General features: G+C 46.3%; 1 protein-coding gene across 2 annotated transcripts; it reads left to right on the forward strand.

Annotated features, from left to right (window-relative positions):
• The first annotated feature begins 9,411 nt into the window (after window positions 1-9,411).
• On the forward strand, window positions 9,412-42,321 carry FDPS (farnesyl diphosphate synthase). 2 transcript variants are annotated; one of them, XM_068097750.2, is made up of 11 exons: window positions 9,412-9,678; window positions 10,094-10,326; window positions 11,711-11,882; window positions 13,881-14,021; window positions 15,887-15,967; window positions 16,060-16,182; window positions 23,428-23,516; window positions 23,604-23,676; window positions 23,782-23,859; window positions 30,047-30,181; window positions 41,815-42,321. In XM_068097750.2, the coding sequence occupies exons 2-11, from the start codon at window positions 10,130-10,132 to the stop codon at window positions 42,013-42,015; spliced, it is 1,290 nt and encodes a 429-aa protein (XP_067953851.2). In that variant the 5' UTR covers window positions 9,412-9,678; window positions 10,094-10,129; the 3' UTR covers window positions 42,016-42,321. The 2 variants fall into 2 exon arrangements, with proteins under 2 accessions (XP_067953851.2, XP_067953852.2); XM_068097751.2 differs by lacking the exon at window positions 30,047-30,181 and having other exon boundaries at window positions 9,542-9,678.
• Window positions 42,322-72,089: the final 29,768 nt, after the last annotated feature.

Consider the following 72,089-nt stretch of genomic DNA (forward strand, 5'->3'; position numbering starts at 1 on the left):
CAAGGTTGACTAATTTTCCAGGTATGCTGTATTTCTTCATTATGACCCAGACTTTCTCTGGGCAAGGAGTCGAAAGCTTTCTAGAAATCTATAAAATTGAGGTACATCGTCGTTTGCCATTCTTTGGCTTGTTCTATAATATTCCTCAATATAAAGATCTGATTTGTTGTCATGTTATATGATGTTACTTAATTCAGTCATTATATTGTAACTAAGATGTGTATGTTTCTATTACCGAGATGTTAGAAACCACGCAGATATAATGATAACCAGAGTTTATTCTACACTGACATGGGTCAGCAACACATCAACAGTGAGTCAGTCACATAAATGACATGAAACGCTGTCATGTAGTTAACCCACACAATTCTTGGGTTTCGGAAGTTTTTGCTATTCATAACATACAAGACTTACATGTTGCAATGGAACGTTCAGCAGGACATGGTAATTGTTACATGAATAATGGAGCGGAGATATAGACATCTCATGCAACACATCTTTTACAGTTTAAATATTTACATGAAGTGTTGGTGAACTCGCCATATCAGACAAAGGGCAACTATCCATTAACCATGGAAAATTAAAGATTTGTGTTCACAGATATACCATCAGATCAGATCTGCTTGCCACTGTTCTATGAACTATCTGTGAACACAAATCTTTAATTTTCCATGGTTAATGGTTGACCAAAGTTCACGAGTTTTTGAAAACAATGCAGGACAGTTAATACATGTTTGATCAGTTGTTCTACACAGGCAATTTTGCAGTGAACATAACACCCACAACTTATTCCACATACCTCAAAGCAATTCATCCCATATCAAACAATGATATTGTTGCGGTCCGCGGATTAGATGTTATTTTTACCGAGCGGAGGTAACCGCGGCCGAACAGTTGTTCCCCGACTCACCCGATTCACCCAGACGTTGGCCGTATCGCGCCACCGCTATTCAATCGGGAAAAGACTAAGACGACGAATGCAAAGAGGAAAAGGAATAAGAAGACGAGAAAAGGGTTGAAAATACTACTAAATTTATTTACTATTTACAGGCTCAAAATAACCAAGGAGAAGGAAAGATAATAAAATAATATACAGAAGCTTTTAGAGACACAGGGAAAATACTAGCTTATCTAACAGGCTTAATTAATACCCAGGACAGAACAAACGAAGACACAGACTCACGCGGGGAATGATGATAGGAATTGGCTGGAAGGAGAGGAAAGTCCAATTTGTTCGGCAGCACGAATCGGCGCGTTCGGCAGCCGCCGTCCCTTCGCGGCCCTGCTCCAAACTGCCGTCCAGGCCCCAAACGGCTGTCGAGTCTGGTTGCTGCTGTAGACGCGGCTGCTGGCGAGCAAGGTGACGAATAGCAGGCTTTGTGCTTCCCTGGATGATCTTCTGCTTTTGGACCTCACAACTCAGCCCTGCTCTGACGACCCAGCTCTTTCCTTTCCACCTCACCACGCAGCTCAGCTCAGCCTTTTAGCTCCTCTCTTGGACTCATCTGCTTGTCTTGTTTTGGGGAGCGCCCCGCGGCGGGTTATATAGGCCCCGCCCTTCACCCTTTGCGAACCTCCCCCAAGCATTCTCTCTCCGCCCTCTCAGCCAAACCCCTCGTTCTGGGTTGGATGAGCGGGGCCGACTTACTCCTCCCCTCTATGACGAGGTTGAGACCCGCCTTTCTTCCCCAACCCTGCCTCGTGGTCAATGGCGGCTTTGGAGGGGATGTAATTGCCAAATTGAGGCTTGGCCATTACGAAAGGGGAAATGGAGGTTTTTGGGAATGGGAATGAAGGGAATCTATCTCTTTTACTCGGTGCAATGGAGTGTCATTCTAATGGAAGACAAGGCCTTACTCTAAAACACATAATAAGATATAAGCTACTGAACAAGGGTTTTATCGTGTCCTGCAATGTGGTGTTTATGGAATAACTACCGGGACGCCCTTTTTACTTTTACACAACACTGGAGGCAGGAGGCGCAGAATAAACAATAATAATAATAAAGCACACAATAAAAAAAATGCAATCCTCATATCCGCAACAATATAAACATGGACATAATGAAAAAGTAATGCCAATTGTACTTAAATACATTGAAAATGCACTTGCATGAACATCATAAATTGCAACCAAAAGTAGGCCTACTGGACCAGGTACTTCATTGCTTTTCAAACAAACGTATCGGTACTCAAGTCACCAAACAAAGTAGAAATACATATTTTTCGAGCTTCCAGCCCGACTTACTCTTCCAGTATTAAAACATAAATCAATAGATATACAGGACTACATCTTCCACAACTAAACACCGATATATATTTATGCACAATTCTGCACAATTCACGCGACTACCATGTAGAGATGAGGTCGCTCTTATATTTCAGCTTGCTCTGGTGTTGCCTCACTGGTGAGCAAACAGGACCAGTTTGCAATATTTTTTCCTGATGCGCTCTTCCTTCATGTCATCATCGAGTGTTCTCACAACATGATGGAAACGTATCTTGCTGTATGATTGTGATACAGAATGTATTAAAGCAAACACATGGTTGCGTCTGCCTCACAGTCAAACATGTGCCGATCCAAGGAAGCAAATGTAGACGGACCGACCTCAGAAAGGACAGAAGTGGAAATTGCCGCTCTTATCCCACTTTCATGAGGCATTTTGCCATTGGTTACAGCCAGGAGCCTCTTGACACAGCGTTCAGTCGCCTCACAGACACGAACAACACTGTGCGAGGGAACTATGAGGCCACCCCTGTTCTTGATAACAATCAGGCTGTACACTGGTGTGGTTTGCCATTCTTCGTTGTTACTGGTCAATGCAGAAAGACATTGGCTACACTTCAGAGTCTTCCTCACCATCCTGTGATCACTGCACAGAACTGTGGTACCTGGGGTGGGGTAGAAGGACTCCCTTCTCAGGGCAGATGTCCATCGAGAGCACAAGTCCTTATCCTTTGGAAACCTTGAAACAAAATACATTGTGGTCACAAAATGTGGTTGCGGGTCAAAACCTCAGAGGGCAGTCAAAACATCCGAGTCAAAACGACTCCATATCAAAATAATATTTTGAGTTTCATATGTATAGTTAAATACAACTTCATCTGCTAATGTTTGCCATGTGTCGGACTTTCGTACCTTCCACAAGTAACCCCCATTTGCTCTTTCTGCTCACGAGTGACACAGGAGGGCATGGAAACCCTGACAGTAGTATACTGGACAATTAAGTTAAGCTCATCACAAATTAAATCACTTGACAATGATCACGAGCTGACGAGTCAATCTCGATACTTCAATCTGAATCAATGAATGAGTCAATCAGACATCAGTCTGACATACTCACATAGCCCTAGTGAATACACAATACAGTTATATTTGAGATCTGTGTCGTATTGCACACCCTGCGCGTGGTCTAACATCATCAAATTCAAACACAGTGTTCAAACTTCATTGAAACTTCATTGAAACTTAATTACCTAGCCCCACCACCGTGACCACGCCAAAAACTGAAAAAGCAGAACACCCGCGATCGTGGATTGTCACTTACTTGTGAAATGTGCATATGGAGGCCTTCCCTGAGGTATTTGTGCAGTCAAATGCAACACACTGTGGCATTTTGAAACAGCGCGTTCACAAATAAGACTCCTTACAGTCGGTAAGCATCCAAAATGAATCAGAAATTGTGAGATCAGCTGATTGTGAGATCAAACACGGACGCAGACACAATCGGCTTCCCAATTATGGCCGCCAAGCAACTTCCGCTAGCTTCAGCCGACAGCCATCATTGGCTCTCCAGGTTTATTATATACCTCCGTGGTATCGTCAACGAAAATCTTCACCAAACACCGGAACCAATGAGATTCGAGCATTTGAAAAAATATTTCAAAAAAGCTTACTAGTACCGACTGCAAAGCCGCAATGAGCCGGCGAAGCCAAAACCTCTTGCCACTATTTTACCCATCACCATGGCATCAGTAGGTTAGGTAGTTGGTAGTAGGTAGGTAGGTAGTTGGTAGTAGGTAGGTGTAGTAGGTACCGTACCTGGTAAGACTTGGTAAAAGAGAACAGCAGACAGTCCTCCCCAATACCTGCATACCTCTTGCCACTATTTTACCCATCACCATGGCATCAGTAGGTTAGGTAGTTGGTAGTAGGTAGGTAGGTAGTTGATAGTAGGTAGGTGTAGTAGGTACCGTACATGGTAAGACTTGGTAAAAGAGAAGAGCAGACAGTCCTCCCCAATACCTGCATACCTCTTGCCACTATTTTACCCATCACCATGGCATCAGTAGGTTAGGTAGTTGGTAGTAGGTAGGTAGGTAGTTGGTAGTAGGTAGGTGTAGTAGGTACCATACCTGGTAAGACTTGGTAAAAGAGAAGAGCAGACAGTCCTCCCCGATGGCAATACCTGCATACAATACAATAAATGTCACAAGAAGCTTAAGGAAGTAACTATACGATGTGTTAGCTTAAGGCCTATTTTTAACTGGGCTTAACATACGTTTTCACAGTAAGTGTGTAGTCTTCTAACTTCAGTCGCTGTCAGGCGCCAGGGCTGGTTCTCTGACTCTCCGGGCACGGCAGCTTCGTCCACCAGAAGACGTTAGCTTGCAGTGATCACGGAGGTATATAATATGGAGAGCCAATTGGCCACCTCGCAGCATTAGCCGCCGTGAAGCCACCGGAAATAGTCTGGCGGCCATATTGGGAAGCCGATCGTAAGCCTGTCAAAGCAAAGGCGTGGCGCACTGATGATGCAGCTGGAGCGAATTTTAGGACCGCCGACTATTTAATTAATATAGAATACTAATATTTGAACTGATATTCGGGCTCAGAATCCCGTTCTTTAAGGAAATGGTGTTCATTAAGTTTGAAGTTGGTTCTAGACGCATTTTTCCTGGGGAATCCAATGGTTTAGAGCTTGTTTGAAAAAAAAGTGCCCAAAATTACCGCTCGGTGTTCTTTATCGTTCTTCTCATGACCCAATCACCCACTAGTAGGAATAAGAATCCTGACATGTTACACCCCTGTTTAACTCCTGTCTTCACCTTGAACCATTCTGTTGTTTCACCTTGGTCGACGACCGCACATTGAAAGTCTTGGTAAAGGGCTTTTACAAGGTTCACTAATTTTCCAGGTATGCTGTATTTCTTCATTATGACCCAGACTTTCTCTGGGCAAGGAGTCGAAAGCTTTCTAGAAATCTATAAAATTGAGGTACATCGTCGTTTGCCATTCTTTGGCTTGTTCTATAATATTCCTCAATATAAAGATCTGATTTGTTGTCATGTTATATGATGTTACTTAATTCAGTCATTATATTGTAACTAAGATGTGTATGTTTCTATTACCGAGATGTTAGAAACCACGCAGATATAATGATAACCAGAGTTTATTCTACACTGACATGGGTCAGCAACACATCAACAGTGAGTCAGTCACATAAATGACATGAAACGCTGTCATGTAGTTAACCCACACAATTCACAGTTAACCCACAAAACACACCCACACCATGTAGAGATGAGGTCGCTCTTATATTTCAGCTTGCTCTGGTGTTGCCTCACTGGTGAGCAAACAGGACCAGTTTGCAATATTTTTTCCTGATGCGCTCTTCCTTCATGTCATCATCGAGTGTTCTCACAACATGATGGAAACGTATCTTGCTGTATGATTGTGATACAGAATGTATTAAAGCAAACACATGGTTGCTGTCTGCCTCACAGTCAAACATGTGCCGATCCAAGGAAGCAAATGTAGACCGACCGACCTCAGAAAGGACAGAAGTGGAAATTGCCACTCTTATCCCACTTTCACGAGGCATTTTGCCATTGCTTACAGCCAGGAGCCTCTTGACACAGCGTTCAGTCGCCTCACAGACACGAACAACACTGTGCGAGGGAACTATGAGGCCACCCCTGTTCTTGGTAACAATCAGGCTGTACATTGGTGTGGTTTGCCATTCTTCGTTGTTACTGGTCAATGCAGAAAGACATTGGCTACACTTCAGAGTCTTCCTCACCATCCTCACCACATAGCCGGCAATATAGCCAACACATGACTCTGTAAAGATGGAAAGTTGCTCAAAATTTGGAATATCCGCATAGTCGTGGTCCTCTTTTGCCGGCGATCTCAACTCCAGGTCGTATCGTCTGGCCACCAACATGTCGTGACTCTCGTCAGGCACAGCCTGCTTTGCAACGCACTTGAAGGAAGCCGCATTCAGGATTCTGGTTGAGTCCTGTGCAGAACAGTTCCCACTTGCAGACTTGATGTCATGTCGCATCAAGAGGCGCTTATATGCGGCAACAAACTGCCGGGCCGTTGGGTTATTCCCACTTCCACATGCAATGCGGACCGCTCCAAAGAAAAGTTCAATGTGGTCTTGGCTCATTTTGTACGTGAGCAGGTATCGCAGGGGAGATGAGGCAGGTTTGACATATGTGAAATACAAAATTTTGACACTCTCTATGCAGATCATGAAACCAATGAAGGGGGTTTTCAAACGCGTATTGGTCATAACTTGACCATTCATGTTTTTGATGTTGGACAAGTAACTGTAGGCAGTATCCAGGAATGGCAGGAAAAGTCCTTCTCGTGATGTCATGAGTGGTGCCTTGTAGTTTCGTGCCAATGGATTGCGAGAATTTAGAATGTCAAACAGTTTGTCCAATGTTTCAATGTATTGGCAGGTAGCCTCACTGCCCTGAAATTCTGATAGTTGCAAAGTGTCCCTGCAAAACCGAATTGCATCTGCCACACTAGTGCTCAATGTCTGAGCAGCTGTGTCCACCTTCATGACATTGCTCTTCCACTCGATGTGTTTCCGGGAGAGCTTATTTCCCAGACGCAAGCCTTCCCTCTTCTGCAGATCAAAGAGTGCCTGGATGTATTTCCACGCGATGACTTTTTTGTTGCCATCCTCCATCATTTTCATGGATCCAAGACAGTTTCTTGCAAGTTTAAGCATGTGACATGCATCGAGTACAACACAAATTTTCTTTTCGGGATTTGCTGGGTGGGGAAATGTTGGTTTCACATTCTGCGGCGTGATGTCGGCACCTAGCTCACGTAACATTGTCAAATGAGCGGACGGTCCATCGCAAGTTAAGGAAACCACCTCTGCACCGATATCATGCAATTTTAGTAGACATTGTGTCACCAAATTCGCCTGTTCCTTCCCCGACAATCCATTTATCATAAAGTATGCTACAGGCACTTTCCAACTGTCATTCAGTGCAACCAGCATGAAAACCAGTGCGTTGCTGGCCTGGGGAGCACTGTCATCTTGGACTCCGTTTCCGATGTCGACGTACCCCAATACCTTGTCCCCTAAAAAGTCAATTGCCTTCATGATGGCCATCTCGTCTAACATCAGGCTACACAGTGTTCTCTTGCCAGTCTCCTTCTCTGCTTTAAACCGGCTCTCTAGTGCTTGGAATACAACTGCACTAAAACCAGGTGAACCATCAATTGCGCTGTACCATTTCCGGATTGTGGATGGACTTGGCAGTGCCAAGTCGAATGTCTCTCGAACATAGTCGTATCCTTTAGCAGAATAAAATTGAAGAGTGAGTGCGAAAGCTTTGATGACTGGATCGTATTCATCTCTCGAGCGTTTGCCGCTGCCTTTGTTCTTCAGCATTCTGCTCACAATAGCTTTTGACACACCAGAGAATGTTGTGTTGAGCATTTCAATACAATTGTCGGTGACCATCCCATTCTCCCTCAGGTCTTCCACGATGGTATTCAGGGACTCCACTTTTCTGGCTAACCTTCTGTTGTGTTGCTGACTCACTTTTAATTTTTTTCGAAAGTTGTCCAGCTTGTGGACTGCTTCATCGAGCTTGTGCTTCAATACCAGTGGACTTGTGACGGAGTAGGAGTGATCTGTGGTCTGAAATGAGGGTCCCACCTCAGGTTCAGGATCTTGAGTAGTGGCTTGAGGTTCTGGTGTATCTTCTTGGATGACAGACCTGGCCACTGGCGCTTTCCTCAAAGCTGTAACCTATTTGGAAAGAAAAGAAAAGGTGAACCATTAATACTCATTAAGTTGTTTTTAGGGCTGAGCCGAATGCTTAGAAGCTTCGTTCATTAGATTGGGGTTCTAATTAGAAATAGATGTGACTGCGTTGGACGTATTGTAACATTGTTTCAAAGACTAAACATTTTGTTAAATATTATTACAACAAAGCTTCGGGGGGGGAAATGCCAAGAAAGTGTACAAAATGGGATTCGGCTCAGCTCTAAATCTTTTAAAAAGCAACTGAGTTGTTCTCCATAAAACTCAAACGATCGTGAGATCAAACACGGACGCAGACACAATCGGCTTCCCAATATGGCCGCCAAGCAACTTCCGCTAGCTTCAGCCGACAGCCGTCATTGGCTCTCCAGTTTATTATATACCTCCGTGGCAGTGATTAATTCGGTGAATTCCATCTCAACTTCGGATATTTCCGGCCGTGAAAAACTATCCGTATTTCTAAACTAAATATGTAAACCGCTTATACCATATTTCTGGCCGTGAAAAACTATCCCGTACGGCCGCGAGATTTCTAAAAATTAATTCTTCGTCAATTTTAGAATATTTGACGCCGTTTTCACCGTCCGAAACGCGTAATAATAATTGGTTCTGGTGTTTGATGACGATTTTCGTTGAAGATAACGAGGTTGGTCTTAACGTATTTTAATTACTAATTAGTGGTTTCATTAGATTATGAATCAAAGAAAGACGGGTGAAACAAGCTCCGATTGAACTTTTTTGCAATTTTTTTATGCAAACTTCCGCATCCGGTCGATGGCGCCCACCATGGAGCGCTTTCATTTTAGAAATATTTTTGCAAATGCTCGACTCTCATTGGGTCCGGTGTTTGGTGACGCGTTTTGTTGAAGATAACCAGGCCCGTGCGGGCCGATGTCGGTCTTAAATTATTTTATTAATACATCGGAGGTGCATAAGATTGTGAATCAAACGACGACGGGTGAAAGAAACTCCTAATGAACGTTTTAAATTTGTTATGCATACTTCCGCCCACGCAAGATGGCTGCCTCCACTGCGCTTCGGATTCTCGAGCCAAGGCATAATCAGGTTTTCAACATAATACGTACTCGTTCATTGACAACACCGGCTTCGCCGGCTATTATCGTTACCGCGTTTCGGAGGCTGAAAACGGCGTCAAATATTCTAAAATTGACGAAGAATTATTTTTTCGAAATCTCGCGGCTGTAGGGAATAGCTTTTCACGGCCGGAAATATCCGAAGTTGAGACGGAATCGGCGCCCGCGGAACACGTAACTTCCGGTTAGTGCTCCCTCTCGCGACAACATCCACGTGATTGGATACGTTGAAAACAAACCACCAAAGTGGCACGTGTTACAGCTTACTTCCGGTAGTCTCGCCCTCACAGATTCACAGAATTAATCAAGAAGTAAATTTTATAAATTTTAATCTCATCCAGAATGCAAATGGTGTCATTTTGAACTAGTAGCCGCGTAGTGGTCACTAGTTGTATGGCACCTGGTCGCTTCTTTGATACAATTTCACCACAGTACCGTACGTATATTGGCGGGTTTGTTGCCGCACAAAACCGGCCCGTGGTGCTTTGAACTGTTCATTTAAGACTTTGATGGAATGGGAGGCACTTTACCTCACACGTTGGACGACCTGAATAATAAAAGGTAAATCGAACTTCGTGTGCGTTGCTTCGAATGACATTTTTTTTTTTTTTTTTTTTTTTTGTATACAAGATCGAGGCTCGTGAAAGAGCGAACATTAATCACACAGAAAGACAAACAGACACATAAAACAAATAACATCGGGAGCGGTAGACAAGATGGGGAGAGAGGGGGAAGGACACAAACACAACATTTGAGAGCAGGGACCGAGAGACATGGAGACAATTTACACTCGAATTGGTATTATTCATCGACATTCCTGAATCCTGATTGAATGAAAAATGAATATTAATTTCACTGCTGAAGCGTGCATCGGTGAAATACATTCGAATCGGTCAGGTTTATATGTTGAATTGTTTTTATTACGATCACACTTTCAATACAAAATTGCGTTGAATGTGCGTTTTGGTTATCGCAGGCCACCGTCGTCACGTGATATCGACCGACTCGGACAATGAGCTCGCTCTCACTGCAGTCTCGCCAGCTCGAACGTGCCTCTTCTCATTGGTCGATATTGCTGAGGAGATTACCTCGAGCCATTCCATCAACCAATGGAGTCGCGGGAAGTGCTCGAACGAGTGGAGCGGTAACCTGGTTCCATCCGAGCGCAATCGGCGCATTCGCTCTTTGCAACACCTGTTGCAGGCCATTGTGAGTTTGCGATGTATTTGACCAATTGATTTGATTGGCATACTATAAGTTAGTAAGGAGTCTCTGTCGAGATATTTGTCCCAAATTTGCGATGTAAATTATAAATGTAAATATTTTAAGTTTGTTAGTGTTAGTGTTACCTCCACCACCACCAAAGGATGGAGGTTACGTTATGTTTTCACCCCTTGTCTGGCTGGCTCTTTGTCCGTTTGTGAACAAAATATCTCAAAAAGTTGTGGACGGATTCGGACGAAATTTGGCAGCGATGTAGCAAATGTGACAAGGACGAAAATATTAGATTTTGGTGAAGATCCGGATTCGGATCCGGCTAGTAGAATTTTAAAAAGTGATTCTTCACCATTGGGAGATAGGGCCAAAAACGATACATAGCAGGATATCTCAAAACGTTATGGATGGATTTGGACGAGACTTGGTGGACCGATTGGGTGTCTGATAAGGACGATTCGATTCGATTTTGGTGAAGATCTGAATTTGGATTCGGTTATGTGAATTATTTAATTTTTAAGTGATTCTTCACCATTGGGAGATCCGGCCAAAAACGATACATAGCAGGATATATCAAAAAGTTGTGGATGGATTTGGACGAAACTTGGTGGACCGGTTGGGTGTCTGATAAGGACGATTCGATTCGATTTTGGTGAAGATCTGAATTTGGATTCGGTTATGTGAATTATTTAATTTTTAAGTGATTCTTCACCATTGGGAGATCCGGCCAAAAACGATACATAGCAGGATATATCAAAAAGTTGTGGATGGATTTGGACGAAACTTGGTGGACCGGTTGGGTGTCTGATAAGGACGATTAGATTCGATTTTGGTGAAGATCTGAATTTGGATTCGGTTATGAGAATTATTTAATTTTTAAGTGATTCTTCACCATTGTGAGATCCGGCCAAAAACGATACATAGCAGGATATATCAAAACGTTGTGGATGGATTTGGACGAAACTTGGTGGACCAGTTGGGTGTCTGATAAGGACGATTCGATTCGATTTGGGTGAAGATCTGAATTTGGATTCGGTTATGAGAATTATTTAATTTTTAAGCGATTCTTCACCATTGGGAGTTGGGGTAAAAACGATACATAGCAGGATATCTCAAAACGTTATGGATGTATTTGGACGATACTTGTTGGGACATGTTTTGCGTGTGACAAGGAAGAATCGATTCAATTATGGTGAAGATCCGGATCCGGCTAGTATAATTTTTAAAGTGATTCTTCTCCATTGAGTGATATGGCCAACCAGGTGGAGGTATGCTCTCTACTGAGTGCCGTTCTAGTTTAACAATGTAAACTTTGTACTTTCATTGCAAACTTTTGCTTTTAATTTTAGCTGGAATGTGTGTGTGTTGTCTGCAATAGAATTCCTGTGCAGCAGTTGGTTACGAGCAAGATGAGTGGCATCTCTCCTCCAGTGGTGGCTGCCTCTGATGCTGAGGTGTTCATGGGGCTTCTTAACCGAGTAAAGCTGGACCTCGCAGAGGATCAGAAAAAGGATGGCCACTTGGAAAGTGCATTTTGCAGGCTGAAAGAGGTTGGACTCATTGAAGGGTTCACACTCTTGTTTTGCTGCTATTAGCGTCTTAAGCTCTAAGTAGAATGCTAATTTGCTTATATATTGTGACATTATTTGGGATATATATATGGAATTATTGAACTGCCCAGAAGTTGACCCAATGCCATGATTATGACATCATGACTGCAAACCCAGAAGGGCCTCGAGTATTACACGAATGTCAAAGTCAAAAGTTGTCACCAAGCAGATGAAAAGCAAAGCTACTGAAAGGTTTTGCCCGAGTTGGGGCTCATCAGAGCAACACATCGCTGTTTCATCCATTTCTTTTTAATACATAGGCTAAGGCTTGTAATAGAGCTGACACACACGCACACACACGCACACACTGATGAGACAAACACTAACAGCCATTGAGCTTTGGGGGAAGTGCCGTCACTAACGACACTTCCCGGGATACTTGGGGTACCAGCCACATCATAACAATGGCGCCGCTTTTCTCACCGTACTCAGCGGGCCATTTCCTCCTATCCATGGATGCCAACCGATGGGGATTGTCCGTGCTCTACCTTATCTAGCAAAGGAGCAGCGCGTACCATTTTTCAAGACCTTGGTATGACTGGAACCAGTCCAAACCGAATGGGTGTTTTTAGGAGACACCATCTCTTTAGTGGATGGCCGTTGGCTCCTTACGGAAGCTCATCCACCCTTTGCCAGGTGTTATTTTTGGTCCAGGCAGGGTGGCAGTCACTCCCTACTAGCAAAGCCAGTGAGGGGGTGTTCGTTTATAATAATAATAATAATTCATTTATTTTGTATAGCGCTTTTCCAGAAGCCCAAAGGCGCTTTGACAGAGTGGAAAACATAATGCATAACAATACATGAAAACAACAATTGCAAAAAGACAAGAATCAATAGGGAAATATTTAAAGCAAAAGGAGGGAGAAGGAGAAGAGATAGTCAGGGGTTAAATGCTGTGGGTTGAATGTTGAATACAGTGTTGAACAGGTGGGTCTTTAGTGATGTTTTGAATGTGGTGAGTGAGGAGGATCCTCGGACTCGGAGGACTCCTCGAGGAGTCTCTGATGGTGTGAGGTAGTGAGTTCCAGAGGGTGGGAGCAGCGATGGAGAAGGCCCTGTCCCCCCAGGATCTGAATTTGGTCCGGATGGAGGGGGTCAGGAGGTTGGTACCAGCAGAGCGGAGGTTGCGGGTGGGAGTGTGTCTGGAGAGGAGGTCAGCCAGGTAGGATGGGGCCAGGTTATGGAGGGCTTTGTATGTCAAGAGGAGGATTTTGTACTGGATTCTCTGGGGGATGGGGAGCCGCCGACAACCGACAATGGTTTAGTCGCCGACAACCCGACCAAGCGGCAAGTAGCACTGGCTTCCATGTTACCAAAGGCAGTCCCAAAAGATTGACCTGACCAGTCACCACTTAGTCATTTTGAAGCCTTTTGGCATATATACTGGCTAATGTTGCACCACTATCTGTGATTGGTGAGGCGAGATTGTATTTGGAACACACAAGTGCCACCTACCGTATGGACGCATCGTGTTTCACCGACTAATCACATCCAGGAAGCATTGTCATTGTTATTAAGCAGTCGGGAGTTGTACAAATGGAACTATTGAAGTGCTCCGAACTTGGACCAACATCATGAGCACTTGTGGGTTCCAGTACAATATTGTCACAGGGTGAGACCAGTCGGATTTTTAAAATTTGCTGTATAAGTGGAGAGGCCAGCTATCCCTTGTGCCTTTTACTTTATTTGTCATATCTTTGCCTACACCTATTCATACGTACCTTGTGCGTGTATGAAGAGCTTGAGTAATTCTGCCAGTTTACCACATTATAGCATTTTATTTTCCACAACCTGACTTATAACAGTGCTTACTAACACTCAGACCACACTGCTTTTCACCTTGTTTTGTTCGTTAATTAGGTTTTTGATTTACTTTGTGTAGTCAAATCATCCATGTTTGGTGCATTAACTCCAAATATGGTGTACATACATTCTCAGGTGCTGGAGTACAACTTAACCGGTGGGAAGAAGAACCGGGGATTGTCCGTTGTTGCCTCGTACCGCCAACTTGCCAGCCCCAGTCAAAAAACTGAGGATAACATCACCATTGCCATGATTATTGGTTTGTGTGTGGAACTGGTGAGTGAAACATTTAAACATGGTGGTTTAGCCATTAACCTAATGGTTTGGATATATAATGCTTTGAACATAATCACAATTTGCCGAAGTTTGGGTATGAACAACTATTGAAAGTCGACTGACCTTCCTAATGTGTCTCCACGAGATAACAGTAATTTTTGCAAAATTTGTTCAGTGATCAGCAGGTAGTGTTTGCCGCCAGTTGTCTGAGCTTCACCAACGCTCCCACTCCTTCCGAACAAGTATGGAGTTTCAGGAGAGCTAGATGCTTCTTTTATTTGAGGGAATTGTAGCTGAGGAGTGTTTTATGATACTTTTTTATGTTGAAGTTTATGTTTTTAATAAAGCCGGTATTCACAAAATGATACTTTATTTGGTTTTCCTTAACACAGTATCTATAAACCCTCTGAATGGCATTGGTTAATTTATGGAAATTTTACCTACGGAAGGGAATATGAGCCTATTTTATTGGTAGATATTTCATTCAATGTCTAGTGGCTGGCAAAATGGCCTACAGGTATGCACACTCACCTCTAAGCTGTCTAGCCTGGGTTTGAATCTCGACCCAGCTATACACTGTCATCTAGGTGTTTTGCAGGCAGGGTGTTTTATCAATGTGTGTCGTCCCTCGGTGGGCGATAAACTGGGAGTCACGGCTGCTGGTATTAGTTAATGGATGATAAAGATCTCAAGGTGTCCTTCATAAAGAGTAGGTGGGCTAGCGCCAGCACAGCCAAATTCCTTTTTCCGACCTTAATCGAACGTCAGGCCTGGCTAGCCATTTCGTGAAAGACTAGGACCAAGTTATGGATCTGGATACATTAATTTTTTTAAGTGATTCTTCACCATTGAGAGGTAGAGCCAAAAAGGAAATATAGCACAATATCTTATAAAGGTATGGACGGATTTGAACGAATCTTAGTGGTCAAGTTGGTTGTGTGACGAGGATTAATTGATTCGTTTTTGGTGACTATCCGGAACCGGTACGAGTATTTTTGGGTCATCTCATCTCTATTCTCGAAGAGTTAACTTATAAAATGGGTCAAGATGTCTGGATGTCTATCCGGTCATCCGTCCGTCCATTAACCTTTCGCTGCTCTTCCCTTATCGCCCGACTGATTGTTCTGAAACTTGACACATTAATACAAGACAGTAACCCGCACAATGGCCAGGTTTCAATTTTTTTTATATCAGATTATGGTCAGCCCACTTGGGGCTATTGTTTTAAATCTTCCAAGTGATTCTTCACCATTGGGAAATGGGGCCAAAAAGGATACGTAACACGATATTTCAAAAAGTTGTGGATGACTCATGACAAAATGAGGTGGATGAGTTGGTTAGGTGACAAACAATCCAATTGGATTTTGGTCCAGGGCCCGATGCAGATCTGGCCTATTGGTGGGATACAAAACGTAAACTGCTCAGCCTGGTGGAGGTATGCGTTCTACCGAGTGCCGTTCTAGTCCTAAATGTGGATGTCATAACAAATATATTTTGAACAAGACAGAGCATTTGACAATAGAGAACCCCACTGATGTATTTGTCTGGGCGACCCCTTTCAATTCACATACCGGGGGTGCTATATTAACGTTGGCTGCCTCGTGGCTTTGAAGTTCACATCCATGTGGATAATGACACGCACTCTGACACCCACTAACCCTGACAAACTACAATAGCCTCTCCTATTCCTTCGGGAATGGGCTAGCCTAAGACTTTCTATATTTCTGTTGAACGAAGCCATTTATTTATTTAATGGTGATGTTTAAAGGATGATGTTTGTTCCCTGTTTTCCACTTTGAGTTGAACTTAAAATGTACCTGTGCACATCTGAGAAGGAACATCCAATAATCTTTCATGTTTTTTAGCTTCAAGCTTCACTTTTGGTGGCAGATGATATCATGGATAATTCGACCATGCGACGTGGAAAGCCCTGCTGGTACAAAAAAGTGAGTACGAGCTGTAACTGTGGAATCCTATAGGATCTGATTCGCCGACTTGTCTATTGCAGAGAAACTAACCATACCACCTTTATTTGCAGGAAGGTGTCGGTTTGTATGCAATAAATGATTCTTTTCTGCTCAAGTCAATGATTTATGAACTGCTGAAGAAGTATTGCATGGAAAAGCCTTTCTACCTCAACGTGCTTGAGCTATTTCTGCAGGTACTGTGGGGAGCACTTTGACATATTTTGCATTTTGAATGTTTTGCACATAATGGTTAGAGCATCCTCTCTGAGTTCAGGAGGTCAGTGGTTCAAACCCCAGCTGAGTCATACCCAATACTTTTTTAAATGGTGCGTGTTCCTGTGGGAGTCTGTCCTCCTGTATCAAAAATGACAGACAACACTTGATAGACAAATAATTATTTATTAATTACGTACATACGGAGAGAAAAGTTTGACCCCAGGCAAGCAGATCTCTGAATTCCACTCAAGATGGCATTCAATACATATACCCACGTTGATTTTGACAAAGGAAGGCAAAAGTGGAAACTGCCGCATAAGATAAGAGCAAAAGCTGATGTAACGGAACCTTGGCTTCACATGTTTGCACAAGGTCAAATCACAGATAAAACATGTTTTTGCCATCTCAGCATAAAGAAGAAGTTCTGCCCAGCATCTGTGAATAGCTCTCAGCCAACCCTGTACAAGCAAGCATATTTCCCTTGGCCCAGCTAAACTAGGTCACATGATGCATTTCCCCAGCATGCTCTTGGCCATGGCTGTCTCTGATTGGTCCAGAGAAGACAATTATCCATTTTTACCCTGGCATTCCCTCCTTGCTTGATGCGCAGCATTTAAGAAGATAGAGCAAAGACAAACAATGCTGGGAAGGTAATGGCAAACTACCCAGTATAACCATTGCCAAGAAACTGCTTTGGCAGCACCGACGCTCTCTAAAGAGTACAGTAAATCAAAATGTTTTGACAACTTTTGGGTTTCACCCATTAAACCATCTTTGTTAATAAGGCATTTATTTTGATTGTTGAATTAACATTGAAAGGTATTGAACTAGTAATGCAGTAATTTTTTGTTACATTTTACAGTACTTGCCTCTAATCTGTCTGGCTTGAGTTTGAATCCCATCCCAGCTATTAACTGCCATCCCGTTGTTTCACAGGCAGGGTGATTCCTCAGATGAACGTTAAATTCTGAGTTCCGGTGTTAGTTGGTGGACGTTAAAGATCCCACATTGAAGAGATGATAAGCTATCACCAGCACCATGGCCAAATTCAAAATTCTGACCCTAAATACTTAGTCGAGCATCAGGTCTGGCCAGCCGGTTCGTGAAAGACATGAGCTAAAACCTTCCCCTGGCTAACCCCACAATAACGTGGGAATAATTGTGGCTGTGAAAGAAGAAAATTGTGGTGTAACTGCTTATTTTAGATATTTTGCTAAAATGTTGCAGTTTTGGTTTAACAGGAAGCACCGATTACATTGAGCCAAGGCATTACTTGTCTTGTTACACATAGGATACTATACACATGGATGGCATCATGCTCATTCATCACAGAACATGAACTGGTGCACTGAACTGTTCAGTTTTGTGTCATATGCATTCTACATTCCTCAACCAGAGCACATGGTGGAGGAAAGTAATGAAACCAGTACTTCCTCGGATAGAATGTGTACCCTGCTTAGTCCTGGGTCAGTTTCTGGGTATCTTGCTTCCATTTCCTCAACACTATTTCCTATTTCTATTTCCTTTCCTCTTTTTAAAAAAATCCCGGTGTGTACCCCGATTTAGAATAGGTACACCGTATCCCTGCGTGTCGTAAGAGGCGACTAAAAGGGTTGGCGTCAGGAAGGGCATCCGGCCATAAAAACATTGCCTCAAAAAGAGAACCATGACAATTACAACTACATATGGGCAGGGTACAGCCCGAAGTACCCCGTTGGGGACCCCACTCCCTCTCGTCAAAACTCAAGGTGGGGAACCCGATCGATGCAAGGGTGGAAATCACTCCATTTCTGATGACGAAACGTCTGATGCCCGACGTGGAGATCGGTTTCTGAGGTTTGGGACATGGAATGTAGGGGCAATGACATGGAGATCAGGAGAAGTGGTGGAAGTATTGGTCAGAAGAAGAGTGGACATATGTTGTGTGCAGGAGACGAGATGGAAGGGAAGTGGTGTGAGAATGGTGAAGGTTAGGCAGGGACAGAAATACAAGTTTGTGTGGCAGGGATGCCCAGAAGGCGTAAATGGTGTTGGTGTCCTGTTTTCTGAGGAGTTTGTAGACAGTGTGGTGAGTGTGACTAGAGTGAGTGATAGGTTGATGATGGTGAAAATGATGATTGGAAAGCTCTTGGTGAACGTCATCTCGGGATATGCTCCGCAGGTTGGTCGAAGCAATGAAGAGAAGGACAAGTTCTGGTGTGCGATAGAGAAGCTGATGGAAAACGTGAAAAATGAGGAAGTTGTTGTGGTAGGAGGAGACCTAAATGGACATGTGGGAAGGAGTATGGATGGTTTTGAGGGAGTTTATGGGGGTTACGGATATGGTGTGAGAAATGGAGAAGGTGAAAGGATTTTGGAGTTTGCTGATGGAGCTGAGATGTTGATTTGTAATACTCAGTTCCAGAAAGAGGATAATAAGCTTGTTACATACACGTCAGGTGGGTCGATGACAACCGTTGACTACCTGCTGGTGTGCAGGTGAGATAGGGGGCACCTCCGGGACACAAAGGTGATCCCGGGGGAGGAGGCTGTTTCACAGCACCACTTGGTTGTCTGCGACATATGGGTGAAAGGTGCGATGAGAGCTCGGTGGGTGAAGTACCAAGCGAGAATGAAGGTGTGGAGGTTGAAAGAGGTGACAGTGAGGGAGGCGTTAAAAGAGAGGTTGAGTATGGTCGAGGATGATGTGGTTGAGCTTGAAAGTGGTTGGATGTCAATGAAACATAGTCTGTTGGGAGCCGTTGGTGAGGTATGTGGATGGACAAAAGGACCACCGAGGCACTCGGAAACATAGTGGTGGGATGATGAAGTTGGAAATAAGATTGACGAGAAGAGGAAGAAGTTCAAGGAGTTGGCAGAAGGCGAAATGTATGGGGGCAAAAAAGGCAGAGCATGAAAGTTATAAGGCAGCCAAGAAGGCTGCAAAGAAAGAGGTAACAAAGGTGCAGGAGGCATGTCGGAAAATGTTTGGAGAACGCTTGGATTTGGAAGAGGGTCAGAGAGCAGTATTCAGGATTGCAAAGCAGATAGCGAAAGAGAGGTGTGATGGGGGTGAGTTGCTTGAAGGATGAAGTGGGACAAATCGTTGTGGACCCAGATGGAATTAAAGGAAGATGGAAGAGATATATGGAAATACTGTTGAATGCAGAGAATGAATGGGATGGCAACATAGAGAGTAACCCAGTTTTAGGACCGGCAGAGAAGATAACTGAGAAGGAAGTTGAGGAAGCGATAAAAGCAATGAAGAGTGGAAAAGCGGGAGGGCCGACGGGAGTTGTGGGAGATATGTTGAAGGCAGCGGGAAGTTGGGGTGTGAAGAGAATGACAGCGATCTGCAATCTGGTGGTGAAAGAAGGCCGCATTCCAGTGGATTGGGAACTGAGTACCCTCGTCCCTCGATACAACGGGAAAGGTGACCCTCTGGACTGTGGCTCGTATCGAGCGATAAAGTGATTGGAGCATGGAATGAAGGTATTGGAAAGGGTGTTGGAGACGAGGATAAGGAAGAAAGTGAAGATTGACGAAATGCAGTGTGGATTTATGCCAGGAAGAGGAACGACAGACGCGCTTTTTATTGTGAGGCAGTTGCAGGAGAAGTACATGGAGAAGAGGAAGAAGTTGTTTCTTGGGTTTGTTGATCTGGAGAAAGCATTCGATGGGGTTCCACGTGAAGTAGTGACATGGGCATTGAGGAAGTTAGGAGTGGAGGAATGGTTGATCAGAGTAGTGATGGCAATGTACAAAAGAGCGCGCACAGCTTTAAGGACGAAGGACGGGAATCGTGGTGAGTTTGAGGTGAAGGTGGGAGTGCATCAGGGGTCGGTACTAAGTCTACTACTATTTGTAGCTGTGATGGAGGTGCTGGCTCGGAACGTAAAGGAGGGTTTACCTTGGGAGTTGTATGCAGATGATCTGGTGTTGATTGCAGAAAGTATGGATGGACTGAAGGCGAAGATGAACAAGTGGAGGGAATGTATGGAGACAAAAGGTCTGAAGGTGAATATCAGAAAAACGAAGGTGATGGCAAGTGGTAAAGCATGTCGTGAGGTGGAAAGAACTGAGAAGTGGCCATGTGCTGTGTGCAGGAAGGGTGTGGGAGTGAATTCCATTCAATGTGCAATGTGCGCTGAATGGGTTCATCAAAAATGTAGTGGTTTGAGAGGGTCATTAACCAGTGTGGCAGCTACATTCAAGTGTAAGGTGTGCACAGAGCGAGCTGCAGATGGAGGAAATGTTGAGTTGGATCTTGGAGATGGCGTGAACCTGGAAGGTGTGAAAACTTTTTGTTACCTAGGAGACATGCTGAATGGAGAAGGTGGATCAGACTCGGCAACGGTTGCTAGAGTGAGATGTGCATGGAAGAAGTTTCGGGAACTGAGTGGCGTGCTGACGAGGAGGGGAATGTCGTTGAAGCTGAAGGGAAAGGTGTATGCTGCATGTGTAACAAGTGTTATGGTTTATGGGAGCGAGACATGGGTAATGAACGTAGAGCAGCAACGAAGGCTGGAAAGGGTGGAAATGCGAATGGTTCGGTGGATGTGTGGAGTATCGTTGAGAGAGACGAAGACAAATGATGAATTGCGAAATATGATGGGAATAGAGCCTGTGATTGATGCTGTGAAGAGAAACAATTTGAGATGGTTTGGTCATGTGTTGAGGAAGGACGAAAGTGACTGGTTGAGAAGAGTGATGGAAATGAATGTAGAAGGAAGTAGATGACGGGGAAGACCGAGAAAGACTTGGCTAAAGATGGTGGAAGAAGAAATGCGGGTAAGGGGGTTAACAAGGGGAGATACAGAAAATAGGGCAAAATGGAGAAGAATGTCATGGGGACCACAAGGCTAACCCCCGCTCTTGCAGGGAAAATGTCCTTAAAATGCCTGTTGTTGTGTTGTTGTTTTTTTAAAAATCGTAACAAACAATCGACAACAACAACTTTATTTTTGACTCCATAACGATTCTCATTTCTATTGCATTTCCTTGTTCTCCTGGTTCTACACCCCCCCCCCCCCCCTCTTTTTTTTCTCTAAACGGATTCTTCATTAAATATAAATGCTTCTTCTTTAAAAAAAAAATATTTTAACAATGCATTTCAACCCTTTCCCAAATGCTACACATGTATCTCTTTCACAAATGCTACACGTGTTCTTCTTCTCCACCATGTGGTCAGTCTCTCCTTCTTTTTCTTATTTTCTTATTCTACGAAACGATTGTTTTTGTGAGATTTTTGATGGCTTTGCACTTCCACCACAAACCTCAACCCTACCCCTCACCCCCGCTCATATAGCACAGCATTTCTCCATGCATTTTACAAGCATTCTAATCTCCCATCCCATGATCTTTATCTCTGTCTTTCAAAATTGAGAGTAATGGTATCAGGAAAAGCATCCACCCCCACTCGACCCCATTCAAAGCTTCATGACTGATTACTGCATTGCTTAAAAAAAGTACAAAAACTGATGCCTTTAACTCCAAAACTATCAGTTTACTTCCAATCATCAGCAAGGTTATGAATACCTCATCACAGTTGATATGAAATCCTTCCTTTTCTCCAACAACTGCATCTTGGATCACCAATTTGGTTTCAAAGCAGGTCACTCCACCTTGGGTATGCTGCCTCTACTGACCCAACAATGGACGGAGGGCCTCAATGTCAGGCATGAATACGTTTAGGGCCGTCTCTCTGGGCATATCTCGTGCTTTTGATACAGTGTGGCATTCCGCCTTGCTCTCCAAACCATCTGCCTTTGGCATCCAAGGTCAACTCCACACATGGATTATTGACTTCCTCTACTCGTGTAGCCAACGTGTGCCTCTCAACAGAATCCTTTCATTTCCTCTCCCTGTCGAGGCTGAATTGCCTCAAGGCTGTGTTCTGGGCCCAGTCCTATTCCCAATCTTCATAAATGATCTCTCTGACTTAAAAATCCCTCTATCTATTTGCTGACGACTCCACCCTCTGCCGTGATGTACCTTATCCTTCAGACAGACAAGCTGCAGCCTCTTCCCTCTCTCCAGGCCCTGATATAATCACAAGATGGTCAAACACTTGGAATATGTGTGTCAATCCTGACAAATGTCACACTCTCACGATTCCTCTCCAAAAGGACCGTCTGGAAAACCCTCCTATATACTTTCTTAACAATCCTATATGCCTCTTGAGGAAGTACAGTCATTCAAACTCTTGGGTCTCACTTTCAGCCATGATCTTTCTTGGGCAAACCACAATTCAAAGTTTGCCTCCAAAGCCAGCCACCGACTGGGCATCCTCCGTAGTACAAAGTCCTTCCTTGGCACACCTGAACTCCTATCCACCTGTAAGGTCTTCATACACTGCTTTATGGAGTACTGCTGTCCCTTCTGGACGGGCTCACCTACCTCACATTTTGCTCAGCTTGATGCCGTTTAGACCAAGCCCTTCAATATTATTGGAATCTCCTGCGATGTTCAAAGCTGAGTCTGTGGGTCTAACACTTGCCGTCACAGACAGGTCGGTGGTCTCTGTCTTGTAGTACCTCCTTTCTGGTTTTGCACCCTCTGCTCTTTCTGTGCTTTGCCACCCTCAGGTTTCTGCAGGGCACATGTGGTCCACCATCAACCCCCTTCTGGTGAAACTACCTAAATCCAGGGTCACTGCTCACCTCCACTCTATTGTTCCTCTTTATTTACTGCCTGTGGAATCAACTCTCACATCCTCTTCAATCTCATTCTTCCCTTTGGGTCTTCAGGACAGCTGCTCATCACCATTGTTGGAATGTCCCCAATCCAAAACCATGATATTTGACTTTGTTAACCCCCTCCTCACCCAACCAAATCCTCTCCCCCCCCCCCCCCTCCTTCCAAGTTTCCAGGTTTCCCTCCTTGGAGTTTCCTTCTGTATCCATTTTGTCCACTCCATGCATCCGTGTTTTGTACCCGGTTTTTGTCTGGTACATCTTCATCCATTCAGTGTACTAGCTCTTCCACGAGGTTTTTTTTGTTGTTTTTTTTTGTTTTTTTTGGCACAACCACCACCCCCACCTTCTTTTTTTTCCTTTTTTTTTTTTTTTACCAATAATTACACTTCGTTTTTTCTAGAAGCCCAAGTGAATTTTTCCAATTGTGAGCTCTTGTCCTTTCTGAAAATATTTGATTCTGGAATTTTTAAAATCACATCTCCAATCTTACAAAAAATTCGCATTGTGAAGTTTTGAGCAAACTTTGTGCTTTTGCCGGATGTGTAGGTTTCATACAAGACTGAACTGGGACAGGCGTTGGACCTGTTGACAGCACAGCCAGATAAGATCGACTTCAGCAGTTTCACAGAGGAGCGGTGAGGGGGGAATAAAAAGAACTCGATCAGTCAAATTATAAAACCAGTTAATTGTTGTAGTGTTTCATTAAATGCCTTATTTTTCAGCTATGAAACAATTGCAAAATACAAGACAGCATTTTACTCCTTCTATCTACCCATCGCTGCTGCAATGTACATGGTAGGGTTATGATTTTGAAGGTAGTGAAGATATGTTGAGATGTGTTCGAAGGATTTAAGTTTAATGCATTTAAAAAAAATTTGTTTGTTGCCACCATTTCCACAGGTGGAAATAGTCAGTAAGGAAGCCCATGCATCTGCTGAAGCCATCTTGTTAGAAATGGGACAATTCTTCCAAATCCAGGTAAATTGCAATGTTCATACAGTTACTTGCATTGAAGTCTGGTGTTGGCTTCGCGGTTAGGGTGCCGGCTTGGGATCCTAGTTCGAATCCCGGTCGATCGCTGAATTAACGCCGGGGGGGGGGGGGGGGGGTTGACTCAGCCTGTCATTGTCATCCTTCTGAGGTCGGCAAATTGAGTACCAGTACACTGGTAATTCCCTGTGTGTCGCAAGAGGCGACCAACAGGGTTGGCGGCAGGAAGGGCATCCGGCCATAAAACATTGATTCAACAAGGGGACCACAGTGCCCGAAAAATGCCAACCCCTGCTCTGCGGGGAAAAATGGCCTCTAACGGTGGTTGGTTGGTTGTTATACATCGTCTGGGATCCACAGGCTCAAAAGCTCAATAAAATGGGTTGGACCTGACATGGCATGCTATACTTTTTGTTTGTGTTTTTTCTATTAATTTGGACATTAAGGTCCGCTGAATGAGAGGTCTGCTCTGCCGGAAGCTTTGCGAAAAAAAATTGTGGCCATTTTTGTATATGCAGCCTTTCTTTTTTGACTGAAAAATGTGAAAGATGTTTTTTTTTCTTAAAATCCTCAGTGGGTTGTGTAGGCTGTCAATAAATGCATCGCAGATACACAGAACACGTGTTGAGACATACACTTACAAAACCTTTCCAAATGATTTAGAATCATTTTTATGCAAAAGCATAAAGCCCCCGATTTTTTTTGCATTTTTTCATTATTTTCATCTTTACTTCATTAGTAATCAACTATGCCCTGAGTTATGACATCAGCCAATGTGTCATTCTTTTCACCAAACATAGTCATTCCACAGTAAACATTCTGAAAATCAAACCAAATCAACGGATCTGTGGTGATTTTATTACCCTTACGCTAAAAAATCCTAGAGACATACCGTATATTTTGCATCATGGTAGTTTATGTCCATTTTATTAAACATCCTGGCCAAGGCATCTTTTTAATTTTAACAGAACCCTGTGCCCCCAAAGAAAATACTTGTAACATAAGAAATACAAAACAGCAAAATAATTTTTTTAACAAAATGTACACAGGATGACAAGCCAATAAAACAATGATTGTTACGCAGCTGAATTTGGATAGATTAGTGACCAGTGTGTAGAAAAAATGAAATGAAACTTTAACTGAACAAAAGAATTGAACATAACAAACTAAAAAATACTGGCAACAACGTCTGTAATATCACATGAAATCAACATTGCACTGAACAAAATAACTTATGTGTAATGCATGTCACTGTCTTCGAGTGTGAGTTCAATCCTTGAACATTTGTTGGGGTCGCCGGTGCAGAGACATGCGATGACACACTTCACATTGGCTCTCGCACAGGAGCATCCTCGGGCACACATGCTTTTCTTGCAGTGACAGTATTTGGTGCGTTTGAATTCTGCAGGTTTTGCCTCCTTTAGCATCATGGTTGCCACCAACTTACCATTGACAAGCTCTCTGCCAAAGTCAGTGGCAGCAGGGTAGGTTGGCTGAAACATGTGTGCTCGCTTGCATACAGCCAACTGATGCAGGGCTCGGCGAAGGTGTAACTGGAAGGCATCTTCGGTAGGTGGAAGGCAACGCATGTCTCCTTTGATGTTACCAAAGAGATGGGCTCGCAGTGCATCCAAATTACCACCGAAGTCACTCCTCTCATACAGTGACCCCATGTATCGCCTAGCTGCTGTCACAACATCTTCCTGAACATCCAGGCTTTCTTCAGCATCACCATATCTGCACAGGGGCAGAAGGTCTGCCAGGTGATCAACGGCAGTTTTGTAGGTGCACCATTTTGCTCTTCTGTAGAGATAGCTCACTGTGTCACATCCAGTCCATCCTTGCAACTGTTTGGCAGACATCCTGGGCAAGGTTGAGAACTTGTTTGTGCTGCTTGGGACTGACTTTCACCTGGCCGTCCTCACCCACCTCTGGGGATGCATCTGTTATCAACCATGCCAGGTGGTTGTACAGGTTGCAGCTCACTCTCCGCGGTGCCTCCAAGTATGATATCTCCAGCTGCAGTGACGGGTCTTCAGTCTCACTTCCAGGCATCTGCTGACTTCCACTGGCTGAAGATGATCTGGCTTCTCTTGCAGCCTTCAGTGCCTGCTTCTCTGCCTTACGTTGGTCCTGGAGTTCCATCCGTATTCTCTTTGCAGTGTTGTAGGAGGAGACTATGGTATCATCAGGTGTCACCTCATTGTCACTTTCTTCTTCATACTCTGCCTCTTCAGCTGTCTCCTTTAGTTCCTTCAACTTGGTGAGCATGCAGCCAATGTTCAATTCTGCAGAGCAAACCAGGCTAGAGCATCCTTTTTGTGGTACAACCATTATCTTACAGTTGCCATCTACTTCTTAGTGCCTTTTAAGGTGGGCTACCAAGGACTGAGATCTGTATGAGTTAACATTGTCAACTCCATGGTTTTCCAGGTATTTACGGAATTCATCCCTCAAAGCTGTAACGAAGAATATGGCACCATCTCTGAAAAGGGGCTCATCCATGCGAGATACCAGTTGGGTCAGTGCAGCATCATATTGAATTGTGTCAGTACTTGTCTTTTCCTGTTTATGAACACGTCTTGTCAGGTAGAAGTTCATGCAGTCCCTGTGGTACCGGAAGTCGCCAGCAATCATATCAGTGTATTTGTTTCCATCAGGACGACGAATCATGCATAGCATATCCTCATCTTCAAGTTTGTTTGCTTTTTTCCAGACTGAATTCTGTCTATCATAAGTGGCGATCAAAAGGAGGGATCCTATCCCCTTTGGTAGTGCGAGCTCTTCCACAAATGAAGCATTCTTCCTTGTATTTGATGGTCTGTGGCATTGAAAACCGTGTTTTTGGAGCACTGCTGTCTGGCTCAGTGGAGAGTCCTGCTTCAGATGAAGTGCCTTCTTGCTTTGCAAATTTTTTATTTCTCTGGTCAACAGTTTTGCGATTTGTGTACTTGGCGCGACACTGCATGCCACACAAGATTCCTTTCCAGAAAGTCACATTGAGGTTCCAGCTCATTCTCAAGTCTGAATGAGACATCGTCCTTTCTGTTGGTTACAGCATATAGGAGTGCAGGATAGCCTTGATCTGTCAGTTTCTGAAGAGGACCAGCGTTACTGTGTCTTCTGACATATTAGGCAAGCAGTATAGTTGGTATCGGGCCGCTCTCTCTTCAGCTACTTGGTTGAGAACTCAGGCTCCATGATTCAGGCTGCAGGTCCTGCAGGGTCTTCAGGTCCTGCAGCAGAAAAAGAAAAAAAAGTCATATGTTTCGGTCAAAAAATAAAGGGTGCATATACAAAAATGGCCACAATTTTTTTTAGCAAGATGAAAATAATGAAAAAATATCGGGGGCGCTTTTGCATAAAAATGATTCTAAATCATTTGGAAAGGTTTTGTAAGTGTATTTCTCAATTTGATGTTGTCAACACATGTGTTCTGTGTATCTGGGATACATTTATTGACAGCCAGTGTTTCCCACAGGTCTGAAATATACTTGTGGTGGTAGCCTATTTGGGGGGGCGAATTTTAGCAGGGGGAGGTGGGGGGGGGAAATTTTAGCGGGGGGTCTGGCGGTCCTCCCCCAGAAAATTTTGAGCGTCAAACACTTATTTTCCTGCATTCTGGTGAAAAATTAGCTAATTTAGCCAGTACAACTTTGCTACATGTTGTTGCGAATGTGTTCTGAATACAGTCGAACGTTAGCCTTGGACAAACACGTGTGCCTGCCTACCTAGCTAGCATACAGGTCTACCAAGCTAGCTAGCTTACAGGTCTACCAAGCGAGCTGGCATACAGGTCTACCAAGCTAGCTAGGTAACGCAGCATACAGTCACGTGAAAAAGTAAGTACACCCCATGTAAAGTTTTGACTTTTTCAACGTATTTCAACATACAGCTATTTGATCTTCATTTCAACAATATTGATAGATAAAGGTGATATAATATAACAAATATCATGATACATTTACATTTTGTCGTCAATTGTATAATTTAAATAAACATAAATGCAAATTTCACATGTGGAAAAAGTAAGTACACCCCTACATTTATCACTACTTCAAATACCTAAAATTAGAATCAGGTGCACCAGCTCAGGTGCAAATGATTAGAACATCGTTAGAGAGGATCTTGGAGGAACCTGTCTTATTTAAACCTCAGACATTTAGTTTGGTTTGCTCTTTGTTGTTGAAGTGTGCGGCGTCACCATGGCTAGATCAAAAGAGCTCTCTGAGGCCTTCAGAAAGAAGGTTATAGATGCCTATGAGTCTGGGAAGGGATTTAAAAAGATCTCCAAACAATTTGAAATCAATCATTCAACTGTCCGGAAGATCATCTACAAGTGGAGAAGATTCCAAACAACTGCCAACTTGGTCAGGCCAGGCTGCCCCAGCAAGTGCAACCCGAGAGCAGACCGCAAGATGCTGAAAGAAGTCTCTAAGGATCCCCAAAATGTCATCATGGGACCTACAGGTAGCTCTTGCCACTATTGATGTCAAAGTGCACGAGTCTACCATTAGAAAGAGGCTGCACAAATTTGATCTACATGGGAGGTGTGCCAGGAGGAAACCTTTGCTGTCCAGAAAGAACATCAGGGCAAGACTAAAGTTTGCCAATGAACACCTAGGCAAAGACCAGCACTTCTGGAACAATGTGCTCCGGACAGATGAGTCAAAGGTAGAGCTATTTGGCCGCAGTACCAGAAGACATGTTTGGCGAAAACCAAAGACAGCATTTGACCACAAGAACCTGATACCAACTGTAAAGCATGGTGGTGGAAATATTATGGTTTGGGGCAGCTTTGCTGCATCAGGGCCTGGGCAGCTCACCATCATAAAATCCACCATGCATTCTTCATTGTACCAGAGGGTGCTTGAGGATAATGTGAGGCCATCTGTCGGAAAGTTAAACTCAACCAAAGGTGGACCCTGCAACATGACAATGACCCTAAACATACCATTAAATCCACCAAGAAAGAAAGAAATGGAGGGTTGAAAAGAAAGAAATGGAGGGTTCTGGAATGGCCAAGTCAAAGCCCGGATCTAAATCCCATCGAGATGTTGTGGGGGGATTTGAAACGAGCTGTGCATGCAAGAAACCCCTCAAACATCGCACAGCTGAAAGAATTCTGCATGGAGGAGTGGGCAAAAATTTCTCCCAGTCGATGTCAGAGACTGGTGGACAGTAATAAGAAATGCCTACTTGAGGTTGTTTCTGCCAAGGGGCAATACCACCTATTAGAGCCAAGGGTGTACTTACTTTATCCACATGTGGAATTTGCATTTATGTTTATTTAAATTATACAATGGACTACAAAATGTAAATGTTTCATGATATTTGTTATATTATATCACCTTTATCTATCAATATTGTTGAAATGAAGATCAAATAGCTGTATGTTGAAATGTGTTGAAAAAGTCAAAACTTTACATGGGGTGTACTTACTTTTTCACGTGACTGTAGTTGCCGCTTGCTTTCATAGAATTCAAGCTTCTATGAAAGTCAAGAAAACAATTACACAATAAGAAGAAAACGAGTTGCTTTACCTCGTCCGTGCTATATCCATCCAAAATATCCACCGTGTCCGCGTCTTGAAAAGCTGTCCAGAGAACCCTCTCGCTCTCTCTCTGTGTTTTGATCTCTGCAGAGCGCGCAATTGTCAGTAGGGGAGGGGGAGGGGTATAGCGAGGGGAGATTGTCCACTAGACTAGTTAATCAATCGCAGGTGTCGTGGGTCACGTCGTTCTCTCAGACGGATGGCTTAATTTTTTTTTTTTAAATTAAAACATTTTATTTTATTTTAGTTTTTTACTTGGGTGGCCGTTAATATACCTGGGCGGCCCGCCAAAGTAAAGTCTATGTGTGGGAAACACCCTACACAACCCACTGAGGATTTTAAGAAAAAAAACATTTTTCACATTTTTCGGTCAAAAAATAAAGGGCGCATATACAAAAATGGCCACAATTTTTTTTAGCAAGGTTTCCGGCAGAGCAGACCTCTCATTCAGCAGACCTTATTGTCCAAATTAATAGGAAAAACACAAACAAAGAGTATAACATGCCATGTCAGGTTCTCTCAAATTTTGGTGACTGGATCCCAGACTATTATGTCATCAACAAATTGTTACGTCCATCAATTCGTCAAATTGTTAATGTGCCTCTCTTATGGAATTTATAGGATGATTACTTGGACTGCTATGGAGAGCCAGAGGTGACTGGAAAAGTTGGAACAGACATTGAGGACAACAAGTGCAGCTGGCTTATCGTTCAGGCCCTCAAAATTATCACTCCAGAGCAGAGAACCCTTCTGGAGGTGAATGAATATCTTCTGACTGACTTCCTGGAAGATAAATCTTCGTGCAATAGCTGATAGTCTATCAGTAACATGAAAACAGCATTTTATGCCTCCACTGACAAAGTCGCCGGAGACATTATGTTTTTGGGCTGTCCGTCCGTGCATCCGTGATCGGTTTTCGTTGCCACCACGATAACTTAAGAACGGCTGAAGTGATCTCAGTCAAACTTGGTACAAGTATGTATAATGAGGTAAAGATTAACGAATTATATTTGGGGTCAAGAGGTCAAAGGTCAGAGGTCCCATTAGGTTTTAAAAAATCTGTTACCGTGCTAACTTGTGGACCAGTGATAGGATTTTGATCAAACTTGGCATAAGTATATATTATGATGCGAAGATGAACTGATTACATTTCAATATCGAAGGTCATGGCAGGGAAAAATGCGATACTTGAGAACAGCTGAAGGGATTAAAATCAATCTTGACACAAGTATTATATTGATGTAATAATGTGGGCATCGGCATATCGGTTGATGTCGCGACGTCGAAGAGTGGCGTTCTAATTTTTCATATCCTCATTAATTACACCCAAGGATTTAACCACATTTGCATAAAATTACCATTCGGTTTATGGTTAAGAATGGGCTAATCATGATATAGTCCGCTACAAGTGAGGTAATTGGTTTATGAAGCTAAATGTGGGTCTAAAGTGACAAACTAGTGCAATATTGTAACTATTCCACATGCAAGTTGTGCCAAGGGTTACTTAGAACTTGAGATTGACTTTATTTGATACAATATAAGTAAGAAGAAAAAACTCACCCCAGGGAGCATGGCACAACTGTGTGTATTGGTACAACAGCACTTTTTTTTTTTTTTTTTTTTTTTTTTTGTATACAATATCGAGGCTCGTGAAAGAGCGAACATTAATCACACAGAAAGACAAACCGACAAACCGACACAAAACAAATAACATCGGGAGCGGTAGACAAGATGGGGAGAGAGGGGGAAGGACACAAACACAACATTTGAGAGCAGGGACCGAGAGACATCGAGAGATCTGTGGGAGGGAGAGGGCTTTGGGGGGGAGGCATGGGAAGGGGGGGGGGGGGGGAGAGGTATAAAACATATGGACACTGCCAGGACTTCCAGGAAAGAAGTTGGAATTTCAAACAAGGTGGATCTGGGGTGAATTAGTGGGGGTAGAAAAGATCAAGGTTTTGGATGGGGGAAGATAAGAGATGGTGCTGAACAGCTGTTTTAAAGACCTGGAGGGAGGAGTGGGATTGAAGGGAGTGTGGGAGTTTGTTCCAGAGGCGGGAGAAAAGAGGAATGAAAGAGTGAAGGTGAGCAGAGAGCCGAGATTTCGACAGTTTAACCATCAGAGGGTTGCTGGCAGATCTTGTGCGACCTGTCGGAATATTTGGGGGACAGAGCACAGAGAGAGCTGGGGGAGCAAGGCCGGAGAGGAGTCGGTAGAAGACAGAAAGACCACCTACCTGCCTGCGGTGAGTGAGTGAAAGGCCCTCAGAGATAGCTTCATCGCGGGAGATTCCAATGATTCTGAAAGCTTTGGTTTCAACAGCGTGAAGCCGAGCTAGGTGTGAGGCAGGAGGAGCACCAGCCCATAGGGGAGAACAGTATTCCATTGAGCTGCGGATGAAAGCCTTGTATATGGTGAGGAGCTCAGGTGTGCCTAGGAAGGACTTCGCACGACGGAGGATCCCCAGTCGGCGACTGGCTTTGGAGGCCAGCTTGGAAATGTGGCTTTTCCCAGAAAGATCATGGCAGATAGTGAGACCCAAAAGCTTGAGCGACAGAACTTCTTGGAGAGGATTGTTGAGAAAGTAGATGGGAGGGTTGTCCAGTCGATCTTTTCGAAGAGACATAGTAAGAGTGTGAAATTTGTCAGGATTGAAAGACATGTTCCACTTGTTTGACCAGTCTGTGATTTTGTCCAGGTCTTCAGAGAGTGAGGAGGCTGCAGACTGCCGATCTGAGGGAAGAGGAATGGAGCGGCAGAGAGTGGAGTCATCAGCAAAGAGATAGAGAGGATTTTCCAGAGAGTCGGAGAGATCATTGATGAAGACCAGAAAAAGCACAGGGCCCAGCACACTGCCTTGGGGAACGCCAGCCTGAACAGGAAGGGGAGATGAGAGAAATCCATTCAGGGCCACACGTTGACTACGACCAGAGAGGAAGACCGCAAGCCATGCATGGAGATTTCCATGGATACCATAGGAGGAGAGTTTGGTGAGCAGAGCTGGGTGCCAGACCGTATCGAAGGCACGTGATATGTCAAGGGAGACACCTCTGATTTCCTGTTTGGCATTGAGGACCTCCATCCATTGTTGAGACAGCAGAAGCAGCATGTCCAGAGTAGAGTGACCTGGTCTGAAACCAAATTGATGATCAGAGATCAAGCCATTGGAGAAGAGGAAAGATTTCATATCCGAAGCAATGATGGATTCCATGACTTTGCTGATAATTGGGAGCAGGCTGATTGGTCTGTAGTTGCAAGGATCTGTTTTTGTACCTTTTTAATGTAAAGCGGTAATGTTTGCTGATTTCCAGGATGCTGGCAGATGACCTTGAGCAAAAGATAGGGTGAAAAGAACAGAGAGAGGGTGAGATAGAGCGGCAGAGCAGGATTTTAGGACCCGTGGGCTGATGCCGTCTGGTCCAGTTGCAGAATCAGAGTCGAGGTTAGACAAAAACTTCTCCAGCTTGTCAGGAGAGAAGGACACAGAGTCAAGGAGCAGTTGGGTTCGACTGGGAAAGGTGGGAACAGAGAGAGATGGGTTTGGGACTAAAGATTTTGAGGCAAACACAGAGTTGAGGCATTCGGCTTTGTCACGTGCGATGTCAACTGTGTGGCCATTTGAGGTAAGGGAGGGGATGGAGGGGGAAAAAACACCAGAAACGGATTTGACCAGACGCCACCAGGATTTGGAGGAAGGAGACAGGTTTGAGAGTTCATTCTTGAGTGAGGAGAGATAGTGCTTCCTGGCACTCCTGAGGGTAGACACACACTTGTTCCGAGCTTGGTGGAAGGAACTGAGATTGCCTTCAGTTGGATTAGCCTTCCAAGAGGCAAAGGCAAGTTGTTTCAGGGCAACTGCCTCACCACAAGATTCAGTGTACCATGGATGGGAGGAAGGGTAAGACAACTGAAGACGAGATGGGATAAATCTGTGCATGAGAGAGATCGGTTTGCTTTGGAAGAATTCCCAGGAAGAATTGATGTCAGAGGCAGTGAAGATGGGAGACCAATCCAGACGATTGATGCCAGACTCGTCCCAGTCGGCCTGAGTGAAATGCCAGACTCGTCGACGCTGAGGAGGCTCTCTGAGAATGGCCAGAGAGATGTCCACTTTGACAAGCACATGATCAGAAGAACCGATTGGAGCAGAAGAAGAGCAGCAGACATTAGCAGGGAAGTTTGTCATAACCAAGTCTAGAAGAAAAGATACTCCATTGGCTGAGATCTGGGTCGGGAAATTGACAGATTGTGTCAATTCCAGTGAGTCACAGAAGTCCTTTGCTGAGGTGCCATTACTGGTGAGAGAGGAACCCACACCCAACCAGGTGGCATGATGACAGTTGAAGTCACCACATATGAGGAAGAGAGAGTTGGGATGAGTGGATAGACGTTGGTCCATGTTGTCAGACAGTGAAATGTAAATGGAGTCATCACTGTTTGGGGGATGGTGCAGAACACATATGAACAAAAGGTGGGAGCGGAGAGGAAGCCATAGCCAGAGGTACTCCTGGGGGTGAGGAGGAGAGAGGGCAGTGCAAGGAGAGTGAGGAAGATAGTTTTTGATAAAGATAGCCACCCCACCACCAGGACGAGGCTCAGGTCTATCATACCGGAGGAGGGAGTAACCAGGAAGAGATTTTTTTTTTTTTTTTTTTTTTTGTATACTGAATCGAGGCTCGTGAAAGAGCTGACATTTACTTCACAAACAAAATACATCACAATTCACATTCACAATCAACCAGACAAACAAAATATATAAAAAGAGGGAGCGGAAGACAAGAGAATGGGAAGCACACAAACACTTGAGAGCACACAACATTTAAGAGCAGGGAGATGTGTGGGAGGGAGAGGGCTTGGGGGGAGGAGGCGTGGGAAGGAGGGGGGGGGGGGGGGTGGGAGAAGTATAAAACAAAAGGACACCAAGGACTTCCAGGACAGAAGTTGGTATTTCAAAAAGTGGAATTGGGGTGAAATTATCGGGGATAGAAAAGATCAAGGTTTTGGATGGGGGAAGATAAGAGATGGTGGTGAACAGCTGTTTTAAAGACTTGGAGGGTGGAGTGGGATTGAAGAGAGTGAGGGAGTTTGTTCCAGAGGTGAGAGAAAAGAGGAATGAAGGAGTGAAGGTGAGCAGAGAGTCTTGATTTTGGCAGTTTAACCATAAGAGGGTTGCAGGCAGATCTTTTGCGACCTGTAGGAATATTTGAGGGACAGAGCCCAGAGAGAGCTGGGGGGGGCAAGGCCAGAAAGGAGTCGGTAGAAGACGGAAAGACCACCAACCTGCCTGCGGTGAGTGAGTGAGAGGCCCTTGGAGTTAGCTTCATCGCGAGAGATTCCAATGATTCTGAATGCTTTGCTTTCAACAGCGTGACGACGAGCTAGGTGTGAGGCAGGAGCACCAGCCCAGAGGGGAGAGCAGTATTCCATTGAGCTGCGGATAAAAGCCTTGTACGTGGTGAGGAGCTCAGGTGTGCCAAGGAAGGACTTCGCACGACGGAGGATGCCCAGTCGGCGACTGGCTTTGGAGGCCAGATTTGAAATGTGGTTTTCCCAGGAAAGATCATGGCAGATAGTGAGACCCAAAAGTTTGAGTGACAGAACTTCTTGGAGAGGATTATTCAGAAAGTAGATGGGAGGGTTGTCCAGTCGGTCTTTTCGGAGAGACATCGTAAGAGTGTGAGATTTGTCAGGATTGAAAGACATGTTCCACTTGTTTGCCCAGTCTGTGATTTTGTCCAGGTCTGCAGAGAATGAGGAGGCTGCAGACTGCCGATCTGAGGGATGAAGAATGGAGCGACAGAGAGTAGAGTCATCAGCAAAGAGATAGAGAGGATTTTCAAGAGAGTCGGAGAGATCATTGATGAAGACCAGAAAAAGCACAGGGCCCAGAACACTGCCTTGGGGAACTCCAGCCTGAACAGGAAGAGGAGATGAGAGAAACCCATTCAGGGCCACACGTTGACTACGACTAGAGAGGAAGTCCGCCAGCCATGCGTGGAGATTTCCATGGATACCAACAGAGGAGAGTTTGGTGAGCAGAGCGGGGTGCCAGACCGTATCGAAGGCACGTGATATGTCAAGGGAGACAGCTCTAATTTCCTGTTTGGCATTGAGGACCTCCATCCATTGCTGAGAAAGCAGTAGCAGCATGTCCAGAGTAGAGTGACCAGGTCTGAAACCAAATTGCTGATCAGAGATCAAGCCATTGGAGAAGAGGAAAGATTTCATATCTGAAGCAATGATGGATTCCATGACTTTACTGATAATTGAGAGAAGGCTGATTGGTCTGTAGTTGCTGGGATCTGTTTTTGCACCTTTTTTGTGCAAAGCGGTGATGTTGGCAGATTTCCAAGCAGATGGCAGATGACCTTGAGCAAAAGAGAGTGTGAAGAGAACAGAGAGAGGGAGTGAAAGAGCGGAAGAACAAGATTTTAGGACCCGTGGGCTGATGCCGTCAGGTCCAGTTGCAGAATCAGAGTCGAGGGTTGACAGAAACTTTTCCACCTCGTCAGGAGGAAAGGACACAGAGTACAGGAGCAGCTGGGTACGACTGGGTACGGTGGGTACAGAGAGGGATGGGTTTGGGACACAAGATTTAGAGGCAAACACAGAGTTGAGGCTTTCAGCTTTCTCACGCGCGGAGTCAGCCGTGTGGCCGTTTGAAGTGAGGGAGGGGATGGAGGGGGAACAAACGCCAGAAACAGATTTGACCAGACGCCACCAAGATTTGGAAGAGGGAGACAGATAGAGTTCTCTCCTGAGAATGGAGAGATATTGTTTCCTGGCTCTCCTGAGGGTGGACACACACTTGTTTCGGGCTTTGTGAAAGGAAATGAGATTTCCTTCCATTGGATTTGCTTTCCAGGAGACGAAAGCAAGTTGTTTCTGGGCAATAGCCTCACCACAAGATTCCGTGTACCATGGACGGGAGGAAGGGGTATGACAACTGAAGACGAGATGGGATAAATTTGTGCATGAGAGAGAGCAGTTTACTTTGGAAGAATTCCCAGGATGAGTTGATGTCAGAGGCGGTAGAGATGGGAGACCAGTCCAGATGATTGATGGCTGCTTGAAGACCATGCCAGTTGGCCTGAGTGAAATGCCAGACTCGTCTACGCTGAGGAGGCTCTCTGAGAATGGTCAGAGAGATGTCCACTTTAACAAGCACATGATCAGATGAGCCGATTGGAGCAGAAGAAGAGCAGCAGACATTTTCAGGGAAGGTAGTCATAACCAAGTCCAGAAGAGAAGATGCTCCGTTGATTGAGATCCGGGTCGGGAAATTGACAGATTGTGTCAGTCCCAGTGAGTCACAGAAGTCCTTTGCTGAAGAGCCATGGCTGGTGAGAGAGGTAACCACACCCAGCCAACTGGCATGGTCACAATTGAAATCACCACATATGAGGAAGAGAGAGTTGGGATGGGTAGATAGAAGTTGGTCCATGTTATCAGACAGCGAGATGTAGATGGAGTCATCACTGTTTGGTGGATGGTACAACACACATATGAACAAAAGGTGGGAGCGAAGGGGAAGCCGTAGCCAAAGGTATTCCTGGGGGTGAGGTGGAGAGAGGGCAGTGCAGGGTGAGTGAGGAAGAGAGTTTTTTATAAAGATAGCAACCCCCCCTCCAGGACGAGGCTCAGGTCTATCATACCGGAGGAGGGAGTAACCTGGGAGAGATGCCAAGGAATCGGAGACATCATGAAGGAGGAAGGTTTCTGTTAAGCAGATCACGTCTGGTTTGTCAGAACCAACCTGTATGGAGAGATCAGTCACGTTTGAGCGAAGGCCCCGGATGTTTGAGGTCCATACTGTTAAAGAAGAGGAAGGGGGAGCATCGGATACAGAACAGGGGGGGGGGGGGAGCGGTAGGGTATGATGTGGAAGAGGAGGAAGAGGTAGGGAGAGCTGTTGAAGGTGTGTCGGAGATTTCAGAACAGCTTGGAGAAAGGGAAGAATGGGGCGGACAAAAGGTTTGATGGTGATTGGGTGAGGCGCAGTGAGGTGTTGTTTGAGGAAGGCGAAGAGTGAGGCAGAAGGTTGAGGGAGATGAAGGTGTGAGTTGGAAGGGGGAAGAAGCGGGGAGGACGCTTTGAGGAGGAGGGGTGAGAGGGGAGTCTAGGAGGGGAGGAGTGAGGGAGGGTCTCAGAGGGGAGGGGTGTGGGGGGAGTTTAGGAGGGAAGGGGCAAGGGGGGAGATCTGAAAGGGATGGGTGATGGGGAAGATTTGGAGGGGAGGGGCAAGGGGGAAGATTTGAAAGGGATGGGTGATGGGGAAGATTTGGAGGGGCGGGGTGAGATTGGATTTTGAAAAATGTACGATTAATGGGAAACGAACATTTCTTGCAAAATGAGTTTCTTGCGACCTTCGAGTCAAAAATACGTTTGAGGACGCTGAAGGATGGGTGGAGTTCTGGAGAATTTAGGGAATGAATGAAAGAGGCACTGTAGCTGTAAGAGATGGAATTTTTTTTTGGAATGAATAGATTTGGTGAGCAAGTAGAAAGCATCCTTTTATAGAACAAGAAGAAAAAGGTGTTATAGAATATGACAGAATACCATTCTTCAGGGGACAGATGAAACATTTTTTAATGACGTGAACAGTGAACACGTGATCACGAACAACGTGGTCAAAGAACGAACGAACAAATAAGAACGAAACGGATAAGAACGGAGAAGGGAATATATATTATTATTATTATTATTATTATTTTTTTTGAGTTGGGATGAAAACAGAGACAGAGACCGAACGTGGAACGTGAAAAATAGAGACCGAAAGGAATTGCGAGCGCAATCGAAGAACCCGCTGAGACAGAAACAAAGCCTCAAGCCAAGGTCAGACACGGTATCCTCCTAGTACTACACGAGGCGTCAGAATATGCGACACGAACTGTACCGACGATTCTGTACACAGGTATGAAAAACCAACACCAAGAATACTTTTAGAGACGCACCAATAGTTACATACACACCGAAAGAAAGATAAAGTTTCGACATGTGGTAAAGCCTGTATTACGACAAAAACACAATTGTGAAAAGATATTCAGGAATCAGAGACATCTTGAAGGAGGAAAGTCTCTGTTAAGCAGATCAAGTCTGGATTGTCAGAAGCAACCTGTATGGAGAGATCAGTCAGGTTTGAGCGAAGGCCCCGGATGTTTGAGGTCCATACCGTTAATGAAGAGAGAGGGGGAGCATCAGGTACAGGACAGGGGAGGGGAGGAGTAGGGTAAGATGAAGGATGAGAGGGGGAGGTAGGGAGAGCAGTTGATAGTGTGTCAGAGATTACAGAAGAGTTCCAAGAAAGGAAAGGATGAGGAGGATGAAAGGTTTGATGGTGAAGGGATGAGGCACAGTGAGGGGTTGTTTGAGGGGGGGCAGAGGAAAGTAGAAGGTTGGGGGGGGGGGTGGAGGTATGAGATAGAAGGGAGACGAAGTGGGGAGGAGGTAGCTTTGAGGAGGAGGAGGGAGAATTGGAGAGGAATGGTATGGGGGGAGATTTGAATGGGAGGGGTTGGGGGGGACTTTTGAAGGGGAGGAGTGAGGGGGGAGTTTAGGAGGGGAGGGGCAAGGGGGGAGTTTAGGAGGGGAGGGGCAAGGGGGGAGTTCAGGAGTGGAGGGGCAAGGGGGGATTTGGAGGGGAGGGGCAAGGGGGGAGTTTAGGAGGGGAAGGGCAAGGGGGGAGTTCAGGAGTGGAGGGGCAAGGGGGGAGTTTAAGAGTGGAGGGGCAAGGGGGGAGTTTAGGAGTGTAGGTTCAAGGGGGGGGATTTGGAAGGAAGGGGAAAGAGGGGAGGTTTAGAAAGTGGATGATTAATGAAAGACGAACATTGATAACAAATTGGGTTTGTTGTGATTTTCAAGTCAGCAATCCGATTAAGAACGATGGAGGAGGGATGGAATGAATGTGAATTTAGACCATGTAGTGAGGGAGATGTATAAGATATTGAATTTCTTTTTTTTGAAGTGGAATGAGTTGGAGAGGAAATTGAGAAAAGCCTTTTAAATAGGAAGAAAAACAGCGTGTTGTAATATACCACTGAATAAAACACTGAAGGGGAAAGGTTAAACATATTTAAATAATATTTAAACAGAACCGTGAACAATCTTATATGCACAAAATACCAACGGGGGGAGAGCCGAGAGGGACCACCACGAGTCACGTGAACAGGGCAAAAGGTGGATGGCAAGGAGATAATGGGGGCGGGGCGAACAGCACACCTGGACAGAAAGTACAGGATGAGACAACAGCACACGTGGAGAAAGGAAAATAAATGTTTTTGGTTTGTTTTTTTTGGGGGGGGGGGGAGGGGGGTGAGGATTTAAAACGTTACACAAAGAGTATTATGTTCGGTGTAGAAGGGAAAAAACTAAGAGCCAAGCAAAACACGATGTTGGGGACTTAAGTTAACAAACACGATGGGGGTACAAGGCCGCACACGAGGAGCAGAACACGATGAATTAATTACGAGTTACAGGAAATTCAAACCAAAACTAACTATAAACAAACAATAACGCATGGCCGATAAAATAACGAGTTGAAATTTGACAAACACACGAATGAAAAAATAACCGCTTTGGATGCCCGGAGAGAACCAGGCCTCAAGGTCGGAAGCTTCAACAACTAGGCCGCGTGGCACGAAATACTCGACTATTTTTTACAGGTATGAAAGATTAACACCGATAAATCTTCCGAGGGACGCGCAAAAGGTACACACACGTAAGATAAATACAGTTTCGACAAAAATACAAATGTGACAATTACTCAACTTCGAGCGTGCGTGAAGATCGTGGAACAGCTTCGAAAAACCGTGACAGCCCCGACAAGATCTCTCGAGATCTCCGATCTCACACACACACACACACACACACACACACACGCACACACACACACACACACACACACACACACACATACACACACACACACACACACGTGCTCTTGCAGAGTAAGTTAACATCCTTCATGGTCATAAGGATAATAGAATATCTTGTATTATTTTGTGATAAATTGCAATTTGAATTTTATTTTCAGAAATCTATATGTATAGCTGGCTTATAGATAGTTATTAACTTCCTGGTAGGCAATCTCCATTTGTATGATCACTCATGACATTATGATAGCAGAAGGGTCCCTACGGTTTGCATATACACAAGCTCTTCACCATTGTTATCATGGCCTATAGTTGAGCAGTAGTCTAGAGAAACAGGGAAGGGTGAGAGAGAAGCTTTATCCGGTTTCCATTTTGCATAAAAGGTGGTAGTAAATTACAATTTTGAAGTTCACAAGGCTTTTTGAGCCAACCAAAACCATTTTAAAGTTCCATTCCTTTTGAGTCGAGGGTACAATGTAAATGGTTGATGTACTTGGGCTGAAATTTAGCAAGTGCTATGGTATGCGGCTTAAATGGTGTTAATTGAGGCTTCAGAAAGATGTAGCTCTTGTAACATTTTCCTACACGGAATAGATATGTATATAAGAATAAAATTGTGTGTGTGTGTGTGTGTGTGTGTGTGTGTGTGTGTGTGTGTGTCTGTCAGTCAGTCGGTCGGTCGGTCGGTCGGTCGGTCGGTCGGTCGGTCGGTCGGTCGGTCGGTCGGTCGGTCGGTCGGTCGGTCGGTCGGTCGGTCGGTCGGTCGGCTCGGTCGGTCGGTCGGTCGGTCGGTCGGTCGGTCGGTCGGTCGGTCGGTCGGTCGGTCGGTCGGTCGGTCGGTCGGTCGGTCGGTCGGTCGGTCGGTCGGTCGGTCGGTCGGTCGGTCGGTCGGTCGGTCGGTCGGTCGGTCGGTCGGTCGGTCGGTCGGTCGGTCGGTCGGTCGGTCGGTCGGTCGGTCGGTCGGTCGGTCGGTCGGTCGGTCGGTCGGTCGGTCGGTCGGTCGGTCGGTCGGTCGGTCGGTCGGTCGGTCGGTCGGTCGGTCGGTCGGTCGGTCGGTCGGTCGGTCGGTCGGTCGGTCGGTCGGTCGGTCGGTCGGTCGGTCGGTCGGTCGGTCGGTCGGTCGGTCGGTCGGTCGGTCGGTCGGTCGGTCGGTCGGTCGGTCGGTCGGTCGGTCGGTCGGTCGGTCGGTCGGTCGGTCGGTCGGTCGGTCGGTCGGTCGGTCGGTCGGTCGGTCGGTCAGTCATGTTTTTGTGGCATTCTAATGGAGCTTTCTGTTGTAGAATGTGATGCACCAAATTGATCATTATGATCTCCTGAATTTATTAGGGATTCCCTCGTCCCCTCGCTCCCCTTCCCCTCCCATCCCCCAATCCCCTCTCATTCCCTCCCCTATCCACCCTCCCCCCTTTTCCTCCCCTCCTCACCCTCTCTTCCCACTCACCTTCCCCCTCACATTTTGATCTCTCCAATTGAAGCAAGGCAATGTGTTTAAGTTGTACTACTTTTCTCACAAACAGGAGAACTATGGATGTCAAGATCCTGCGAAGGTTGCTTGTGTTAAAGCTGTGTATACAGAACTTAACCTTCAGACAGTGTATCAGCAATACGAGGACAAGAGCTACGCTCGGCTCATGTCATTGATTGACAACCACTCGACCAGCCTCCCCAAGGTGATTTTCCTGGAACTTGCACAAAGGCTTTACAAGCGACAAAAATGAGTTTGTTTGATTTAATACTCCTTGAAGGTTGTCGGTGTAGGGGCCCATTTCTGGCCTGAACTTGAATGTCATTGTCATCTTTTTTCTTTTTCTTTTTTTTCTTTTTTTTTGCTTCGTGATTATGAATAACTGTACCTCAAAGCCCCAACTTTGAGGTACAGTTATTCATATTCCGTTATCTTATGGCTAGTCATTCTAGCAGACTTAGTATTATACATCTGTGTTTATCACCTGGCTGTTTGCTTGTTAGGGAGCATTTTGGGAATTGCCAATAAACATGACGATGTTCCTGTCCAAAATGATGCAGAGGATCGTCCTTGTCGTGCAATATGTCGATTTTAGGGCTGACATTCTCTGACCAGAAAATGGAAGATATTTGGCACTAGCCACTGTTTGAAGAACTATCAGACACACATTTGTTTAAATTTGTACCTAAATATTTGCACAAGATGTATTGTCAGAAGGAACACAAGATGGCCATTCATTAACACGCATGACTCCCCCCTTGAATGACTGAGTGTTCTGATGTGTCAAATGAAAATCCATTGTTGTGAAGATGGATGGTCTGCACACCTTAATTGAAGCAAAGCTGACATAACAATGACAGAACGAGATGGCAACGTCACAAATCCTATCGAGCAATTTAATAATGTTAATTAATTTGTACGACTGGAATTCATGTTTTTATAAACAATAAAAGCTAGGGACAAATTATATGAGGTACACATCCCGAAGCTTAACCACACACATCATAATTGTTAAATTGAGTAAAATAAAACTACTCCCCCTATGGCCACAGATCCTTATGCGTACAAAGGGATTGGTCGAGGCTAGTGGGTAAAACCAATGTGCTGGGAAAAGGATAAGGAAATAAAAAAAGATGCTTGGGGGAGAGATGGTGGTACATGGCACAGAGCCGAAATGAAATGGTTTCTTATGTGGAAAGTTTGCAAAGGTCGGACCACCACTCAAAACTGCTCTTAAGGACTAACACGTTTATTTCCAGAAAAGGCACAATACCACGAAGACGGAGAATCCCGAGGCAATAGATGCAAACAAATAAATAAAATGCACACGCGTGGTGCCACAATTATGACGTCATAATTCGACAGGGACAACGCTTAGTCTGATCAGTTTGAAATGTATTGAGCATGATCTATGCAACAATTATTTTGGAGAATATAAATTTATGATGTCATTGCTCACGTGGTCTGGCAGCCATATCGGATTAATGGAAAAAAATGTTCAAAAACAGAAGAATTGGCTCACAAGAAGTTGACTGCGCAGGGTAAGTATTCTATGTATACCATCTAGTTTCTTCAAGTACTGGTTTGTTTGTTCTTCTTGCAGTCAATGGAATGTTTAACATTCGTCTCCAACACCACATTTTAAAACTCAATCTTCCTCCTTTCTTTTTCACTGTCCACGACTTGCATCCATACATTGCAACTGGAAATGCCAGAACATTCCCCAGCCTCCTCTTGGTTTGTTTTGTCACATCTTTCTCTGTCCATGTCTTTGTCAATGCTGGCCTTCCTGTTCTCCCCAATGATAACCGTCTCCACATTCTCCACTCGCTTCAATCCTAGAACACAGGAAAATGAAACTTTTCACATGCTCGTTTCCCAATTCTAACACGTCAGTCTTCTCAATCGACAAGATTTTAGTCTTTTTTAGGGTTAAATAAAGACCAGCTTTTTCACTTTCTTTCTACACTGTCTGCCGAAATTTCAAGTTGTCTTTACTTTCTGCCAAACAGAGCAGCATCATTAGCATACCCTAGATTGTTGATACATCTTCCTCCAATCCTGACTCCAGTCTCTGTACCATCCTAGTTTGATTTCCTCCTGATGTACTCACTACACAGATTGATCAAGTAAGGGGAGAGAATGCATACCTGTCTCTCCCTTTTTCTAATTCCAAACCATTCTGTGTCACCTTACTCTGTTCTCACTGTATCTTCTTGTTTAGTGTACAGGCTTCTTTTCAGACATATCAGGTGCTCCAACATCCCCATTTCTCTCAGCATAATCGAAATCTTTTGTTTGGGTTGATCATGAATTTATGTGCTCATAGGTTCATCGCTGAGTGCCGGGGAGTGTTTTAGGCAAAAAAACCATTTTTGAAATAAAAGTTGGATTTTAAAAAACCATACTATAGTGTCTAAGCTTTTGTAGCTATGTGAAAGGTCATATTTAATTATCCCCGACCCCATTCCTTAGTGGGTGTAGGGATGTGTTTTTGGCCCCACAAAAAAATAGACTGGGCAACCCCTGCTAGTAATCTATAAAACAGAGATACACTCTGCTAGTAATCTATAAAACAGAGATACACTTTCCTTTGATATTCCCTTGCTTTTTCTATGATCCACCTCCGTCTTGTGTTATGACTGCTCCCGCCTTTATGCCTTCCTGCTCCAGATCTGAAGGTTGCCATCATATTGCTATCTTGTTTGTATCGAGTTCCAGTATAGTCCTTCCATCTTTCACTCACCTGTGTTTTTTCTGTCAGACCTTTTCCTCTTCTACTCTTGAGGACCCCAATCCTCGACCTAAACTTTCCTGTGATGTTTGATCTTTAAATAATAAAAAAGCTTGTTTTTCCTGCCCTTTTGTCCCTTTTATCTCTGAATATGTAAATACTAGCTACCGAAAGCAAAACATGACACGAACAATTTCAAAACATTCATCCCGCATCGCTCGTTGCGCGGGCAAACAAGGAGCGCGTCCTGCTAATGAGGCTCGGGTTGCAGTCGAAAAATCAGCTACTGAACTTTACACTACACTAAATACAAAAAAACAAATCAAGACTGTTGAAATGAATGAAAGACGTATATATTACTACCTTAAATGTGCAAACACTTTTAAAAGTATCAAAAACACCAGAACTAATATCCTCAGCTGAAGCAACAAAACACAAGACATCATCTGCCTACAAGAACATCGATTTATACATGATGACATGCTGATAAAAGAAGAACATGTTGGCAACAATTGGACACTAATAACCTCTTCTGCCTGGAAAAATAGCGTAAATGCATCTATTGGTGGAGTAGGTATGCTTGTTAGTCCCCACGCATACAAAGCTCTCAATAAAGTCGAAAAGATGTCATCGAGAATTATGATAGCTACTTTTAATGGAAACCCTCAAACAACAGTAATTAGTTGTTATAGTCCCACAAATGTACACGATGAAGTAGAAGTTGAGAGATTCTATCAAGACCTATCATCAGTAACCAGACAGGTACCGAAACATCACACGTTAACTCTTGGAGGGGATTTTAATGCACAACTCGGATCATCAGAAGGCTTTAAATTTTCATATCATATTCGCACTAACAGAAATGGCACAATGTTGAAAAACTTCTTAAAAGAGAATAACCTTTTATGCGCAAATACCACTTTCCAGAAGAGACCAGGACAGCTATGGACACATTCAGCACCAAATGGAACAAAAGCACAACTTGACTTCATTATTGTTAATTGGAAATGGAGAAACAGTGTCAGAAATTGCAGAGCATTCAACTCTTTTATAAGCGTAGGATCAGACCATCACATTGTATCTGCAAGGATCCGCTTGAGCCTTCGAGCAAATAAAATGAAATCAAAAAGTAAACCACTTGATGACTGGTCTTGTCTCAAAAAGAACACACAGATTAGTGTCGCCTTTTCACTTTGTTTGAAAAATAGATTTGCTGCTCTTCAAGAACAAAATACAACAAACTCGCCGAATAAAACATTTGCCAATTTTGAGACAGCCTGCAGAGAGTCTGCTTCTGGTACCATTCCTTTGAAACCAAAGAGGAAAAGTCGGATCCCATGGGAAACAGAGGAAATATGCCAGAAACGCAAAGAGCTACACAAAATGGCAGAAATTAAAAACTCTGCACCTTCAATGGAAAACATCAGGAATTGCAACGAAGCACGAACTGCACTTACCGATTCTTATGAGAGAGAACAGATTGACTATCTCCAGAGAAAAATTGATATGATAAATAATGCTACGAGTAACAAGCAATCTGCTGTGGCCTGGAAAACTGTAAACGAGATAAGCGGATGGAAATGCATAAACAAATCCGAACTAAAAGCATCCAGCCAAGAAGAATGATTGAAACTCTGGCAAGAGCATTTCCAAAGCTTATTAGGGAAGCCACCTACAATCAAGGATGAAGTAATAACTCCTGTGATTTCAGATGAAATCGACATCAAAAAAGGTCCCTTCACCACAGATGAACTCCATAAAGCTCTTAAAAACATTCAAAACGGGAAAGCCTTATGGTCTAGATGACATTCCAGCCGAGATTTGGAAACTAGGTGAATTCGATGAGATTTTACTGAATTTATGTAATGCTGTATTACCATCAAAATCCAATAGATAGATGGACAGAAGGATGTATATTGCCTTTCCAGAAAAAAGGCGACCTAGGGTTTACAAAAAACTATCAAGGAATCACTCTAACATCAATAGCGGCCAAAATATACAACCTGATGTTATTAAACAGAATCAGACCGCGTATAGAACCAGTTCTGTGAAAATAAATCAAAATGGCTTTCGTACTAGTAGATCGACCTCCGGGCAAATCCTTACTATTAGACGTCTTCTTGAAGGCGTTAAAGCTAAAAATCTTCCTGCTGTTTTCCTATTTATTGATTTCTCGAAAGCTTTCGACTCCATCCATCGAGGTAAGATTAAGGAGATACTGCTAGCATTCGGGATACCTCAGGAGACAGTTAATGCCATCATGATGCTGTCTAAGAACTCGCATGCAATAGTCCGATCACCTGACGGCGATACAGACTGTTTTGACATCATGGCAGGAGTTTTACAGGGTGATACCCTCGCTCCCTACTTATTCATAATATGTCTCGATTATGTGCTACGCAAAGCAATAGACACCAACAATGAACTTGGATTTACCCTAAGTAAACGGAAAAGTCGGCGATACCCATCCAAGAAGATTACAGATGCAGATTATGCAGATGATCTTGCGGTTCTAGCAGACTATAACAAGGATGCAGCGACACTACTACACAAGATTGAAGAAGTAGCCAGCCAAATTGGTCTCTACATAAATGCCTCGAAGACAGAGTACATCAGTCTTAATCAAGATCAAGTTGTAGACATAAAATCACTCACTGGTGAAAACATCAAAAAGGTTGACGAATTCACATACCTGGGAAGCAACATCGCCTCCACAAAAAGAGATGTCGACATCAGACTTGGAAAGGCTTGGGGAGCTTTAAACAGTCTAGGCAAGATTTGGAAATCTGCGCTTCCAATAGAGCTGAAACGAAACTTCTTTAGAGCAGCTGTTGAAGCAGTTCTTGTATATGGGGCAATTACATGGACCTTGACATCGTCACTAGAAAAGGCCCTGGATGGTGCATACACTCGCATGCTCAGAGCAGCCCTTAACATCTCATGGAAAGAGCACCCCACAAAATATGAATTGTATGCAAAAATCCCACCAATCAGTGTAACCATATGTCAACGTAGATTAAGATTTGCTGGGCACTGCTGGAGAAACAAAGATGAGCTCGCAAGCGATGTTTTATTTTGGTTACCAACTCACGGCAAACAGGCACCAGGGAGACCTGCGAAAACATATATAGATCAGCTTACAAATGATACTGGGTGTCTGGTTAACGAACTACTTAATGCCATGAGTGACAGAGATGAATGGAAGAAACGTGTCATGGAATGCCGAGCTAGCTCGACGCAGTAAGTAAGTAAGTAATCTCTGAATTCTTTGAAATATGAAAATTTGAAACGATTAAAAAAAAAAAATTCCCCAGTTCATGCCCCAGGGGTTGGGACTTAGGGTCACAGGGGTCAAAACAGAGTGCGTGTCTCTCTTTCTCTCTCTCTCTCTCTCTCTCTCTCTCTCTCTCTCTCTCTCTCTCTCTCTCTCTCTCTCTCTATCTCTATCTCTATCTCTATCTCTCTCTCTTTTTTTTTAGATTTTGGGCTCCTACATATGCGAAGCAGGGTACCTTGCTAGTTAAATAAATAAAGGAGAAATACAGTACCTTCAAGAAGTATGCACTCATGCCCCTTGACTGTTTCACACTTTGTTGTGTTACAGCTGAATTTAAAATGGATTCAATTGAGATTTTTTTTTGTTACTGATCTTCACATAATACTTTTCATTGGCACATATGTGGATGCTTTTCATTGGGACAGACTATGAGACTTGTAAGGATAGAGGGACCAATGAATGGAGCCAAATACTGTAAAATCCTTGCAAACCTGCTTCAGTGTAAAAAAAAACCTTACACTGTGACAAAGATTTACATTCCAATAGGACAATGATCCCAAGCAGATAGACGAGATGGATTTATGGAAAAAGGCCATGTATAAGCTTCTAGGTGCATTTTTGGGTAAAAGTTGGGAACCTCACTTTTTAACATAATTATGGTATGCTGAATTCGATTAACACGGTTCCCAAGCCGAATTTTGAGGGTTCCTCTGTTGATTCAGCACGACATATGTTGTTCTCCAAGGCTGGTAAACCAGAAGCAATGTCACCGACAAGTGATGCTCTTCATTTCCATTTGATGCGAGTACACTATCAAGCCATGGTATGGAGAAATGCTCATTGTGCCATACCTGACTTTCCTGCACCTGTGGAAATGGGATGGAAACGTGGTGATTCAGGACTAGAGCCTTTTCTGATGTCACTGAGTCCAATCCCAGAAAGTTGCCTCGATATGATTTGTTGTGCATGCCAGAAGCAATGCAAGACTCGACGCTGCAAATGTCGCTATTCAGAGTTGAGGTGCACATCAATGTGTGCCTGTCAGCAACAGTGATGATCAGATCCCTTGTATGAATTTGATGTAGTTTGGCAAAACAACATGTATGACATTCCGGAATGTTTGTGCTTCATGGCCATGTATACTTAATTTTAGAATAAATGGTTGTATGAAACATTATCTTATTAAAACCTTTTCCCATTTTATAGTGTCCAATTTCAATATCAGTTTGAATGTCTCTTTCAATATGTCACGAACCATAATATAGACTAGACCGATTTATGAAAAAAGGCCATGTATAAGCTTCCAGGTGCATTTTGGGGTAAAAGTTGTAAAGTTAAAGTAAAAGAGCTGCATGTATATACATGATGAATAAATGCTTGTTCAAATAAATTGTCCAAAAATGGCAATTTGGCGGCCATTTTGTTTATGCGAATTAGAAGGCCAAAAAATCAAAATTCGGCTTGGGAACCGGGTTAATGGAATTCAGCATACCCTAATTATGTTAAAAAGTGAGGTTCCCAACTTTTACCCCAAAATGCACCGAACATTCACATTTCTCAGAAATCCGTCTAGTCTAATACAGCCAAATCAACGCTGGATTGACTTCAGAACAAGAATGTAAAAGTCCAAGAGTGACCCAGCCAAAGCCCAAACTTGAATCCCATTGATGATCTGTGCAAAGACTTAAAGATTGCTTATTGACAGAGCTTGAGCAAATCTGCAAGGATGAATGGGGGACACTCCCCAAATCCACATGTGCAAAGCTGATACAGACGTACCCAAGAAGACTCGAAGCTGTAATCACTGCCCCAAAGGTGCTTCTGCGAAGTATTGACGAGGGGGGGGGGGGGGGGGGGGTAAAATACTTATGTAGATTAGATACTTCTTCCTTTAAATCTTAATTGCTTTGTAAAAATGTCTAAAAAGAAATAATTCCATTTTGACATTCTGGGGTATTATGTGTCGATCAGTAACAAAAAACTCAATTTAACCCATTTTAAATTCACGCTGTAGGATAACAAAATATGGAAAAAAAAAAGTCAAGGGGTGTGAATACTTTTTGAAGGCACTGGAAGTAGGCTACACTTAACAGTGAAAATTACAAAGAACGGAGTGGACATAAGGCTCTGCTCGATGCTATCTTGGCAAGCCTTAATTGAGGTCTCCATTAAATCTGCTCGAAACATACAATTTCGATATAACTAATCAAATTTTGAATCCTCAAGAATCCATTTTCTATATTCGTATTCTGGTGTTCTGTCCGAAGGCAGGTTCAGTACTGCTGAAGCAGTTTCTTGGCAAGGGTTAGACTGATGTGGTTTGCCATTGCCTTCCCATCAGTGTTTCAGGCAGGAATTTGGCCATGCTGATGGTGATAGTTTGCCTACTCTTCCCAAATGTCACCATGAGATCTTTAACATTCACCAACTAATGCCGGAAGACAAGATGCCAGTTTAACGTCCATCAGAGGGTCAGCACACCCCTTCCAGGGAAGCCCCGGGTGACCCCTTTAGTATACCAGCAGGAGCTACCACTACCCGACACTGGCCGGGAGGGTTGGGGGAGGATACCCGACACTGCCAGGTTGGGTGAGCTTTTCCCAGCAGGGTTTTTCAGAATGTGTTGGACATTGAAAAGCTAAGGAGTTGTGAGATGGCCAGAGCTTGGCTTGTGCCTCGGTGTTCAAAGGCCGCAGGGAGATGGCCGGAGCTTGGCTCTGTCTTGGTGTTCGAAGACCGCAGGGAGATGGCCGGAGCATGGCTTCTGTCTTGGTGTTCGAAGACCGCAGGGAGATGGCCGGAGCTTGGCTTCTGTCTAGGTGTTCGAAGACCGCAGGGAGATGGCCGGAGCTTGGCTTCTGTCTAGGTGTTCGAAGACCGCAGGGAGATGGCCGGAGCTTGGCTTCTGTCTTGGTGTTCAAAGACCGCAGGGAGATTGCCGGAGCTTGGCTTCTGTATTGGTGTTCGAAGGCTGCAGGGAGATGGCCGGAGCTTGGCTTCTGTCTAGGTGTTTGAAGGCCGCAGGGAGATGGCCGGAGTTTGGCTTCTGTCTTGGTGTTTGAAGGCCGCAGGGAGATGGCTGGAGCTTGGCTTCTGTCTTGGTGTTCGAAGGCTGCAAGGAGATGGCCGGAGCTTGGCTTCTGTCTCGGTGTTTGAAGGCCGCAGGGAGATGGCCGGAGTTTGGCTTCTGTCTTGGTGTTCGAAGACCGCAGGGAGATGGCCGGAGCTTGGCTTCTGTCTTGGTGTTCGAAGGCTGCAGGGAGATGGCCGGAGCTTGGCTTCTGTCTTGGTGTTCGAAGACCGCAGGGAGATGGCCGGAGCTTGGCTTCTGTCTTGGTGTTCGAAGACCGCAGGGAGATGGCCGGAGCTTGGCTTCTGTCTTGGTGTTCGAAGGCCGCAGGGAGATGGCCGGAGTTTGGCTTCTGTCTTGGTGTTCGAAGGCTGCAGGGAGATGGCCGGAGTTTGGCTTCTGTCTTGATGTTCGAAGGTCACATTGAGATGACCAGAGCTAGGCTTGTGCCTCGGTGCTCCAAGGCCGCAGGGAGATTGCCAGAGCTTGGCTTCTGTCTTGGTGTTCGAAGACCGCAGGGAGATGGCCGGAGCTTGGCTTCTGTCTTGGTGTTCGAAGACCGCAGGGAGATGGCCGGAGCTTGGCTTCTGTCTTGGTGTTCGAAGACCGCAGGGAGATGGCCGGAGCTTGGCTTCTGTCTTGGTGTTTGAAGGCCGCAGGGAGATGGCCAGAGCTTGGCTTCTGTCTTGGTGTTTGAAGGCTGCAGGGAGATGGCCGGAGCTTGGCTTCTGTCTCGGTGTTTGAAGGCCGCAGGGAGATGGCCGGAGTTTGGCTTCTGTCTTGGTGTTCGAAGACCGCAGGGAGATGGCCGGAGCTTGGCTTCTGTCTTGGTGTTCGAAGGCTGCAGGGAGATGGCCGGAGCTTGGCTTCTGTCTCAGTGTTTGAAGGCCGCAGGGAGATGGCCGGAGTTTGGCTTCTGTCTTGATGTTCGAAGGTCACATTGAGATGGCCGGAGCTAGGCTTGTGCCTCGGTGCTCCAAGGCCGCAGGGAGATGGCCAGAGCTTGGCTTCTGTCTTGGTGTTCGAAGGTCACATTGAGATGGCCGGAGCTAGGCTTGTGCCTTGGTGTTCGAAGGTCACATTGAGATGGCCGGAGCTAGGCTTGTGCCTTGGTGTTCGAAGGTCACATTGAGATGGCCGGAGCTAGGCTTGTGCCTTGGTGTTCGAAGGTCACATTGAGATGGCCGGAGCTAGGCTTGTGCCTCGGTGCTCGAATGTCGATATGCTTTTTCAAAAATCTAACCAATTGCATTTCAATATTTATATCCGTATTCTGTATGCAGAATGGAAATTAATATACAAAGGCTGTCCAGCTCGTCTACACGGGACGACCCTGAGTGTAACGAGTCATCGCACATTCCTATACGATCTTAATCAAGAAAATGAGGCCATTTCGGTCATCGTTTCCATGTTGCACCTCTGAGTTAATTTTTGCCACAGGTGTAAACAACAATCTTCTTTATGATTTGCTACGGTCTAAATAATCCGACCTTGATGCGGTGACGCAACCTGTTTCAACTCGGTCTAACACCTGTGTCGTTAATAGAGTTAGGTGTTCAAGATACTCCCATTCATATAACGATCTCGGTCTTTGGTTAAATACTTTATCTATCCTGAAGGTCCACACTAGATGGCTCTCTGGGTCATCTGCATGCACATTCAACTGGGCGTTCCATCTGCTAGCGACAATTAGTGGATGTTATAGATCCCACCTTGTCCTTTGCGAAGAGTTGAGTTCTTGCCAGCAACAGCAACAAAATACAAATTTCTCGACACCTGGGAATGGAATGGTAAATTCCAAGCACAACCCTTGTCACAAAACCGCTTTGGCAGCGCAAACGCTCCATAAAGAGTTTTTTGTACATGTCATCTCATCATTCCGAACAAAAGCACGAATTTGGATGGACATGCTTAAAGGTCAATCCAAACGAATTTGTGTTCATTTCAAATATGATTGCTTTTGTAAAACGTTTTTTTTTTTTTTTTCATACAAGATCGTGTAAGAGCTAACATCAATCACTAAAAAAAACGGACACAAAAAACATACAATAAAGGGAGCGGGAGATAAGATGGGGAGAGATAGGGAAGCACACAAGTACAACAGCAGAGAACAGGGACAACGGGAGATCTGTGGGAGGGAGAGGGCTTGGGGGGAGGAGGCATGGGAAGGCGGGGGGGGGGGGGGGGTGGGCGAGGTATAAAGCACACGGACTCTGCTAGAACTTCCAGGAAAGAAGTCGGAATTTCAATAAAAGTGGATCTGGGGGTGAATTAACGGGGGTAGAAGAGATCAAACTTCTTTGTTTTTGCAAACGTTTCTAACATCTGCTTTGGCGGATTTGCCACGTAAACCTTTGATCGATTTGTAACGTTTGGTTACACCTACCTCATATTAGTGTTAGAATTCAAGCATTGCTTCACTTTTTGAAGCACTTGCCAATAAAGTCAATGACCCCAAATGTAGCCAATAACTCTCACTTGCGACTACAGCTGTTTACAACGTTGAATACAAAAGGTCCCTTGCCAGTATTGAGCAAGCCTCGGCTTGAGTAGTCTCGTTGCTTTTATACCAGAGGCATTTTCTTCATGAAATTTACTTCATGAAAGGGGAAATACTCATGAGGAAATGGAGACCACCGGAGGTGCCAGCAAATGATTAGTGGAGAGTTAATTACCAAATTGTGGTGCCACCACCGTACCGGAAGGAGATATTGAGTTTGGCACATGAAACACCTTTGGCCGGGCACCTTGGAGTGAACAAGACCTGTGACAGAATATTGGTACATTTTTTCTGGCCAGGATTGCGACGTGATGTGGCGGAGTTCTGTAAATCTTGCCGCTCTTGCCAGCTGGTGGGAAAACCTAATCAGGAAGTCCCATCCGCACCTTTAAAACCAATTCCAGCTTTTGAAGAGCCATTCAGCCGAGTCATTATTGACTGTGTAGGCCCTTTACCTAAAACTAAGGCTGGACATCAGTATTTGCTGACCATTATGTGCGCTTCCACAAGGTTCCCAGAGGCAGTGCCTCTTAGAAAAATTACTGCGGCAGTTATTGCGAAGGCCTTGATTAAATTTTTCACTTTGGTTGGCCTACCTAAGGTCATCCAGTCTGATCAGGGGTCAAATTTCATGTCAATGCTTTTTCAGCAAGTGATACACCTGTTGGGAGTGGAGCAAGTAAGATCAAGCACTTACCATCCCGAGAGCCAAGGGGCCTTGGAAAGGTTTCACCAGACATTGAAGAATATGATCAGAACGTATTGTTTTGAATATGACAAGGATTGGGATGAAGGAATACCCTTATTGTTGTTTGCTATGAGGGAATCTGTTCAGGAGTCATTGGGGTTCAGTCCTTTTGAACTTGTGTTTGGACACGCAGTTCGAGGACCATTGAAATTGGTGAAAGAACAGTGGCTACAGGAGGAGTCACAGTCAACAGTGGTAGAGTATGTATCAACGGTTAGGCCCAAATTGGCAAAGGCTGGTGAAGTTGCGAGAAGAAACTTGAAAGTGACACAGGATAAAATGAAAGTGAGACATGACAAGATATCTCAGATAAGAAATTTCAGTCTTGAGGACCGAGTGTTCATGTTGCTTCCTGTTCTAGGTCAGCCACTACAGGTTAGGTATTTTGGTCTCTATGCAATCGAAAGGAGGGTTAATAAACAGATTACGTGGTGACAACTCCCGACCGATGGAAAAAGCGGCAGCTGTGTCATGTCAACCGACTGAAGAAATATTATGAGAGGAAGCCTGTGAAAAAAATGGTTCCTGTCTCACCTGTCGTGCCTGTAGTCGGGGTGCAAGAGAATCCAGAGTTAAAATCTTCACTGATCACAACCCCTTAACCTTCATTCCAAAAATAAAAAATCAGAGGTTGATGAGATGGAGTTTGGCTTTGCAGGAGTTCAACTTGGAAATTGAGCATGTAAAGGGCAGGGACAATGTCGTTGCTGATGCTTTATCCAGAGTGAACTAACTTGGGAAATTCCTGAAGGTTGTTTGAAAGTTTTGTTGCTTTCTTCTGGGGAATATTAATTATTGTTGCTCACGTGAGTTGATCATTTGGGTGTGAGTTTTACTTTTGTTTGTTAAAAAGGGTTTTTGCATGAAAAGAAAGTTTTTACTATGTTCAAACTTTCTTTATTGAGGGTGGGGAGTGTTACGGATTCGTCACTTCCATCTTTGTGGTTTTCACCAAAGATCGTAGAGCGGAGCAAGATAGCCCACTCGTGCGAAATAGTGAAGTATCCAATGGACGCGTTCGGCGGCCATTTTAGCAGGCAGGCAGAGTGAGCTTGCACTCGCCATCCATCATCTCGCAGTTTATCTTGTCCATCGCCATCTTATCATATCATATCTTATCCATCTTATCCATCATCTCGCCATCCATCGCAGTTTTATCCATCTCCCAGTGAGTTATGACCATCATCATTTTGTATAGTACAGCCCATAAATCCATAAACATGGATTTCACTCTACCAGCATCCCTTTAACCCTTTGAGTACATATACATGTACTTGTAGCGGCTACCGCTGGGTTTTCACAATCGCCTTGCTCCTATCAAGGACGCGGAGCGATCACCATGCCGGGCTCGTCCAGGACGCCCGGGCAGGCCCGCGCTCAACTTGCCAGGCCTCGGTCGGGACGCTGGGCCACGCCCCCTCTCGCCTTTCCTGGGCAAACGCTCCGGGATAATATGTATATATATTGCTGCCCGATAAACGGGCTTTTCAGAGTGCCTGAGTGTTTGGTTTGATTAAAGCAACTCGGATGAATTCCAGCTTTTTGTCACGTCCATTCTTCCGATCGACGTGGGAGCCCCAGCTCCTTCATTGGTGACCTACTGACATGGACACGGCAGTCGCCCTTAAACTGCCTACCTTCTGGGAGGCTCACGCAGCGGTTTGGTTCGCACAGGCGGATTCCCTGTTCGCCCTGCGAGGCATCACGGCCGACGACACCCGCTTCCACCATGTGGTAGCAGCGCTCGGTTCGGCCACCGCGGCCCGCGCCCTGAGCCTCCTCGAGAGCCCGCCAGCCGCTGACAAATACGGCGCGATTAAGAAGCTTCTCCTCGACGCTTTCGCCCTCCCATCGGCGGAACGCGCACGGCGCCTGCTCGACCTGCCCGAGCTCGGCGACACGCGCCCTTCCGAGCGAATGGACTACATGCTTTCACTGCTCGGCGAGCACTCTCCGGCATTCCTGTTCCGGGAGCTGTTCCTCCGTCAGCTGCCTAACCCCGTACGCCTCGCCCTGGCAAGCACGACGATCACAGATCCCCGGGCCCTTGCCAGAGAAGCAGACAAGATCTCCGCCGCAGGACAGCGCATCGCAGCGGCGACATGGGACCCACCGCCGTCCGACGCAACACCCATGGCGCCCGAGCACCTGGCACGGTCGACGACCGAACTGCCGACGCAATTGGCGGCCGCTACACCGAGCCGACCACCTCCAGCACGACGACCGGGGCCTCCACCTGACCAAGCGTGGTGTTACTATCATGCCAGGTTCGGACAGAAGGCCCGGACATGCCGACCCCCGTGCACCTTCGGCAGGCCGGGAAACGGCCGGGCCGGCGTTCATTACCAGCCATGAGCGCCGGCCACACGGGCAACTTACTGTTCATCACGGATAAAGCGTCTGGACGGCGCTTCCTGTGCGACACCGGCGCCCAACTGAGCATCATACCCGCCTCTGACCAGGACAGGCAATCCGCGGTTTGCGGCCCCTCCTTGGTTGCGGCCAACGGATCGACCATCCGCACCTTCAGCCCGCGCAACGTCACCCTCTGCTTCGGCGGCCAACGCTTTGCTTGGACGTTTGTAACCGCAAACATGCCCATGGCTCTGCTAGGCGCCGACTTCCTCTGTGCACACGGACTGCTGGTGGACGTCCAACGGCGTCGTTTAATCAACGCCGAAACCTTCAGCTCCCTGGTATGCACATTGAGCAGCTCCACGCCGACCGAGCTGGCATGCGCCGTCCCGGCGGCGAACGAGTTTGCTCGCCTGCTCATGGAGTTCCCGGCCCTCACGCGGCTGACGTTTTCGGCCGTCGCAGTACGGCATGGGATCGAGCACCACATACCAACCACGGGCCCGCCGGTCTACGCCAGGGCCCGCCGCCTCGACCCAGCCAAGCTCGCCGTGGCGAAGGCCGAATTCGACGCGTTGGAGCACCTCGGCATCGTGCGGCGCTCCGATAGCGCGTGGGCCTCGCCACTGCACATCATGCCAAAGCCGGGGGGTGGATGACGCCCGTGTGGCGACTACCGCCGTCTCAATGACGCTACCACCCCCGACAGGTACCCGATCCCGCATATCCAAGACTTCTCCGCCCGTCTGGCGGGACGGGTCATTTTTTCGAAAATTGATCTCATACGGGGATATCACCAGGTACCTGTCAGGGCGGCCGACGTCCCTAAAACGGCAGTCATCACGCCGTTCGGCTTATTCGAATTCTTGCGGATGCCGTTTGGTCTCAAGAACGCGGCTCAGGCGTTCCAGCGCTTAATGGACGGCGTGCTGCGTGACCTGCCGTTCCTTTTCGTTTACCTGGACGACATCCTCGTCGCCAGCACGTCCCGGGCCGAGCACCTCCTCCACCTCCGAACACTGTTCGGGCGCCTCAGCGAGCACGGCCTCATCGTCAACCCGGCCAAATGCCACTTCGGCACGACGGCCGTTGATTTTTTGGGCCACCACATCACCAAGAACGGGGCCGTGCCGCTGCCAACCAAGGTCGAGGCCATCACCACGTTCCCGCGTCCCCGCACCATAAAGGCCCTGCAGGAATTCCTGGGAATGGTGAATTTTTATCACCGCTTCGTGCCCCGCGCTGCTCAACTCATGCGGCCCCTCTACGAAGCCCTCCGGGGCAAGCCGGCCAAGCACGACATCGCCTGGTCGGCAGCAATGGATGCGGCCTTCCAAAGCTCAAAGCGGGCCCTCGCCGACGCAACACTGCTCGCTCACCCGGTGCTCAACGCTCCCATCGCCCTCACCACGGATGCCTCCAACTACGCGGTGGGCGCCGTACATGAGCAATGGGTGAACGGGGTTTGGCAGCCACTCGCTTTTTTCAGCCGGCAGCTCTGGCCGAACGAGCTCAAATACAGCACGTTTGACCGGGAGCTCCTCGGTCTACACCTGGCCGTCCGCCATTTCCGCCACCTCCTGGAGGGCCGACCTTTCACGGCGTTCGTCGACCACAAGCCATTGGTTTACGCCATGGCCAAGGTCACGGAGCCGTGGTCGGCCCGCCAACAGCGCCACCTCTCCGCCATGTCGGAGTTTACCACGGACATCCGGCACGTCGCCGGCAAAAACAACGCCGTGGCCGACTGTCTTTCCCGGGCCAGCGCGAACGCGGTCCACCTGGGCGTGGACTTTGCGCTTATGGCGGCGGACCAAACCACCGACACCACGGTGCAAGCCCTCCGGGCGGCGGACACGGGCCTCCGCCTGGCCGACATCCCCTTCGCGGACACTGTCCTGCTCTGCGACGTCTCCCAAGGCCAGCCTCGCCCCATCGTGCCCGTCACCTGGCAACGCCGCATCTTCGCCTCCCTCCACGGCCTTTCCCACCCGGGCCGGAAAGCTTCCCAGAAGCTGGTGTCGGCGCGATTCGTCTGGCACGGCCTTCGTTGGGACGTCCGCGATTGGACCAGCACCTGCACGGCCTGCCAACGGGCCAAGGTCCACCGACACACCCAGGCCCCGCTGGCACCTTTCACCGTGCCCGAACGACGTTTCGACCACGTCAACGTGGATCTGGTGGGCCCTCTCCCCCCGTCACGGGGGTTCACACACCTGCTCACCATGGTGGACAGGACCACCAGGTGGCCGGAGGCCGTTCCCCTCGTCTCCACCACCACCGCCGACGTGGCGCAGGCTTTCATCGCCACCTGGGTCGCCCGCTTCGGCACACCGGCGGACATCTCGTCAGACCACGGACCACAGTTCACCTCCGAGCTGTGGGGCGCGGTCGCCCGCAACCTGGGGGTCAAGCTCCACCGTACTACGGCCTACCAACGCCCAAGCAAACGGGTTGGCCGGCCTTCAAGCCGGCGGTTGGGCCGACCGGCTGCCGTGGGTCCTTTTGGGCCTCCGCACGGCCCCCAAGGAGGACCTCCAGGCATCTAACGCCGAGCTTGTCTATGGCCAGGCGCTACGCGTCCCGGGCGAATTCGTGCCCGACGCTACCAGTCCCTGGTCCGCAGCTCACCAGCGCTCGGACCTCCAGGAGGCCGCCCGACGGTTTGCCCCCGTGCCAACATCCCACCACGGTGACCCCCAGTCCTACGTCCCCCCAGCACTTCGCACAGCGGAGTATGTTTTTGTGCGTCACGACGCACATCGGGGGCCACTCCGGCCGCCGTACAACGGGCCCTTCCGGGTGCTGCGACGGGACGACAAGTCGTTCGTCATCGACATCGGCGGCAGGTCGGACCGGATTGCGGTGGACCGCCTCAAGCCGGCGCACGTGGACGTCGACCACCCACCACGGGTGGCCCTTCCGCCGCGGCGAGGCCGCCCCCCATCCACGGTGCCCCCCACTCGACCGCCCACCACCACACCGGACCCCCTCCCATGACCCGCCAGGGGTCGCTTCGGCTGGGTCATCAGGACCCCCCTCAAATTGACCCTGCCGGTGCAAGTCGATTCTGGGGGGACGTGTGTAGCGGCTACCGCTGGGTTTTCACAATCGCCTTGCACCTATCAAGGACGCGGAGCGATCACCATGCCGGGCTCGTCCAGGACGCCCGGGCAGGCCCGCGCTCAACTTGCCAGGCCTCGGTCGGGACGCCCGGGCATGCCCGGGCAGGCTCGCCCTCAACTTGCCAGGCTGCAGCCAGGACGCTGGGCCACGCCCCCTCTCGCCTTTCCTGGGCAAACGCTCCGGGATAATATGTCATTATATTGCTGCCCGATAAACGGGCTTTTCAGAGTGCCTGAGTGTTTGGTTTGATTAAAGCAACTCGGATGAATTCCAGCTTTTTGTCGCGTCCATTCTTCCGATCGACGTGGGAGCCCCAGCTCCTTCATACTAATATATCCAGTGTAAATGCTTGGAAGGAGTGATTCATGTCTCATAATGCTTGCTAGGACAACTTCTTTCATACTCTGTGATCTGTATGATTTGAACGACAGCCTACATTTATCTATATTTGATCTACATGTAGTAAGGGAAACATATGAAAATCTGTTAACTAAATTGTTACCAAAAAATTTCTTCACCAATATGTTTGTAAAGGTGTGTAATAACATGTGTTAAAATGTTGAAGGTCAACTCCCGTGGGAAACCCAGAAAAAAGGCTGTTGAATTCGGGTACCGAAAAATTATTTTCGAGAATTTTTATTTTTTAAAATCGGCCCTTAAGTAACTTATGAGGGGTCAAATAAGGGTTTTTCATGATTCTGAGTTGATTGCTAACATTTATATTTCACCACAGACATTCCTTTGTGGAAAAATAATTTCTAAATATATCTCATTTTCTACTTTGCAGGACATGGAGTCTAGCAATATGGATGAAGACGTTACTCCACCTGTGCTCAATTGCTTCATCTGTGCACGCTCGGATACACCAGCTGAAAGGCTCATACAGGCAACTCCAAAGGAATACTCAACTTTATTGAAACAAGCAGAAACTGTCGAAAATGTTACTGTTGTGGAACGTATGAAGGAGGCTGAAAAGGAAGGAAAACTGAGGTACCACCAGAAGTGTAAAAATGATCTGTACAACAACTTTGTTGCAACCACCAAGAAGTCAGCTCAAGCATCAAAGGCAGAGAAAGAGTCATCAAAGTTGAAGAGAAGACACACTACTTGTGAGTTCAGTTCATCAACTGGCTGCAGTTCTAGAAGATCACAGTCAGTTGACCTCCTGTATAAGGATGTATGCATTCTTTGCAACCATCCAGCCCAGCTCTACAAAAATAATCCAGCACAAGCTAGAAAGAAATACAGAGTGCCAGATAATTTGACTGCAGATACACTGAAGGCAAGCTTGCTGAAGACAGCACGGAGTCGCGGGGATGACTGGGGCACTGAAGTCACTGGACGCCTGGAAGGGATCAACGACTTGGTAGCAGAAGAAACACTGTACCATTTTTTTTTTTATTTTTTTTTTATTTTTTTGTATACAAGGTCGAGGCTCGTGAAAGAGCGAACATTAATCACACAGAAAGACAAACCGACACATAAAACATATAACATAGGGAGCGGTAGACAAGATGGGGAGAGAGGGGGAAGGACACAAACACAACATTTGAGAGCAGGGACCGAGAGACATGGAGACATCGAGAGATCTGAGAGAGGGCGAGGGCTTTGGGGGGGGGGGCGTGGGAACGGGGCGGTGGGAGAGGTATAAAACATATGGACACTGCCAGGACTTCCAGGAAAGAAGTTGGAATTTCAAACAAGGTGGATCTGGGGTGAATTACCGGGGGTAGAAAAGATCAAAGTTTTGGATGGGGGAAGATAGGAGATGGTGGTGAACAGCTGTTTTAAAGACCTGGAGGGAGGAGTGGGATTGAAGGGAGTGAGGGAGTTTGTTCCAGAGGCGGGAGAAAAGAGGAATGAAAGAGTGAAGGTGAGCAGAGAGCCGAGATTTCGGCAGTTTAACCATCAGAGGGTTGCTGGCAGATCTTGTGCGACCTGTAGGAATATTTGGGGGACAGAGCACAGAGAGAGCTGGGGGTGCAAGGCCGGAGAGGAGTCGGTAGAAGACAGAAAGACCACCTACCTGCCTGCGGTGAGTGAGTGAAAGGCCCTCAGGGATAGCTTCATCGCGGGAGATTCCAATAATTCTGAAAGCTTTGGTTTCAACAGCGTGAAGCCGAGCTAGGTGTGAGGCAGGAGCACCGGCCCATAGGGGAGAACAGTATTCCATTGAGCTGCGGATGAAAGCCTTGTATGTGGTGAGGAGCTCAGGTGTGCCGAGGAAGGACTTCGCACGACGGAGGATGCCCAGTCGGCGACTGGCTTTGGAGGCCAGCTTGGAAATGTGGTTTTCCCAAGAAAGATCATGGCAGATAGTGAGACCCAAAATCTTGAGCGACAGAACTTCTTGGAGAGGATTGTTGAGAAAGTAGATGGGAGGGTTGTCCAGTCGATCTTTTCGGAGAGACATAGTAAGAGTGTGAGATTTGTCAGGATTGAAAGACATGTTCCACTTGTTTGACCAGTCTGTGATTTTGTCCAGGTCTTCAGAGAGTGAGGAGGCAGCAGACTGCCGATCTGAGGGAAGAGGAATGGAGCGGCAGAGAGTGGAGTCATCAGCAAAGAGATAGAGAGGATTTTCGATAGAGAGGATAGAGAGGATTCGATAGAGATAGAGAGGATTTGCAATGCAAACTTATGTTTGCGAGAGGTGACAGTTTGTCCAAGACTGATGAGGAAGGAAAAAGGAAGAGAGGACAGAGAGGACAGTATTGATGAGGAGCGAGAGGCAGTTTTTATTGAATTCTGTGAATGGTTAGACTCAGAATTAGAGCATGGGGTAATGAACATGGACCAAGTCCATGAAAAGCTGCAGGAGTTTGATCAGTCACCAGAGAAGAGCCTTTCTTATTCAAAGCATTGGCTAAAGATAAAACTTCTAGAGAAATACGAAGACACCTTGTATTTCACAACACAGGAAAGAAGGGCAGATGTACTCTGTCTCAAAGATGGCACCGACAATATTCTGCGAGGGCATCATGCTAATCTTGACCATGGAGATGAGAAGACTCAGATCATAAGACGGCACTCAAGTTCATATCCAATGATATTGCCTTGATTGATTTAGGTCCAAAGTCATACCCCACCACACACAGTATGACTGACATCGATAGTCAGCTGACACTTGTTACTGCAAGACTTCAGATGTTCTTGAGACCGATTGTCAAGACAGACGAAAGAGTTGCCGTTTGGGGGCAGAATTTTATTAAGGCCTGTCGACCTCGGTCTGGAGTATTGCCACACAAATGGGGCTTGCCATACAACTTGATCATAGATTTGGGTCAAAATGGATGCTCAACAAGTTCCACCGGCTGGATACACTGAGTCTTACACGGAGACACAAAACTACAAATACTGCTTCCTTAATAGTAGGAGTGGAAATGATGTTCCAGATACTTCTGGCACTCTTGACACCATTGTGGAGAAACCGATGAACAGATCAATGATGAGGTTGCGGTTGATGCTGCGCTTGAGGATCAATCAGTGATGGACAGCCAAAGTGCCAGCCAGTGAAAGTGAATTGTCAAGTAATGATCAGGTGGTCTTTATGGAGGTTGGGGAAACAAACAATGCAGTCACTCAGTTTGTTGGAGACAATATAGATTTAAACATTGTCTCTATTCACGGAAACACTCCCTTTCACTCAATGGGTTGGATCAAAGTCACCTCTCCGGCACCACCTTTGCCAGATCCACAGACAACAGCAGCTTTCCCCCGGGTGAAGTTGAAGGCACTCGACAAAGCTAAGATCCTGAGAGGAACTGAAGTAAAGATTATTCCATTTACGAACAGGAAACAGATAGGAACGAACGCGATCATGTTTCTCCCCTCACTGAGCTTTCCTCCTCCCTGGCTCATGATCAGCCACTCCTCACTCCAGGTGACACACTCTGGGCAGCGGGGTGGGTGATCAAAGCCAACGATCCTGAGTTCCCACACTCCAACTGGAATGGCTGGATGAAGAGAATCCATGCTAATGATGCAAAGCAGAGCACACAGATCGAGTTCCTCCCAGTTATTGAAGGAGACCCTAATGACCTCAACACCATCTTTGGTGTTTGTTTGCATCACAAATGGTACAGTGTTTCTTCTGCTACCAAGTCGTTGATCCCTTCCAGGCGTCCAGTGACTTCAGTGCCCCAGTCATCCCCGCGACTCCGTGCTGTCTTCAGCAAGCTTGCCTCAGTGTATCTGCAGTCAAATTATCTGGCACTCTGTATTTCTTTCTAGCTTGTGCTGGATTATTTTTGTCGAGCTGGGCTGGTTGGTTGCAAAGAATGCATACATCCTTATACAGGAGGTCAACTGACTGTGATCTTCTAGAACTGCAGCCAGTTGATGAACTGAACTCACAAGTAGTGCGTCTTCTCTTCAACTTTGATGACTCTTTCTCTGCCTTTGATGCTTGAGCTGACTTATTGGTGGTTGCAACAAAGTTGTTGTACAGATCATTTTTACACTTCTGGTGGTACCTCAGTTTTCCTTCCTTTTGAGCCTCCTTCATACGTTCCACAACAGTAACATTTTCGACAGTTTCTGCTTGTTTCAATAAAGTTGAGTATCCCTTTGGAGTTGCCTGTATGAGCCTTTCAGCTGGTGTATCCGAGCGTGCACAGATGAAGCAATTGAGCACAGGTGGAGTAACGTCTTCATCCATATTGCTAGACTCCATGTCCTGCAAAGTAGAAAATGAGATATATTTTGACCCCTCATAAGTTACTTAAGGGCCGATTAAAAAAAAAAAAAATTCTCGAAAATAATTTTTCGGTACCCAAATTCAACAGCTTTTTTTCTGGGTTTCCCACGGGAGTTGACCTTCAACATTTTAACACATGTTGTTACACACCTTTACAAACATATTGGTGAAGAAATTTTTTGGTAACAATTTAGTTAACAGATTTGTGAAATATCTCATAAAATGCCCTTACTAATGCAAATATATGGATATTAAAGTTCTTGTTTAATGAAGATCATTAATCTGATTTAATAATGGTTTCATGATATTTGCATGTAATCTCTATATATAAAGGAGGAGTGTCTGTGTGTGTGTCTGTCTGGATGTCCGCTTATAACTCAAGAACTACACATCGGAGAAAAGTTTTAGACACAGATTCGGAATCAGCATAAAATCCCGGTGGTTTTAGGCTATGTTTTATTTTAATATCAATGGTTTAAAAAAACCGCGCCAGCTGCAATTCCATGGTGTAGTTTGTGGCGGTACTAGACGTTCGCGGTGTATTGCAATGGTTTGTCGGGTTTGGCTGTGGGTCCAGAATAGCTCCCATTTCCTTATGTTCTTCCACTTTTATTTTGATTCTTCTGTTACAACGCCTTCCTTATCTACCTTATATCCCCCTGACGAGGCCTCTACATAATTTCATGCGGCAGAATTTCGTGCATTTTGAGTGAAAGAAGTGAGACAAAGTTGTAGGAGGAAGAAGAGGCGCGGTTGCTGTGGAGGCCCTCGATCGTGAGTGGAAATGGCGGGAATTGCGTTTGTATCGCAAAGTAAAGGATCTGCATTCATTTCTGAACTTGCATTGGTGGATTGTTATACATCTGCATTATTTTTCATAAAAAAACTTTATGTTGAACTTGAAGGCTCCAAGCACGGACTATATATATAGCCCTCATTGAGGTAAAAATAAAAGTAAAAAGCCTGCTATCGCTTGCCAAGCTAGCCGTTCCCCCCTCCCTCCCCCTCCCCCCTTTCCCTCCCCTCTCCCCTCCCACTCCCCTCCCCCATCCCCCCTCACCCCTCCCCCCTCCCACTCCCCTCCCCCGTCCCCCCGTCCCCCCTCCCCCCTCCCACTCCCCTCCCCCGTCCCCCCTCACCCCTTCCCCTCCCTCCCCCCTTCCCCTCCACTCCCCCTCCCATCCTCCCCCTCCACTCCCCCCTCCCCTCCCCCTCCACTCCCCCCTCCCCTCCCCTTCCCCTCCCCCTCCCTACTCCCCTCCCCCTCCTCCCCTCTCCCCTCCTCCTCCCCTCTCCCCTCCTCCTCCCCTCCCCTCCCTCCTCCCCTCCCCTCCCCCTGCCCTCCCCCTCCTCCTCCCCCCTCACCACCTCCCTCCTCCCTCCCCCTCCCTCTTCCCCTCCACTCCCCCCTCCCCCTCCCCCTTCACCTCCTCCTCCCCCTTCACCTCCCCCTCCCCTCCCCCTCCCCCCTCACCTCCCTCCCCCTCCCCCTCCCCTTCCCCTCCCCCTCTCCTCTCCCTCCCCTCCCCCTCTCCCTCCCCTCCCTCCTCCCACTCCCCTCCCCCTCCCCCTCCCCCTCCCCCTCACCACCTCCCCCCTCCTTCCCCTCCACTCCCCCTCCCCTCCACTCCCCACTCCCCCTCTCCCCTCCCCCTCCCCCTCCCCCTCCCCCTCTCCTCCCCCCTCCCCCCTCACCTCCCCTCCCCCTCCTCTCCCCCTCCCCCCACCCCTTCCCCTCCCCCTCACCCCTCACCTCCCCCTCCCCCCTCACCTCCCCTCCCCCTCCCCCTCCCCTTCCCCTCCCCTCCCCCTCTCCTCTCCCTCCCCTCCCTCTCTCCCTTCCCTCCCTCCTCCCACTCCCCTCCCCCTCCCCCTCACCACCTCCCCCCCTCCTTCCCCCCTCCCCCCTTCCCCTCCACTCCCCCCTCCCCTCCACTCCCCCTCCCCTCCACTCCCCCCTCCCCCTCTCCCCTCCCCCTCCCCCTCCCCCTCCCCCTCTCTCCTCCCCTCCCCCCTCACCTCCCCTCCCCCTCCTCTCCCCCTCCCCCCACCCCTTTCCCCTCCCCCTCACCCTCCCCCTCCCACTCCCCCCCCTCACCTCCCCCTCACCCCCCTCCCCCCTCCTCCTCCCCCTCCCCCCTTTCCTCCTCCCCCTCCCTCCTCTTCTCCCCTCTCCTCCTACCACTCCCCGCTCCCTCCTCTTCTCCCCTCCCCCCCTCTTCTCCCCTCCCCACCCTCTCCTCCCCTCCCCCCCCGTTCCCCTCCCCTCCCCCCCCGTTCCCCTCCCCTCCCCTTCCTCCTCCCCTCCCTTCCCCCGTCCAGCAATGCCGGTTACTTCCCATGGCCAGCTGTACGTGGGCTGCTCGAGGGTTGGAAAACCAAGCAATCTTTATGTCTTGCACCAAGTAAGAAAACCAGAAATGTTGTATACCAAGAGGTTTTGAGAAATTGAAAATTGACAAAACGTCATGTAGGAAATGTACTGTGATATTGCTCTAAAATATACATGTTCTTTTCATCATATATTTGTATTATTCTTATTCAACCCGGGCGAAGCCGGGTACCTCAGCTAGTAACATATATTGCAGACCTTTATAGAATCTAATGTTCATTCAAGGACATGGCTCTGTAGCAAAACGAAGGAAAATAAACATATCATTCATTTCTGCTGTCCTTTTTTTCTTTTTTCTTTTTTTTTTGTATACAAGATCGAGGCTCGTGAAAAAGCTAACATTAATCACACAAAAAGTCAAACCGACATAAAAAATAAGGGGAGCAGCAGAAAAGATGGGGAGAGAGGGGGAAAGACACAAACAAAACATTTGAGAGCAGGGACAACGGGAGAAATGTGGGAGGGCGAGGGCTTTGGGGGAGGTGGGAGAGGTATTAAACATATGAACACTGCAAGGACTTCCAGGAAAGAAGTTGGAATTTCCAAAAAGTGGATCTGGAGTGAAATTAGCGGGGGTAGAAAAGATCAAGGTTTTGGATGGGGGAAGATAAGAGATGGTGGTGAACAGCTGTTTTAAAGACCTGGAGGGAGGAGTGGGATTGAAGAGAGTGAGGGAGTTTGTTCCAGAGGTGGGAGAAAAGGGGAATGAAAGAGTGAAGGTGAGCAGAGAGCCTAGATTTTGGCAGTTTAACCATAAGAGGGTTGCTGGCAGATCTTGTGCGACCTGGAGGAATATTTGGGGGACAGGGCACAGAGAGAGCTGGGGGAGCAAGGCCGGAGAGGAGTCGGTAGAAGACAGAAAGACCACCAACCTGCCTGCGGTGAGTGAGTGAAAGGCCCTCGGAGTTAACTTCATCGCAGGAGATTCCAATGATTCTGAAAGCTTTGGTTTCAACAGCGTGAAGCAGAGCTAGGTGTGAGGCAGGAGCACCAGCCCAGAGGGGGGAACAGTATTCCATTGAGCTGCGGATGAAAGCCTTGTATGTGGTGAGGAGCTCAGGTGTGCCAAGGAAGGACTTCGCACGACGGAGGATGCCCAGTCGGCGACTGGCTTTGGAGGCCAGCTTGGAAATGTGGTTTTCCCAAGAAAGATCATGGAAGATAGTGAGACCCAAAAGCTTGAGTGACAGAACTTCTTGGAGAGGATTGTTGAGAAAGTAGAAGGGAGGGTTTTCCAGTCGGTCCTTTCGGAGAGACATTTTAAGAGTGCGATTTGTCAGGATTGAAAGACATGTTCCACTTGTTTGACCAGTCTGTGATTTTTTTCCAGGTCTGCAGAGAGTGAGGAGGCTGCAGACTGCCGATCTGAGGGATGAGGAATGGAGGGTCAGATAGTGGAGTCATCAGCAAAGAGATAGAGAGGATTTTCAAGAGAGTCAGAGAGATCATTGATGAAGACCAGAAATAGCACAGGGCCCAGAACACTACCTTGGGGAACTCCAGCCAGAACAGGAAGGGGAGATGAGAGAAATCCATTCAGGGCCACACGTTGCCTTCGACCAGAGAGGAAGTCCGCAAGCCATGAGTGGAGGTTTCCATGGATACCATAGGAGGAGAGTTTGGTGAGCAGAGCTGGGTGCCAGACCGTATCGAAGGCACGTGATGTGTCTAGTGAGTCAGCTATGATTTCCTGTTTGGCATTGAGGACCTCCGTCCATTGTTGAGACAGCAGAAGCAACATGTCCAGAGTAGAATGACCTGGTCTGAATCCAAATTGATGATCAGAGATCAAGCCATTGGAGAAGAGGAAGGATTTGATATCCGAAGCAATGATGGATTCTATGACTTTGCTGATAATTGGAAGCAGGCTGATTGGTCTGTAGTTGCAAGGATCTATTTTTGCACCTTTTTGTGTAAAGCGGTAATGTTTGCTGATTTCAAAGATGCTGGCAGATGACCTTGAGCAAAAGAGAGGGTGAAAAGAACAGAGAGAGGGTGAGATAGAGCGGCAGAGCAGGATTTTAGGACCCGTGGGCTGATGCCGTCTGGTCCAGTTGCAGATTCAGAGTCGAGGTTTGACAGAAACTTCTCCACCTTGTCAGGAGAGAAGGACAAAGAAGGTCATGATGCATTACATACAAGTACATTGTTGGGATAGGATTTGAAATTGTGCAAGACATTGACATGTCTATGAACACTGAAATGTTTCAATACATGGACATCCGTGCATCTAATACCGACTTAATGTTGTGCAAATAATTGAAAATAATTTATTCATATCTTTTTGTAAATTGTCATGAGGAGATGCAATGGCCAGCATGGGTACTGTAAGTTTAATTTCCACCTGTAAAACGTGTGAAAAATCATTGCAGGCAAGCGTTTAAAAGTACATTTGCCAATGATACATAACTTTTACTTTTTTTTAGTGAAGTGAAAATGAAGCAGCCCGAAATCCGCTTGCTTGCTAAAATGGCCGCCGTTCTGCTCCATTGCGTGCTTCACCGAATTCAACGCGGTTGCGCACGAGTGGCCTATCTTGCTCCACTCTACGATCTTTGGTTTTCACCCACTGGAAGCATTTTTAGTTTCATATACTATTATTGTTATAGTTTGAGTGAAATGGAGATAACTGTCTTCAAAGGTAAAAATTAGTGTTTTAAAAGAAAAACGAAATGGATCGGGAGAAACCGGAAGAGGAGGGGAAGAAGTGGATCAAGTGAGATCGGGAAAGAAAGGCCGATCTGCTTGGAGGTGTCGAGCGGACGCTGGTGGACGTTGGTCACGAGCGAATAATGGTTTCCCCGGGAAAGGGATTCCTGTGACAGAGTCGATATTACTGTGGCAGATAAACCTGCGTGACGGGTTTTGCGTTTGGTTCGAAAGTGAATCATCACCGGAGAGCCGGTACGCCTCCATTACGGGCCCGTCCGCCATTTCACCTCGCACCAGCCATTTCACCATGCACCTTCCGTTATCCTGGTTCTCATGTGTGTCATGGATTTTGATTGGGAATTCGTGGTTCTCCGCTTGGGAGCCGCTGATCGTTCATGTCAGCATCCTTGTCTGGTGAACCGAAGGTGTGAATTCCCAGTCGCCTTTTGGGTGAACTTTTGCCTGACCGACGTCGGCCCGACACCTCACCAAGCGGCTCTTCAGCAGCGTCGACTGTCGGCCGTCCTGGGTTCAGGTCTCAATACTGAAGGAGTCCGGGCTCCAGCATGATACGGACAAAATTATGGCAAGGCACAAACTCGTCCGAGAAGATATTTATTCTCAAAACCAACTCGGGAACACCGAAACTCTGAAAAGCCCGTTTATCGGGCTGCCTTATAAAGCACAACCAGGAACCGAAACCGAAACCGAAAGCCACGCCTCACCTTCGGTGGTCACGTGATCAACAGGTGTAGCTGATTATACCCGCACGCGCGGCACGCTTTGGTGGTCACGTGACCAGCCACTCTGGCGCCGTGGTTCCACGCCGGTGACGTCACCGGCTAGAGCAAGGAGATTCTGATGCAGGTCTGGCTTGGGGGACCCATGAGTCGCTACAATACGACCTTTTTCTTGTGATCACCGGAGCGTGGATCGACTTTGGCCTGGTGTCGTGACAGTGACTTTGGGGGTGTTACATTTCGCTCACGTGGAGCACCGTGAGTTATTGAGTTAAGAATGGTGGTACCATCATAGGATTATATGGTGTTTGTTGTGCAATTGAGGTTTATTGTATTTGTGCAAGTTGTTATTATTGTGTGATCTTAATACAATACTTGGTTTTTTGTAACAACTGATTGGTGTGGTTTCACCATTGGTCATTGGCACACATAATAGCACATCTTTCTGCCGTGACTCCTTTCGGGGCTCGGAGGTACACCATGACCGGGGTTTGGGGAGGAGCCCGTGGAGCCCGACAGAAGTGGCCAGCATTGAATCCAGATCTAAATCTCATTGAACACCTGTGGGGAGATCTGAAAGCAGCAGTTGGGAGAAGGCACCCTTCAAATCTGGGAGAACTGGAGCAGTTTGCACAAGAAGACTAGGCCAAACTGCCAGTAGAGAGATGTAGGAAGCTCATTCATGGCTATAGGAAGCGCTTGACTGCAGTTATTTTGTCCAAAAGCTGTGTGCTACCAAATATTAAGTCTCGGGTGTCAATAATGTTGTCAATGCCATTGCTTTTTATTTTCTGATTTAAAAGGATATATTAAGCTCTGAATCAAAAACCAAGGTTCTGTCATATTAATAGTGAAGTAAAGAATTGTGGAGACCAAATACTTTTGTCAATTTCAACCTATTTTTAGAGAAGATTGTGAGTTATTTGAAAAAAGTTCAAGGGTGCCAAGATTTTTGGCCACGACTGTATATATAATATGCAGTGCCTATAGAAGGGCTACCCACCCCCCCCCCCCCCCTTTCAATGTGTTCACCTTTTGCTGCCTTGTGGCCTGGAATTAAACTTGTAGCCTTGAGCCTGGAATATTGAAGTCCTTTGTTGGCACTACTGGGCTCCTCACCACATACAAGGCTTTCATCTGCAGCTTGATGGAGTACTGCTCTTCCCTTTGGGCTTGTGCTCCTGCCTCACACCGAGCTCGACTTCACGTTGTATAATCCAAAGCTTTCAGAATCATTGGAATCTCCCGCGATGATGCTAATTCTGAGGGCCTTTCACTCGCTCACCACAGGCAGGTTTGTGGTCTTTCTGTCTTCTACCGACTCCTCTCCGGCTTAGTTCCCCCAGCTCTGTGCTCTGTCTGCCAAATATTCCTTCAGGTCGCATAAGATCTGCCTGCAACCCTCTTCTGGTGAAATTGCGAAAATCAAAACTCTCTGCTCACCTTCACTCTTTCATTCCTTTCTTTTCCGCCTCTGGAACAAACTCCCTCTCTCTTCAATCCCACTCTTCCCTCCAGGTCTTTAAAACAGCTGTCCACCACCATCTTTTATCTTCCCCCATCCAAAACCTTGATCTTTTCTACCCCCATGAATACACCCCAAATCCACCCCCTTCAAATTCCGTATGTTTTTCAAATCCGTTTTCTTTCCTAAAAGTCCTGGTAGTGTCCATTTGTTTATCCCGTGTCCCCCCCCCCCTCCCCCCCGCCCTCTCCCTTCCCTTCCACAGATCTTCCGATGTCCCTGTTTTCTACTGTTGCTCTGATTTCCTCCTCTCCCTCCCCCTCTTGTGTTCGCTCCCTTTATCCTTTATTATATGTTATATGTGTTAGCTCTTAGACAAGCCTCGACTTGGTATACAAAAAAAGAAATAATTAAATTGCATCAAATCAAATTTTTTCAAACTTTATTTACACATCGTAATCCACAACTTCCAAGTAAAAAACAAATTCTACAAATTTCAGAAAATTAATTTTAAAATACAACACTAGAATATATTGGTTGGAGTAATGTAAAAACCATGAGGGATTGGT

The sequence above is a fragment of the Myxine glutinosa genome, chromosome 2 (assembly GCF_964187855.1).
Source record: "Myxine glutinosa chromosome 2, kmMyxGlut1.1, whole genome shotgun sequence".
Classification (NCBI taxonomy): domain Eukaryota; kingdom Metazoa; phylum Chordata; class Myxini; order Myxiniformes; family Myxinidae; genus Myxine; species Myxine glutinosa.

Bases quoted from the DNA above. Each gene is read 5' to 3' on its own strand.
- FDPS (XM_068097750.2), top strand. From the start codon at position 10,130: ATGAGCTCGCTCTCACTGCAGTCTCGCCAGCTCGAACGTGCCTCTTCT. The intron at 10,327-11,710 runs GTGAGTTTGCGA...TGTCTGCAATAG, and splicing joins AACACCTGTTGCAGGCCATT to AATTCCTGTGCAGCAGTTGG. The intron at 23,677-23,781 runs GTAGGGTTATGA...CCATTTCCACAG, and splicing joins TCGCTGCTGCAATGTACATG to GTGGAAATAGTCAGTAAGGA.